Raw genomic sequence first — 71,928 nt, forward strand, 5'->3', positions numbered from 1 at the left:
GAGCTGATGGGTTTGCACCCCAGCTTCAGCCACCCCCTTCCCTACATTCAAGTAGGGATGTTAGGTAGTGCCAGGGTTGCTGCGCTGCTCATATTGCATAGGATTTCCTGTACTGCCTGGCCATGTACTGCACCATGACAAGCATACAGGACATGTCCTTTCCTGTATTTTTGCAGTCCCACTTCCAGGCTTGGGAGTGCAGGCTGGCAGCTGTCAGGAAAAATGTTATTGCACACCTACAGACAAATCACACCTTGTGTACCAGCCTTGCTGTGCCCATGCTGTGCTATACATCTGGGTGTGCACATCTGGGTGTGCGCAGGGCTGCACAGAGGCAATTGTGTCTGTCTGAGAGGAAAACAGAGTCAGAACCATGACTTGAGTCTATAAAAGCCTTAACTCCTAACCTTTACTAATGCAAACACCCAAAGCAAAGTCAAAATGTTTTACAATATTACTGCATTTTTTTTTCACTTGGCATGATTGACATGAGTCTATGATTTTATGTAGATGTCATGTAGATCACATTTTTAGCAGCCAAAGAGTTTAACAGCTTTCAGCTGCTGGTTTTGCACTTATCTACTGAAATGTTCCTGGACATGTACAATTACTAGAACATTAATTTAGTTTCAGTTTTCAGAATTTCCTAGTGAAGATTATGTCTTCAAAGTTAATACAGTATGTCCATCTTTTATCTGAATCACTCATTATCTCAGTGAAGGCCATGTCTATTACAAAGCAGCACTTACATGAAAAACTCTTATTATCTAAGCACATTTAACTAGGTAAATTCCATCTCTCCCTACAATGTTAGCTAGATAAAGAAGGCTACTGCATATTCATGACACAGTCTACAGAAAAAGCAATGTACCCATATGGGTCTCTGCTTTATTAAAAAAGTCTCATTCTTACCCAACTTTTTCAGATTCCCATCAGATTTCTAGTGATTTTTAAAGATACATTGATCTTTACATACATTGGGATATATTGCCTCCCCAGCTTTCTATTTTCTATGCTTTGTTTCTTTTCTTCTTAATTTCCAGAAGATGTAATTTCTTTCCCTTCCTAGCTGAACAGCAATACTCACATTATAAACCAGTCAAAAGTACCAGATGGGTACTGGCAAATGACTGAATAATTTCTGTCCCTTATTATGTTGAACCAGGCAGCTATTATGTTTATCAACTCAATTAATTAAAATTATTTCTTTTTGCCCATGTTCCTTTCCTGTGATCTAACCTGATAAATATGTTGGCTACATTGAAAATACCCTTTCAGGAGCATCTTGCCTTCCTCTTCCAAACAGCAGTGCAGGGCTGAGCAGCTTTCAAATCTGAAGGATCCTCCAGGCAGTCATATAAGTTTACTGGTTGCCATTCTTTTGGCATTTCAGTTCTTGTGAGCTGCACCATAATCTTGCCCAAAGAGGTTTGCTTGAATCCTCCTTGCTGCTTCAGAGGCTATGAGTTAAAAAATCAAACCAATTCATGCAGTTTATAGTCAGAAAATGTTGACAGTTACGAATCAGAACCAAGGCTTTCTTCAGAGGTGTTTTCTTTAACTTACAAGTAGAAATTCAGGAACTTGTGCTATCGACAAGGAAGCCCAGAAACAATGGCTCTTTCCTGTAAGTATCAGCAAAGTGATGACTAAACAGGCTCTCAATAGGCAGACAGTAAGCAAGGCCATGTCCAGTGGGCATGCACTGGAGTTAGGATGGCTGCTGGGAAAGATGGTGAAATTAGACCCTCTTCATTAACACTTCTTCCCATATTCCAAGAAGGGAAAAGTGACTAATAAGTCAACACCAGACAGTAACTGCTGGTAAAGTGTGTCAAGGTTATTTGGTAATAAAATGTATCCCCATATGGTCCAAGCCTCTCCTGCAGCTGCATCACACCTGCATTTCAAATTATGTTCAGGAAAAACAACTGTTGCCTTCTGCACAGTCTGTGTGGACTGCTGGAGAAAAGGCTTTTCTGGCTCACCCCGACCCTTCCCTGGCCATCAGTTCACCTCCTCATGTCATCCTCCCAGGCATACCCTCATCCCAGGCGGCAGGGACCGAGCCCAGCCAGAGATGAGCTGCAGGCTGAGTGCAAAGGCATCTGTTGCTTTCACCAGGAGAATGAATACAAGTTTCTCTAGGACTACAAGCAGAGAATATAATCCTGTAAAATGCCTAATGGGCCCCAGCTGACTCCTGAAGGCTCTCCAGGCAGGAGCAGATACGGGCTGTTGCCGTGGGACAGACAGCAGCATCCTGTCTGTAGTGCACAAAAAAAGTCTGAAGGCCACAGGAGGTTCTCAGGGAGGATCCAGCTGACACAAGAAGGGAAGGACCTACGGCCTGCAGTGTGACTGTTGTTTCTCAAGGATAACTGGAGATGAACTTGGGCAAACTTGTGTTTGTGCACTGCTGGAGAGGATATTAGTAGAATATGCATTACAGTAAGAGCCTAATTAGAATAAATGCAGTTATTTACATTGTCAAGATCAATTACATAAAATACATTTTGGTACCACAAAGGATGGGGAGTTAAAATAAGAAAACCCAAATTTATTTCAGCCATCCAAATCTTGCCTTCTCATTATGATTGTTCTCAGTTCTTGATGATTTTAATTATGATTATATCTTTCCTCACATTCTGAGGATCTCCTTCTGGCCCAGCCTATGCCTCTGCTTGTAGTCCTGGTTTGGGCATTACTCTGACATTCTCAGCATGACAGCAAGCACCTTTGTTTAGAAATAAAGTTATATTAAATCATTGAAAGGTTTCCTGAACTTGGCACGTTATTTCCAGAGAAGTGACTGGTAAACAGATTTATTTGTTATAAATTTTTAGCTGTGTAATTTCTGCACATGAGTTTTGGCTGCAGACTATTTGCAAATAGTTTGCAATTAATATTTGACATCTGAGATGAATTGCTGTAGGCTACATGAGAAATTTCTGCACTCTTAGCTAAATGAATATAACTCCTAGAATCACGTTTCGTATAGAAATTCTTGTGTGCATAAAAGGCATATTTACTTTCTGCAGATTCTTGAGTGTATAAAAGGATTCTGCAGATTCTTTGTAGTGTATCTATCAAGTTGATCTTGCCAGGGGCTTTATACACTGTGTCTGCTCCAGAAAATACACTTATACCTGTGCTTAACTTCAAGGACAAGATTAGTTCCCCAGAAGCCAAGTCAAAGTTAATTTGAACATGTGTAAGAGAAAAAGCAATAAAAGTTGTTTTAAGATTGATTATATGATCAAAAGAAAATGGGTGTCTCTTCTTGGTCCTCAAAATGATGCCACAGTGCTTGCTCCTGTCCTGGCCCCGTGCCTGTGGCACCTCTACCCCTGCTCAGCCAACGCCTGCCCCACTCTCCTGCTCAGCAGCAAAACCCCAGTTTTTGGGGGGCTGTGCTCCCGGAGCCTTGGGGTCTCTTCACATTCTCCATCACTCCCAAAATACTGCACCCCATCTCCACCACCGGTCAGCATGGCACAAGCACCCTCCTGGCTGGGTCTAATCAGAAGAGTTCTGAGATGTTTGAGATAGAATTTCATCATTTTACCAAGTTAAAGGAAAGGGCATGCCATGGTGATAAAAGCCCTCTATTTGTAAAAACCTTTTCCAGGGATTTTTCTTCTCTTGGTGCAGGATCATGCCACAGAGCAGCTATTTCTTCATAGAAAGAAATACAACTTTCTTTTCTGGAGCTGGTAGAAAAAATTACCAGAGCAACAACCTGTTCTGAAGGAGGCTGTGGTTTGTCTTAAGGACAATGTCATTATGAAAAGCCTAAGGTATGAGGCATGTAAAGGACCAGGGTTACCAATACCAAATATTTACAAAACCTCAGTGAGAGCTTCTGCAAGTTTAGCATGAACAAGCCATATATTTCATAAAGGCCTCTTGCTTTGCAAAAGTCCTGTAGCATCACAAACCCTGCCTTTGCTTCTGCTCTTTGCATTATAGCATAAATAGATCCAAGGATAACACTTGTCAACACTGTCACCTCATGATATGTTTCTCATTAATGTCTGAGAACTGCTGGGAGAATTTCATAAAGGCCATCCCATAAACAGCTTTGTACTCTGCCTTCCACTTGTCACTTCTTCTAACCGAGCTGCCCACTGGCTAAATTCTTCTCTCATACCTCAAAGGCCGAATCAGTTGGTATAAGTGGAGATGGTTTCAGTGACTTTGAATAAATAACACCAGTTTATGCTAGCTCCAGCGTTATCCCATGACACTGCTCTTCCTCCATTATAAGTGAAAACTTGTCCCTTTGTAAAACTGATTACCTCAGGAAGGTGCCTGTCTTGATTTTTTATGAGAGATGAAATCTCATCGGAGCATACTGTGCTCTGGAGCCCAGCACAGAAATACCCAGGCTAGGCATCACAAACCTGGGAATGAGAATGCCTCGAATCCCACTAGAAGCCCTCTGCAGTGGCATGCAGGCAGACCTGCTCATCTGGAGGTAATATGGAGCATTTTGCATCCCACTTCCATTGTACAGCCTCAGGATGCTGAGCCCTCCCTAACTGCCACTGTGGCTCCTAATTCCAGAGCTCTAGGCTAAACACTTGCACAATCTTCCAATTTAAATTTCTACTCCTGGCAAAACTCATTGATCCAGTGGGTCATTCTCCAGCCATTCTGGGCGGGAATGACAGTCACTCATGGTGATGCCATGTGTTCATTATCTGCTTTCCATAGCAGCAGCATGGATGGCCACAAATCCTGCTATGATTACTGGTGCAGTAAGAGATCATGTTGGCCCATTTTGTCTAAGTCTGGGAGACCAGATGTCCTGTGTTGGTGCAGAGAGTCCTGATGTACACAGACTTTCCCAGCCCTCCAACAAAAGGCTTTGCACTCCTATCTTGTCTTCATGATTCACAGGGATGCAGGATTTTCCTGGTCTTTGCTTTTTGAGCTGCAGCCTTGGGACCTCATCATTCATCATGCTGCCACAGGGAGGTGGGGAACGGGGGCTACCCTGCTCCTGCCTGGTGCAGCGGGGTGGAACAGCTCAGCAGGAGCACAGCTTCGTGCAGGAGAGATCCCCGCTTCCTGTTTGTCCCCTTTCCTAAAGAAACCCAATCCAACAGCAAACAAAAAACCTATTGCTAAAATCTCTAGACTTAAGGCTGACTTAAAACTGTAGTAAAATTTAATCTTCCCTTTCCAAATGTGCTCACCTGGATAATGACAGATAATGCTAGTGTTGCAATAGAGAAAGACTGCCTGTGTCTTTTCTCTGTAAGCAATCAGAGGGCTTCAGACCTCAGACTTTAAGAGAGTGAGCTTATCTCCTGTTACAAAAGCTATTTCTATTAATACGTAAAATTAAGGGGTAATTTGATGTTCCATCCTTCCACCTCAGCATGCAATAACAGTTGTCAGTAAGCCCCATGTGAGAAATAAGTCCTCACAGCTGCTATCCTGTTAACTTTAGCTATTTTGTTATTTTGGCTAAGTTGTCAAAACGTTCATTTCCTGATGTCTGGGGAACTGGCTGAACAGCATATACAGCACTGGGCTCTGCTGCTTGCTCCTGAGATAGAGAGAGGCTGGGTAAGAGACACTGGCCTTCAGTGAACAGTAATGAAAAGAAAGGACTGCTCTTAGTTCCTCAGCAGCAATTTTATCTTATCTGGCACATTGCTCTTTCCAAATCAAGACCAGTCTTTTCATCATTATAAACACCAAAGAGTGAGAAAATATTCCCTGAGGCAAGAAGCAGCACTTGAAGTAAAGCACTGTGGTGGAAACTGCAGCATGCAGCAAAATTACTCACTCCTTAAGACATATTCCTGCTCTCACTGCAAAAGTCACTTTTCTCCAAACGACACACAGCCTAGGGTCAGCTCCTCGAGCCCAGTGAGACCATATTAAAGGACAACATGTTGAGTCACAGCTTTAAATCGTGCAAGGCTTTAAATCGTGCTGCAGACGAGTGTCCAAGCTGCAGTCCCATATCACACGTCAACATAGTGCATGTCAGCCTCAAAACACCCCCTGTTTGTGAAAGCCATGGGAGATACATACATGCTTAAAACTGAGGACACAAGCTGAACCTTCTTCAGGAATAGCAAGGGCTGAACTAAAACAAACCATAAGCAACTGGACCGATGTGAGGTCAAATCACAAATGTTGTTAGAGGTGATGTCCAAATCAAATTACCTTATTTAGCAAAGAAAGTTGCATATTTTGCAAATGTGGGGTTTTGTTAATTAACCTTTTGAAATTTTGTTACTCCTCCCACCTCTTCCTTAAGCTGTGATGCTGTTTCTTTTATTAATTATGAACATCCTCATTGTTATTACTCTTACTGTGGATCTGCTTGTTGCTCACTGCTATATGTCTTGCAGTGCTGGTGTATCATTTCACCCCACATTTTCTCCAGCAAAGTGACCTAGCCTGCCTGTAATTGGAAGATAGTGTTTGTGAGAGTGTGGTCAAAGTGCACCGCACAGCACAGGATGACAGCCTCAAAGTCAGCCCTGCAGCTGTTGTGCTTCTTTGAAAAAGGCCTCAGTCAGCTCTTACAAATTTGCTGATGTTTTTTCATTTCCACCAAACAGGCCAGATCCCCAGAGCTGTTTCTTTCCCCATCTGCTCTTGCCTTCCCTGCACACCTCGCTGAGAGCTTGCTGGAAAGGTTTCCTCTCTGTTTGAAAGCCTGCTGGCATTCTGAACGAGGGCAAGGCGCTCACAAGCAGTCAAAACTCAACATAGTCTTGAAACGTGATTGTATCAGATCAGGACTTTCCTTTTTAGTAGGTATGAGCTTTTCTTAATCAACAGCTTCCAAAAGGGAGAAAGAAAAGCAAAACTTGTATGAAGTAAACGTTGGTGAAAACTCCAGGGCAATCCTCCAGACTTTGTGCCCACGGGAAGGAAGAGGAGAATACAAAGAGGGAATCGAGAATGTGATTCAGTCTGCAAAGGCAAGTGACACTGCTGCTTATGCCAGTTCTGAAGATGATTTTTTGGAAAACAGGAAGCTTTGCAGAGAACATGATCCACTAGACTCAGTTGGGGCAGCAGCATTCTGGTGCAATTTCATGATTTACCGAATTAGACCTGAGTGCTTACTGCGAGCAAGGAGTTGATCTATGCTTCTCTGCTTTTACCATAAGTTCTCTACTCTCTAATAATTGCATGATTATGGGTTGTGTTGGTCTGTTGATCTGAGCTGATGGAAAGCTGTTTCTTGGAATTGGGTCTGTTTTCTGCCAGATGAACTCAATTGACCAATTCACTGTAAGTGCATGATTATGTCAATAAAGAGAACTGACAACTTATGCCTGGAGGTGCAGCATGGGATCCTTTCCAGTGACCCTGGATTAGACTGGAGAAGGTGAAATATTCAGCTTCATTTTCAGATGCCATGTCTGAGGCACTAGCTGGCCAGCAATATTCTGATTAGCCCTAAAACCAAGGCTCTGTTGAGGGAGGGCAGGATCTGTGTTTCCTCTAGGACTGTAGCCCTAATGCTGGCCCTAAGAAAGCCACAGGGATGTCTGGGGAAGAGGCTGGGACCATCTTTCTCAGAAGTAGTCTCAGCTCAGCCCAAATGTGAAGCACAATGTCAGGGCCTCAACTTGCTGTGTTTATGGGTAATGCAAGGTAAATTTTCTGTCGCTGGTTGAGATGGATACTCAACAGTAAGTAAAACACAATTCCCAAACCAAAGTTTTTCACTAATATCGGTACATGTGTGTCGTGGTGAATGAGTCAAGTTCAAGATTTTGAAAGCTGACCATCCAGCAGCTTTGGCTATTGCTACAACTATGTGGTCAAAACATGTTTAGCTGCCAGAAGCGAGAACTTCCTATTCATGCAGTTTCATTTACCATGGCAGGGAGCACAGTGGCACTCCCACATGAAAGGAAGATGAGGGATCAAGCCATGGCATCAACAGCACAGCTTGGAGTGAATGCAGAGGTCTTGTGCCCATGTTGGCAGTGACAGATTGCTGAGTGTTTTTTTTTTAGCAAATGGTAGGCATGACTTGGTAAGAAAGTGGAAGGGGAAGCTCCAAAGCCACTTCTGTGTTCAGTGGTGCTCCACCATCACCCAAAAATGAGATGTCTGGATACAAGTATCACGGGACTGGCCAAGTATTACATGACCAGCTAAGTCCATGTGGAAGACCTCAGAAGCAGGATACATACCTAGGCAGATGTGATGGATTTAGGGGAAATCCGGGTCCCTGTCTTCAGTCTTCTTCTTTCCTGAAGGATGTTGCCCTTACTGAACCATTGCAACTCATAATCTTTTCACAAAATAGGTGCTCATTCTGAGATTTGGCTGGATTGTAAACCCCAATGACATGTCCTACAGCAAAAGCAACAGCTTCTGAGAAATGGGTGACAGCTATTGCCATGATTTTTTGCAGTTCATAAATTAGAACTTTTTCAAAGAAAAACCACAGTTTCTGTTTTCTTAACCATTTACAGTTTTTTAAAACAAGAAACTATGCATAAAATTTGGGATCTGTGGACTTATTTCCCCCAAGTTACTGATTCGTGGTAAAAAGGAATTACATATTTAGACACACACAGCTTCCTCTCCTGTTTTGTTGTTTGGGGTTTTTTTCTCAGAGAGCAAGTACTTGGGCAGTAAACAAAACGAAGGAAGCAATTCCTTCAAGATGTGTGAAGAAACACCAAAGATGGCATGATTTCTGCCCAGACTGGGCACTGGGAACTTATCAGAACTGTTGAAATGGAATCCCTTATGCCTTACTAATTAATTGCTCTCTAATGACTAGAAATGGAATAGACTGGCAACTCTTACTTAAAAACCAGCTGAGGGAAACTATATGAGCTTTCCTGTATTTTTCTTGTTTTGCTTTTTTTTTTTAACTCAGATTTGATAAGTACAGAAATTTCACCATGCATTATGTTTTCAATTTCTCTTTACGTAATCTTTAGTCTTAAAAGCACAGTGTGCTTTAGATCAAAATGGAAAAATGTGTAGTAAACTTCACTGGGCTGGGATATAGAACAGCCCCTGTTTTAAAATGCATTATAGGAAGTGGGATGGGCACACAAAATAAGTGCTCTGCTTCCTGAGTTAATTTTCCATCGTTTTATTTTATCTAGGTCTGGGTGTGCTTGCCACTTTCACTGGAAATCCATACTTGTCTCTGAGTTATAAGAAAAGATTTAAGGAGTAAAAATCAGATGGAAATACCCTCTGTAATGAAGGGGGCTGTTAGAGCCTTTTGCTCCAAGATTCCTTTTATGTGTGAAATATTTATTAGTCCTTGCCTGTTCATTATTTGAAGGGGTATCTGCAGTAGTGCATCCTTAGGGAATTATGAGGGGACCAGAGAGAATGTTTACAATGAAAATGGTGCTTAATCTCCATGAATGACAGGAAAAGATTAGGCAAACAACAGATAAACCATCTTATCATTTAGAAGTATACACGCTGAATGCGTTGTAAAATAAATACACTGCTGGTCTTTAAATCCTTTGTGCATCAAAGGACCAGGAGCACAAAAAGGACTTATTCACCTCAAACAGGATTTACATGGATTCTCCATCCAAAGATTTAAAAATACTTCCATTGATCAACCACTCCAGTCTAGCATTTGAGCTGGCCTGGATGTCCCTGTTGGGCCCAAAAATTGTATCTGCTTGCTGTGCTGCCTCCATAGCCAGAGTGATGCTGGCTGCAGCAGCTCCCTCTCCTCCACTGTGATTCAGAAACTAGGCAAAGTGGCCTCTGTTCCTGTGCTGGCTGCACTGGGCTATAATATGACTATAGGACCTTTATTTTGGGAAAGCCCACCATGGTAGCCCATTTGTTGTACAACACAGTAGTCAACTTGCACAGCCAAGAATGAGAGGCTTGGGTTTTATGCCCTCTCTTGTTAATGGTAACTCAAAACTGTAATTGCTAACACTGGATTAAGACTGCCAGGTGCTAACAAAGCCTAAGAAAAATGTAAACATTTACAGACTGTGACCCCTGGATTGACAATGATAATTTTGAGAAGTATTTCACAGAAGGAAAAATTTCTGTCCCTTTGTCAATTAGGTGAGAGCTCTTGAGATACTTCTCCCACTTACATGTTCAGAAGATTTTCCCTTCAGATGCTGTGTTATCTTCCCACTATAACACCCTCTCTCACAACTAGAGAATTTTTCTACCACTAAACATACCAAACCCAGACACTTGCAGCCTTCATAAAAATTTATTTTGCAGAGCCTTTCCTGGCATTTGACATCAAATGGAAGTTCTCCCTTATCCAGTCCATTACAAGTCCTCCAGGGTATAAAGGCTGAAATTCCAAAGTGCTATGCAGCTATTACTACAGTTGATCCAAAGATAAGAGGCAGTTACATTCACCTCTGGAAGAGGACAATGTACTAACCTTTCAGTGTGATGGATAAAGTGTGGAGAGCCTGATCTGTTGTGTCATCTCCCAAAGTATATCTCTTCCAGGTTAAGGCTGTCTCCAAATGTCACCTCCAAAATTTGACACAAGTTTTTCCCTGTATTGGCACTTCATTGTCTATCACTATGTGTTGATGTCCACTTTGAAGAAAATGATGTCTCTGTTCTTACTGCATAAAAAGCCCCACCACACTCACAGTAGAGGACTGTATCTTTCTCTATTACAGTTTTAAAAGTAATGACTTCAGGTAGATAATTGATAAAATCTAACTACTAATAATTAATTCTAACCTGTTCATACTGAAGAAATCTAGTTTAACTTTACTGGTGGAAATAACCTTACCATTTATTCAAACCAATTGTAGCTGGATTCCAAGGAAGTGTTCCTGCTCTGAGCACGTAACTTTTGCAGTTGTGGATCTTTTATAAAACCAACAGATTTCTATAGGCTGTGCAAACACCTCCTGATGAATGAAAGTTGGTGTTCTTCTTTGTGTAGGTTCTTGCATGGAACACTGACCGCTGTTTTTAAGAAAATAGATCTGATATCAGCTCATGGGTAAAATTATTTTTTACTCACTGGTGGAAGTTATGGTCCTGTGTGAGGACTCTTTACATTGCAATCAGAAGATCATATTTCAGATGAAGAACTACTTGGCATTTCTTCTTTCATCACACTGAGCAGAAGTCACTATCAACTTCAGAGAAATTAAGGGTTACTGAATTTGGGTTACTGTCAAAAGGATTATTAAGTTGAATAATCCTATCAAGGAAGTTGGGGATTTTTTTTCTCTGTCTTTTGGCATTCTCAGGGCAAGTTAGTTTTAAGTGGCATTTTAGATACCTTACATTAACCAGTGAAGGACGTTCATGCAGACTTTTCCAGTCTATATCAGTGCACAGGAGGTCAGAACTGGACTTGGGAAACACTGTGGCTTCTTTTTGGAAGGCACTGGCCTTTCATTTTTTACAATTTGCAACGAATAAATCCAAGCCACTTTATCATTTGGCTCCTGAAGTACCTTTGAACATAGCAACACATTAACACACTAGATTTTGTTGTTGCCCTCATTAGCATGCTCTGGGGTTCCACGGCTTTCTAAAGTCACTACACAGCCAGAGAGTGTCGTGCTACGCCTCGGCCTGCCTTGTCCTCTTGGAGAACACAGCACTGGGGACACATGTGGGAGGATGTGTTTCTACTGCTCAGTCACCGTCCTTCGATGACACAGCCTGATTACTGCAAGTGGGCAGCAATTTCATTTGTGTAGCACCAGAACAGCAGCCATCTGGGGTGGTGGATCAATGAAGGTAAGAAAAGGTCCATGCTGAACTCTAACCGGACTGAGAAGACTGAATGCCCATGGGGCATTCATCATCCTACCAAAGAGGCAACCAGCCTGACGCTACACGGCCTTTGGTTCCTTTTTTACTACTCAGCTCTCCCTGCTGCACCCTGCAATGGAAACACTGGTTTGTTTTCATTCACCAGGGTCATTTGAACCCGAATACCTTCCCATCACACAGCCACGCGAGGGGCCGATGACAACACCGACCCCTGGCCTGGGAAGGTACAGGATGTGCTTGTGCGAGCAGAGCCGGCGCGCAGGTGGCAAGGCCTCGCAGCAGAGGAGCCAAGGGTCAGGAAACATGTGGAGCTAAAAGGGCGGAAGAGAAAGTAGGGAGCCTGGGCTGAGTTTTCCTGATGACACGCATATCCAAGAGGAAGGCTGGAGGCTGTGGAAAGTGACTTTCTCTGGCTGCACCAGGCCAGCATGGCAAAGTTGCCTACCTCTCTGTGTTCTCCTGGCTGGGACCATGCTTTGTAGGCCAATGGATTAAGGAAGGGAAACACTATTCAAAGTGATTTAACAGCTTTTAATCAGGATCTGTCTTTTTCTTTTTCTTTTTTTTTTTTTTTTTTTTTCCTACTAGCTAGAAACCATATACCTACATTTTCCCACTTGCTTCCTTTAATAACAATATAGTGTTATTATATACCAGTAGGTGTGTTATTCTCCTAGCATGTTTTGACATCCATACTTTGGATTTTCCTGAAATATTTTTGCACCAGTTCAATCAAAATATTTTCATAGGTTCCCACACACACACACACAAAAATCTAGTGACTGAAATGATAACAAGAGGATAGCAAATTTGCAGTTAAACTGTATGAATACAGTAAATAACGTTATAAATGAGGCAGAGAGAAAGGAATGAAGAGACAGAGGCTTATTCTACATAGTGACTGTTCATGCATCTGTGGACATTAAACAGATTTGTTCTCCGCTGAAACCTGTTGCTATATTTTTTGGGTTAAAAAATGTGATTTTTTAAGAATTTAGAAATTATAATTTTATGTTTAGATTCTTACCCTTTATAAATCAAAAATTCCTGTATTTCTAAGTCTTAAATAAAATGAGTCTTCTTGGCAGATACCAGTGACCCTGATCTCAATATCTTCCTTCCTTGAACCACTCAGTTACCTTTTTCTTGGCACATGACAGTCTGCAGATGTCAAAGGATAAGGAGGTGTGCCGTGTGTGGTGCCAACACTTCAGGGTTGGCATAGTATTTCCTGCAATAAAGGTCTAATTTCAGGCTTATGGAGAATTCCTGCTGACTCACATCCTGCGACATATTATGGACAAAAGTCCAAACTCAGATAATCTGAGGTCCATGTCACTTCATAAGGTTTTCACCCTTTTCACCCAAATGGTTGCTTTCACCACTCATTTCTAATACTGATATTGTGGCTTCTGGAAAAAAAGTTCTTCCTACCAATTTAAGCCTGGAGATTTGGCATCCCTATCTACATCTGCACCTGTGTAGTCTGCACCATGTCATTCTTGGACTCAAAACTCCCATCTCTCCTCTTCTCCATTGCCTGGCGTTTCACTGCTGGTCTCAGCTGAAAATGCTGCCCTGAATTATAACTTCTGCAGAGACAGCAATGCCCCAGAGGACAGCCTGGCAGCCTCCACCACGCAGTCTCCCGTGGATCAGTTTTCCCAGTCTGTGGTGTTCTGTATCCAGGGCTTGCCTGGAAAATGTGATGCTGGCTGTGGAAAAGAACACAGCTGGGCTCTTTCCCCAACTGCTCCCTCAGCTGCAGGATGGTTCTCTAGGAAACCCTCCAGCCCCTCCCAAGGTTCTGTGCTTTCCTTATTGTTTCCTTGGCATTGCTAGCCTTAATCAGCTCCTTCTGAGCCTGGGCAGGAGGAAAAAAGAGTCCTCATTGCTTGCTGTAAGTGTTACAAAGAAGGGTCACCTTGGTGACTCCCACAGCTGAAAGGGTGGGAATGGAAATGTATTACAAGCAATGAATCAGCAATTCAGTGAAATTAAATAATTCCAAAATGCTTATCAGCTATGTTTACTGTGTAGTTAATAAATGTTATACTAATAGAATTCCAGAAATATTCCTGACCTCTCACAAAGTACAGCTATATATGTGTATAAATATAGATGTATATATTGTAGCCCCCATATATATGATTATACAGTTTGTCTTTTTAGAATAATCTCAACACAGTGTTAAGGTTACTATTAAATATGATCCCAAAATCCTCCTGAATAACATGCAGGCTCTGAGCCCTTTGTCTAGCTCTAACTTCAGCCAGGCTCAAGCTTCTAGTAAATATTCCTCTTCTCTTCTAGTAGAATTTGTACTTCAATAATGAAGCATTGTGCCCCCGTGGGCTCCCTTGGCTGCCTGTGGTTTTCAGAGGTCAGACTACATGTCCTAATGTTTCCTTTTGTCCTTAATGATTATTCTATGAATTTTGTGTATGGCTTTTTTGGGCGTCCTCCTCCAGAAAACAATGTGGAATGTATTTTTTAACCTTTGGTTGGTGACAACCTTTGGTGAGACAAACCCAGTGAAGAATACGGTCAGTGCCTGGTCACTTCCTTTCCTTTCCTGTTGATGCTTTTCTTCTGGTCCCATATTGTCACACATCAGCTACTAAATGCTCAGAGGATTCATTTAGCTACAGCCACAGTAGAAAACAATGAGGAGGTGGTACAATATTTGCTATGATTTTTCCTCTTGGATGAGAGATATGATAAAATAGCCAGATGATTAGAAATAGTGTAATCAATCAGTCAGCTTGTTCACAATGGTAAAATACATAGAAAAAAGAGCTTTGGGTTAGGGTTTCTGGCTTTGGGGTACAGAATTTGATTGTGAGAATTGATGTAGTCTGCTTCCCCAGACTGTTGAAACATGCTTTGTACCCCTGTAAAGAGAATACTTTGATCAGCAAAGAAGCTGTGATATTCTCCCTGTTCCTTTTCAAACCTGACTGATTTGTGTCCTGGAAGGGAAGCCTGAACAGAAGCTGAACTTTCCCTTAGTGGAACAGTTCCTTTCATTGGAAAAAATGATGGTCATTATCTCATGAAAATGAGTATGAAGCAAAACAAAGAAACATACTAAAATGAAAAGTCACAAATTGGGATGAACCCTTACACTTTGTAAGAAAAGGCTTTTGAGATATAGGTGTTAAAAATCAACTCCCATATTACAACTTTAAAGGGTTTAATTGCATTTAAGTTATCTGCTATGCAAGTAAGTTTTGACAGTAAAAACAAGGGTTCCTCACTGTTGAGGTAAAAATAGTTCTTCAGGAGGACTGAGGGAGCCAGGTGTGCTAGTACCTGAAAAAGTATGTAAAAGAATGGTAGAGTGATGGAGATCCCTCCTATATCTGTTGGAGCCCTTGCTGTGTTTTTTATGGATCTCATAGTTCTTTGTGTTCTGAAGTCCCTACATTATGTTCCATAATACAGCTACTATTCAGTTATCCTGGCTGTGAAAATATTTGGGAAAAAATGGAAGGAAAATGGAAAATTGGTATGGAAAATTCAGCTGGAATGAACCAATTTGGAAGTTTTCCCAAATGCAGTTTACTAGCAAGCATTAATTGGGAAAGAGATGTCACATGCTCTGTGCCATTGGCTCTGATTTGGGAAAGTTTTTTGATGTAATTTTGAACCATCACTATAAAACTCGGCTTGAACTTTGGCAACTTTTGACACGTTTCAGAAGTCCTCACCAATTTCTGTCCTCAGACGTCTCCCAGGAGTTCTGGGAGTAGGGTGATGTGAATAATGTTTTGGAGATTGGGTGGTTTTGGATTTCTTTCACTTGTGTTGCTGAACACGTGAAAAATGACAGGAGATCCAGTCACTTCAAGATAGCTTCCAAGAGAAAGGTGTAGAAGAGGTACCAACTCAAACTGATCACATTAGTTCTTCTTGTTGGAAAGGAATGCTGAAATGTTGTTGTAGGCTGGATGAAATATTACACTTGACCCAAGGAAGAAGTAATTAATTTTGGGCTGTTTTATTAAAGAATAGGAAGCCACAAATTGTATTCCTATTAATTATGAATACATGTGACTTGAATAAACCTGAGAAGACTCTCTAATACCCACTTCTATTGCAAATTATAATGAAATTTCATCCCTTACAAAGATCTGACAGACCTGATCTGAAATACCTCAATTGATGTCAGTCCCAGACTCACCAGACAACCTTATTTGGTGCTTAACTGGCCAGAAAATCAGAAAATGTACCCCATTATCTGAGATGGATCTTCTGTCCAGAAAATTAGACTGATTATTTCCTCTTTTACCTTTGGTGACTATAAGGATAATTGATCAGGGACCTCCAGCCTGTTCCCACTGGAAGGTTGTTATCACGCCTGCCTGTCTGGTCTCCTCTTCCTCAAGACTGAACAGTCTCAGATCTGTCAGCCTTTCCTTGTAGGCTGAGTTTTCACAGTTCCTGACAGCCTTTTGCTCTCCTTTGGGTCTCTTCCAGTTTCAACTCTTAATGCTGTCCTACAAAGTGCTGGCAGTTTTTTCCAGTTGTTATGACCACTAAATTTTAGGATGGTTCCCTAGGGAAATAGGATTTACTAATCACATTTTATGTCTGTCTGTTTACTTTTTTATCTGCTTGACTCATAATTTTTTAACTTTTCTGCCAGTTTCAAGCAGATGTGACAGTGGTTAAATGTCTCTAAGATATTAGGTCCTTATTTATTTCATTTAAGAAGCGGTAAGGTGTAGGAGAGACATCTGATTAGAGTGCTTACCAGTGAAAGGCTGCAACATGACAAAATCCTTGGCAGGCACTGAGACACCTCCACAGTAGAAAAGTGCTATAAACAACACAAAACCCTTAGGATTTTTACTTATGCAGTATGGGACACACAAACACTCTGGGAGCTGAGGTGCATTGCTTCTATCCCTAGCACAATGGTGACTTGTAAGAATATGTTGGATTGTCTGACTCCCTGTCAGATACATTCATAATTTTTCCTTATTTCATAAAAAAACCCCAGTAACATATATCTGTGGCAGATTGTTTCCTAAAGTCAGACTTCTACTACCATGGAAATTCAGCTGTGGGAGGCCTGGCTTTGTGTCACCAGAAAGCCTCAGACACCATGCCATAACAGGTGGCCATTTCAGGTTTCCTGATCATGCTCTTCCACCTCCATCAAACTCCTTCCCAATTTGCAGGCACATGGTCCAGAATCTGGATCTTTGCTCCAGGACCTGGACTGTGAGTAGTGTCATACTTGCTCCTTTGTTTTCTTTCAGTGAATATTAAGGGAATTTGTGTAAAACCACAGCCATCTGGACACAGTGCCTAAGGATGCTGCTTTCCATTCCTGCAGCATGGAGGTGAAGATATTCTTGCGAGTACAAATCTCTTCACAGGTGGAGATGGAGTGAAAATATGCATCCAGACAACTAATAGAAAAAAAAAGATTTTGTCCTTCTCCAGCAGTTTTTTTCAACCTAGGCTTTGATACTTTTTTCAGAGACTTATAACTTTGAGCCCCAAAAAAGAAAAAAGAAAAGTCAAGGGGAATAAAAGAATGAAAAAAAAAACCCCAACAACAACAAGGAAAAAAAAATATTGCATGCCACTTCTGTGTAGGAACCTGTAACTTATCCCTGTCACCAGTTGCCCATCCATTAGCCAAACTGACCAGGGGCCCCTGGTCACCCTCTGCTTCCTGCTCAGAAAGTGATGCTTCAGAGCTGCTTCCTGCTGCAAGCAGCAGGGAATCCATAGACTTCAGCCACATAAACAACAAAGGCATTTGTCCCTTCTTCACAGAGCCCTTGCCCTGCAAATAGTTTGGTGTGAAAAAAACAACTAGGTAGGGTAAAGAAAGGAACAGCTCCTTGAATGGAGGGTATGTAGGAGGACCCTGTTGTCCTGGCAGGAGTAATTATGCAGAGTTTTAGGACACAATAGGGACAAGTAAATAAACAATTATATAAAATGAGTTTTTCAAAGGTGCATCCCTAAAATCCCACATGCCTGGAACCATAATTACATGCCTAGGAGCAGAGAGACACATCCAAGACACTTCAGATTAGTCTGGGGCTTGACAGCAATGAACATGCTCCTCCAGTTTTGTTACCATCAGCACCCAGCCAAGCTACAATAAAGCTGCTTTGGGGATGTCCATGCACACCAAACTCACACCTCCTGTTTGTAGAAGGACAAAGCCAATTACAAAGCACATATCCCTAGATTCCAACAAAGACACCAATGTTTTTGGCATACTCTGAAAATAGAAGCATTCACACCTCTACCTTTAGGCAACTCTGTCTGAAAATTAGTGGGTTTACGCCATCTCATTCCTACTTCCACATCTGTTATTACCTGAGACAATTCATGATTTAATTTCTATCTGGAAAGTTAGATTTTGTTCTTTGCAATGTTTCTTGCAAACCAACAGGTTTTGTGGGGTCTGCACATGAAGTATATGTTGTGGCAAATGTATTTCTGATCTTGCATGCCATTTGCATGAATGCCATCTCATTTTCTTGAAGCGGCATCTTGTAGGTACTTCGTGTCTGCCTCATCAAAGTTCATCAGTGTGCTGAGGATGCATTCCTGCTGAGAGCCACACTAGGGCCAGGGCTGCAGGCTGCTGCAGTGGTGCAGTCTGCAATGCAGACAGAGCTGAAGGGAGCATGCACTCCTGCGTGAGATGCCGAGGCGCTCGCAGCCGGCTGCGGCACAGAGGTGTGCCCGGGAGGCGGTACAGCTGCTGGCTGCCGCATTCCAGATGTGTTCTGCATGGGATGCTGACCCCTGGTAAACTTGCTGAGCTACAGGAGCGGGACAGCACATAATCGGTGCTGCCAGGGCCAGCCCTTATCTCCCCCCGGGTTGTTATTTGAATAATTAAGCAAACAAAGGGCCGCTTGGCTGCTGCTGCTCTGGCCTCCAGCCGGACTCCTCGGCAGGGCTGCCCGGGAAGCCGTGACAGAGCCAGGGAGCCTGGCGGAGTCGTGACAGGTCGGGGAGGAGACGTGAGAGGGCTTGTCCGGTTCCTCTGCTGCTCCTTTGTGTCCTGTTTTTAATGAGCTTTTGGTGATCAGAGGAGCAGAGGCACAAACAAAGGCTCGCCGGCCCTGCTCGGCCAAGGCAAGGCTCGGTGCCCCCTCCCATGGCCCAGACCATTCCCGGACCGTTCATGGACACGGAGCTTCCCCTGCGGGCAGGCGGCAGCAGAAAGGGGCTGATGAGCCCAGACTCTGGGAACACACTGATTTCAGAATGGAAACTGCTCTCCCAGGGGCTCTGGGAGGTGCTGTGTGAGCTGGGAGTCAATCTGCTGGAGTATGGAGCGATGCACAGGGTCTGATCGCATTCTGTCTGTCAGACACCAGCCTTCCACAGCTCCCCAGCTCTGGTCTCATGGCTGAAGTTTCATGCATCACATTTCTAGCCCCACGTTTCTTTGCTGCCATTGTCTGGCCAAGGCAGAGGCACCTTTTTGAAGTAAGACAGATTTAAAAAGTCTTGATGGGTTTTACTGTTATTTGAGGCAGGTGAGAATGCAGAGGCAGAGGGTAGAGTATCTTTAGAAGAAGCCATTGCAGGCTGGATTTAGATCCCAGGAAGTTCTCCATATTCACACTGTTTCTGGAGAGGGAGGAAATCCCATCCTGTACTCACTGAACTACATTAATATGTCATTTGGCTTTTCTCACTAGACTCCTGTGGTTCAGCACTGATAGTCTCTGGTGCAATCTGGACTACACTAGGTACTCTACAAGTCTGAAGGATGACACAAAGGCTGTGCAGAGATCACAGCCTAAACAGCTGGATGAGAGAGCTGCCATCCCTTAAACCACTGGGGTTTTAATTTTGTAACCAGACATCTGTGTCCCATAGCTATCACAGCAACAATATATTTACATGAATGTTTCACCTGGATTTTAGGTGACTGTCTTTCTCCTGTGCTCTGGTTGATTTTTCTCTCAGAGGTTCCCCATGGCATCTTCCAGTGAAAATCCACTTGCAAAAGCTGCACTGAAACTCAAAATAGAAAAATCAGTTTAGAAAAGTACATATGACTTCATACACCATGTTCTGGTAAAGTCACCTCACATCTTTTCCAATTCTCACTTTCCCCAAACATCTACCATTTTCAATGATATTTGGCTCTAGTTTTTATTTAATCTTCCTTGGGGATTAGTCTCACCAGCATTATATAAGTAATTTGAATCAGATGAAAATCCTGCATCTGTTGACTGACTCTTCAGAATAAAGTTACTTTTGTGCTAAAATGTTTACAGGGTTAGGTCCCCATTCAAAGAAGTTGCCTTCTTGTTCTCATTGGTATCACAAATGTCCCTGGTACTACAGGGATGGCAATTCATGCACTGAAGCAGCAGCTCCTGCAAAATTATTCTAGTTACCAAGATCATACTGTCAGCCAGGCAAAGTGCTGAAGGATTGTGTCCCATTTAGGAAGCACAGTGCAAAAACTGAGCTCTCACTGGGATCACTCAGGGAGATAAAAACAATTTGTGCTTTTGAAATGCAGAGTTCTCTGTGGATGAACTACGGTCACAAGTGTGAGCTCCCTGCTGCAGCTGCTCAGCTCGATGTGTGCACTCGCCAGGTTTGCGTGTTTGAAGGGTCAGCCCCTCTCTCTGCCTCCCTTCTGCAGGATGCTACAGGGCAGAAGGAGGCAGGGGGACATGGCAAATGCCAAAGGGCCTGTAGAGGGCTAGCATTCATCTATCTTGGCTTAGATGTGCTTAGGGCAAACAGTAGGTATTTGTTTCCATAAAGCTCAGGCACCACAATAATTTTCAACAGTGAAAGCAGCCCTCCCTTCCAAACCACTCACTTAACAGCAATGACTGTGCATGAAAACAGAGCCCAAGTGGTATTGCAGTAAGCTTTAGCTGCACATCATCTGACTAAATTTTGGAAAAGTTGTTAAAATCAATATAGGGGCATATTTTCTACAGCTGCATTTTGGAAGCTCATGTAGGAATGCAGAAAGCATTGAAGTGAGCTGCCAGTGACTTTACTGTTTTCTATGGATCTTGTACCAATTTCATGTAAATAGTTTTTAACTTACCCCTATAATTTAATTTTCTTTGTTGACTACCTAAACTGCTTTTGAGGCAAACACTTCTTGCAGGTCATCCAACCCTCATTAATTTTTTTTCTTTTTGTAGTCAAACCCAACGAAACCAGCATTACCATAAATAAAGTTACTAAAACTGGCTTTTTTAGCAGTATGTACCTTTGGTTTTCACTAAGTATCTGTTGCTAGCACAGAAACCTTACACGCAGCCTAGTTTCAGCAAGGTCAGTAGTTGAACTCACTGCCAGAGTTCCCCAAATCACTCAGCAATACCAATGACCTGACCCACAGTATAATGGAGGTGGGGGTATTAATGAGGGCTCCCAGTATTCTGGTTTAAGAGCTCATAAGAATAGCAAGTGCAGGTTTTATTTGCATGGTGCTGACTTGTTGCCACTTGAATCACATGAGTTTTCTTTGTCTTTTCATGGATTTTATTTTATCTCTAGGAAAACTTTGGCTTCTCCCATTCCCTGTATCTTTCTGTAAGCAACAGGGGTGTAATTTCAAGGGAAATTACACTCTTTCCCCAGTTCAGTAAAACAGCTGGAATTGCATTGCATGCAAAATAAAATCGCTGCTTCATTAACTTAGTCATTTGTGGACAGGCTCCCATGCAGATTTGCAGGGAAAAAGGAAAAGGTGGCATGTAGAGGCACACATATGTATATGTATGCATAGTTATGTACCCATTTATGTACCAATTACAATTGGTAGTTTACCAATAAACTACCTGTTTATCTATATCTCTCTGTACTGATCTATCCCCTCCATAGGATTTACATTGTGTGTATGGATAACACATTAATGACCACCAAGTGTTTATTTTTCCCAAAGGACTACCTCACAAGCTTCTCTTTAAACAGTCATTAGTTAATAATTTTGATTGAAAGGTGGGAAGGGCAGCTGTGGCAGGCACTTGTTGGATCCCACCAGCTGGGATGTGGCCAGTCAGGGTGGCTGGGTACATGCTACGTGGGTAGGGGACTCCACGCTGTGAACTCGGCACTGACGCTGACAGACACTTCACACCCGGGGTACAGTCGCTGCTAGCAGGAACACGGCTGTGTCTCACTGACAGCACCTCATGTGGCTGCCCTTTGGGATCTTTCTGTTGGGGGGATTTTAAGAAACCCCAAAAAAGCACGATGAAGTGCCAGACGACGCTGAATCTTACTGCTGAGGCCCTCCTGCCGCCGAGCAGGAAAGAGGGAGAGCTCCCGCTGCCCGTCCGAAGGGGAGCATCCCGGCGGGATGCGCAGGGGGCCCTGGGGCCGGGAAGGAGGGCGGGATGGTGCTGGGGAGGGCGGGGGCTCGGCCCCGGGCCCCGCCCCGGGCACAAGAGGGGCGGCACCGCTCGCCGGGGTCCCGCATCCCCACCGGGCGGTGCGGGGCGTGCTGCTCGGCTCGGCTCGGCTCGGCTCGGCTCGGCTCGGCTCGGCTCGGCTCGGCTCGGCTCGGCTCGGCTGGGCTGCCGTCGGGCAGAGGGTTCGCTGCGCGCCCCGCAGCCCCGGCGGCCGCGGGATGGAGCTCGGCGCGGCGCGGCTGCTGGCGGTCCTGCTGTGCCTGGCTCCAGGTAAGCCCTCGGGGAGCCCCGCGTTACCCGGGTCCGGTCTGTCGGGGAGACGCCGGGTCCGGCAGCTCCGCGGCACTCCGAGGAGCGGGGCCGTGGGGATGCCCGGGTGCGGCGGAGGGCGGGTGCGGCTTTCCCATGGGTTTGTGGGGCTGCTGAGACAGCGCGAGTCCCGGGCGGGTCGGAACCCCCGCGGCTGCGGGCTTGCTGACCCCTCCTGTGCTGGCCCCTTGGCCTCTCCTGTCCGGCCGGCTGGGGCTGGCCCGTCCGAGAGAGCTGCCTGCCACGGCACAGTGTCCTGCCCGCTTGGCTCCAGCATCAGCTGGCGTTTCCGAGAGCAAAATGTCCCTGGAGCCAAACGCGGGAAACCTGTCATCAGAAGAACCTGCTCGGAATGCAAGTGATTAAAGCAGGGGGAAACGCTAGCCAAGTGGGGAATGTCCCGGTCTGGCCGCGCTCTCTTGCTGCCCGTTGAAGCCGTCGGGCTGTCACGGCTCGGCCCGGTGAGGCGGGATTCCTGAAGGCGATGGCAGCAGCTAGGGAGGAGTGAATATCTTTCCCTGTGGTACTCCCAAATGTTGCACAAGCTGGGCTGGTGCCTCAGAGCGAGCGCTGGCACCCAGATCACAGCCCTCACAAGCGCCAGTGGCGCCGGCGGGTGCGATGCAAGCCGCTGTGCCCATAGTAGTAACTGTAGTAACACAGTTTTGCCTAACTTCTTAGGAGGAAAGAGATAAACTTAGAAAATCATGGCATAAAATAAATTAATGGGATTTCAGATTTGTGACAAACTGTAAAAATAATTTCTTTGCATAATTCATTGATCAGTACTCTCAAAGAAATATATTCAATTTATTATAAGAAAAGTTGGTAATCCCCAAGGGAGTGAGATCATCAGATGAAGGTTCACTTCGTTTCAATGTCCCACATCCTCTTGTTAGACCTTGAAGTTGGCAATGCAAGAAAACAGGAACTCCACCCTGGCTGGCTGAATTGTAGTGCTCTGCAGCTAGCTCCTGACCATCTGCCTTTGCTTCCTGTTATGACAGAATTTTTGAACTTTTTGGGATGTGTGAAAAATCATGATTTGCCCTTCGCTGCTGAATAGGTGATGTGAAAGCGTCCACTTAAAACCTGATAAATATTCCTGTATATAATACTTTTCTGATTGAGTAGCATTTACTTGTTTATTTGGTTTATTAGAGAGGTTTCATACATATTTTTGCAGGTTTATTTATGTCTCTGGATCAGCCAACCCTTAGCATCCAAAAAGATGTCCTCACAATAATGGCAAACAACACACTAAATATTACTTGCAGGTAAGGACAAGTCTGTTCAGCGTGATTTTGATGATTGGTAATTTATGGAGGGAGCTTCTGTACAGAATCACACATGATTTCTCTCCACTCCCTTTGTGACTTCTGCCTCACTTTTCTCTGACAAGTTTCAGAAATTATGTGGGAGGGCTGCAGCAAGAGAGAGCTGGGGAGGGTAGGGTGGCTGGGGGAGGAAGCATCGGCTGTGTCCTTGGGGATCCTGCTGGTGAGCCATACTCTCAACGCTCTCTTTTGGGGGCTTTGTCACTTAGATTCAGCAGAAGGTAAATCTCAAGTAGCTTCAGTGTAGCTGTTAGCAGTAGGCTGTGCATGTGAATTTGTCCTACGTGGTTTGACGCTCTCTCGATGTGACGAGGTAAAACCCATCCCTCTCCACAGCCAGGGACTGGTGGGGCTGGGGTTCATATCAGAAGTGTCTGCTGCTCTAACATTTGCTTTCGCAGAGGTCAGAGACCACTGGAGTGGTTGTGGCCAAGCAAGCAGAGCAATGCTGAGAGGCGTATCTCTGTGACAGACTGCAGTGATGGCCCCTACTGCAAGACACTTACTCTGAGCAAAGTCATTGGCAATGACACAGGGGACTACAAGTGCCTTTACAGGGACAACCAGGCAGCTACAACCATTTATGTTTATGTTCAAGGTAAGTGCTTACACAGCTCTCAGGTGTCTCTTTCCCTAGCGTCAAGAGAAGAAAGGAATATAGTGTCTGAAAACAGTTTTGATGCTAAAATTTATTAATCTTAGAATATTTGATCCTATGAAACATTTTTCTTGCTTTCATGTTGAGTAATTAAATTCAGGTATGCTAGTTGCCATCAACTCAAAAGCATTTGTACCTATAATTCTGAACTGACCTGCCATATGCAGTACATGGTTTGCTGTTCTCCACCCAGAGTTTAGTTTACGTATCTCTGCTGAGCTCTGAGCCTGTCCTCATGAATGCAGAGCTATTACTGACCTCAGCAGGAGTTTCGTATGAGAGAGGATTACAAAGTTTATATTTGTTAGAAATTGCAGATCTGATCCCGTGTACGATTTGTACTGATACCATTAAAAAAACCCCAAAAACCACCCAAACCCCAAAACATAAACTTTCATACATTTGCTGACTCTGGTGGTAAAATCTGTGTAGGCTGTAAGAGCTCAGTTTTCAGCTAAGTGTCGCAGACACTGCAAAGACTCCAGTTATACACTCAACTTCAATAAGTGCATTCATTGAGGCATCTGCCTTTTTGCACTGATGGCTTCAGCCTTGTTCCCATATGCATCCTGTTTCCTCTTTATTGTTAACTTATAGTTACCATTTTGAGCAATGAGATGTAATTAACTGCATGACTTAGCTTGTTTTATAATATCATGGAGCTATTTTTTTTGGTGTTTTGGTCTGACTTTGAAAAGGATGCTGCCATCAGGGGAGTCAGTGTAACATGTCACAATTTTTAACTGATATTTCCTGTAATACTTATGCAAGGAAAGTCACACTAGGGTAAATCAGTTTTTGGTTGACAAAAGGACTGCTGTAGCAGGAAGCCATTCTCAAAGTGCACTCTGCTGCTGATAACTGTTTTGAGAATAATGATATTCTAAATCTGGGGGGTGCGGTGTCTGTAAAAACATTTACCTCCCCTATTTAGTCTCATTATTTCAGTGCTTTATGACATGGAAAATAATACAACTGACTTGTGAAAAAATAGGGAAATTACAAAACTGGAAAGGATTCTGGTTTCCATAATCATGTGATGAATAATATCAACTTATCAATTGAATATTATTCTAGATTACAGATCACCATTTGTGACTTCAGTGAGTGATCAGCTTGGCATTGTATACATCACTAAGAATAAAACTGTGGTAGTGCCGTGCCTTGGAACCGTATCAAATCTCAATGTATCTCTGCATGCGGTAAGGAAAAAGCCTGTTATTTTTTCAACAGTTAGTTGAAGTCACTCTGCCATAAATATGTTGTTTGAAGTGAAAATACATTTCTTAAAAACTCCTTTCCATCATTGTGAGTTTTATAGCCTGTGATTACAAGATGAGTGCTGTACCTGTACCTTCAAAGCATGTACTAATTCCCTGAGCTAGAATGTTGAAATGGGGGCCCTGCAGTTGTGGAAAATGCTGGAGGTGGCAATTCAGATTTGTTCCATTTTTGAATTCTGACTGTGTGTTTTATCAATATTCCAAACAGAAATATCCAGAAAAGATATTTGTTCCTGATGGTAAATCCATTTCATGGAATAATAAAAAAGGCTTCACTATACCCAGTCATTTAATCAACTACGCAGGCATGGTCTTCTGCGAAGCTAAAATAGATGATGAAAGCTACCAGTCTGTGATATACATAGTTGCAGTTGTAGGTAAGCCAAAGGTTTTTATTTCTCTATAACCAATGTTCTTTTGCTTTCTACAGCACACTGAACCAATTACATTTGGTTGGACACTAGGTTATTCAATACTGACAATGCAGTTAATGCAAAATGGATGTTGAGATTTATATCACTTTTCTTTTAAATGCAATGTATTGTGTTCTTTCTGGTTGATCACTGGGATAAGTGCTTCTATTTTTAGTGTTTTACATTGATGCCAGGGATTTTAATTTTTTTGTTCTGACAATGCAAACCTTTTTCCTAAAATCACTTATCCACAATCTCAGTCACAGTGGAAGGAAATGAGAGGCAAGCAACCATCAGCAGCAGATGAAAATAAATTGCTCTGAGTGGTACCAAGGGAAGGGTGGATCTGAAGGTCTCACTGTGAGCTGGGTTGTCTTGTCTCCCTAACGACTTGTGTCTTGACTCTCACAGGGTTTTATGCTTTCCTGCTACATTTTGTCAGGTGTTCATCATACCCCAGAAATAATGTGATAATTCTGTGGAGGCTTAAGCCTGAACTGAATCTCAGCAGCTCTTTCTCTTTTAGCTGAGGACATTTCAGTGAGTGACCATTTCAAATATCCAAATGGCACCAAGGCAGTGGCTCCTGGCTTGTCAGGAAGGCATAGCCTTCCCTCGTTACTCTTAGCAAAAAGCTTTTACTTCTCCACCAAATTCACAAGTCCTCTCTCTGATTTGGAGGAATTTCAAAATATCTGTAGAATTTATGCATTCAGAATATTCTGTTTTGAAATATTTTACTGCACAAAGTAAACTTTGGATGATTTTTCTACTGCCCCACAGTTATTCTCTATAAAGTTCCTGCTTACTGCTGGGAATGGGTATACAGTCTCCCTTAGTTTTAGGTCTCACAAGGATAAGAAGGTGTGTGAGGCAGAGGAACTGTGTGAGTCACTGTCTCTTGCTTGCTCCCACCACTGGAGGGGCTCTGACCAAGTGCACACATGCTGCTGTGTCACTGTCTGACACAGGTCTCAGCTCAGGGCAGGCACGTCACTTCTCTCCAGTCTCCTTTGTACACCCATTATTGTGTTGCACTGGGGCATCAAGGGCCTTTTTTGTAGCTGGGGTTTTGGTGGGAGTTGTGGTGAATTCACCTGGGAATTTTGCTTACCCCCATGTTTCATGTGTGCCTTTGTCTTTCTCTAGGGTACCGAATTTACGACCTGACAATGAACCCACACAATGAAGTAGAGCTGGCAGTAGGAGAAAAACTTGTTCTCAATTGCACTGTAAGGACAGAGCTGAATGTGGGAATTGATTTTAAATGGGACTACCCTTCCATCAAGGTAATGTTGTACTAACTTACATTGTTACACTGACTCCCCTTTGTGCCTTCATCACAAAGCAATTTGACTTATTTAGGTAAAATATTACTTCCCCTTTTAAAACACTGAGAAAGAAGATGATAATACACAGCAAAATTTCTGGTATATACAAGTGTGGAAAGGGTGACAGAAGGAATAACAATAACATTTCCAATAATCTCTGTCTTTTGTCTATTGCAGGAAAAACGTGCCACTATTAGGGATGTAAAAACCACTTCAGGAGAAATAAAGAAGTTTGTGAGCACCCTTACCATTGACAGTGTGTCCTTAAGTGACAATGGTCGATATACTTGTGCAGCATCCAGTGGTCGTATGAACATGAAAAACAGCAGTTACTTCGTTATCCACGGTATGACATGTTCCACTTCAGTTTTGTTGATTGTTTCAGATTTGGGATTAATTACTGGGATGCAGAAGGCATCTTGATGATGAATCAAATGACAGAAATGAACCAAACTGCAGCTACAGTATTTCTCTTGCAACTAGTATGGGATTATTTTTATGCCACAGCCTTAGTTAATAATAAGATTTTAAAAGATGCTGTATTTTACTGAATGCTGTAGAATCCCACCGGAACGTGGGCAGTAAAATAAACTGATGCAGCCTCTGACCCTCTTCTGCATTGACCTCCTTAAGGTCCTGTAAAACTCAGTTTGTGTAGGTGGTTTTGTACAAGGGCTGCCTGTTCTCACTCTTGTTGAGCTTAGGCTAGATCTTGGTGGCTCTGTGACACAAGAGTCTGGGTCAGCATGAATGAAGCTAAGAAAATAAAACTTTCAGCTTTTGCATTATGAATAGATGAATCAAATGGAGTTTTGGTGGTACGGAAATGATGCAAGGGAAACAGCTTTGGCTAAGTGAATAGATAAGCACGAGGCCACATCCTACAGCCTTTTCTCAACCCCCACTTGGGCACAGCCCCAGCTCCACTAACTTACTTATAGAAAAAAATTACCAGCATGAGAATGGCTCATTTTTAATCCACGAGTCAGAAAAAGAGGTTTATATTTTGAAGGAGACTGATTTTCCTGAGGTCTGATTTCAGGGGCCAGAATATTCATGGCACTTTTAAAACAAAACAAAATACTTTCAAACTTATTGTGGGCATCGTGATTCAAGATACACTGAATTTTTTCCTGGGTTCCTTCTGTTCTGCTCTTCAGGAGCCAAAATGAGATCATGTACTATACTGAATATACCAGATACTAAGTCTAAACCATCATAAATCTTAGTGAAAAGGCTAATTTAGTCAAAAGGCTAATCGCTGTCTTCTGTCTGAATGCGAGTTTATAACTTACAACAAGTAATGTAAATAATTTCAAGGTACTCTGTGACTGCAGTGGTTGAAATACATACATGAGTATTTAACTTTATCACACTGCAGTTTTGAATAGTCTAATTTCCTGGAATAAGTGTACTGAGAGAGTTTTATGATATGTATATGTATACACACGTCTGACAGTTGGCACACTATCCTGAGAGCTGAGTCTTGTCTCTGCTTTCCAGAGCTCCCCAGTGAGGGAACTGGTCTGTTCCTCTGTGTGAATTAAAGGACTAGGCTTTCATGGTGGCATCTCTCCAGAGCCCAGTTTGGTGCCAGCTGTGCTTTACCAATGACCCACAGTCCTGTCACTAACTACTATTTGTCATCTTGTTAGGTGCTAACCCAAATGGAAAGCACTTTTGCTTTGGTCCATGAGAAAACACCATTTAGTTTACTTCCTTTTTTCCCCCTCAGAAAGTCCTTTTATTCACCTGGAGAAAATGGAGAATGTTGTTGAGACAAGGCTCGGCGACACAGTCAAAATTCCTGTCAAGTTTAAAGGATATCCTCCACCAGAGGTTAAATGGTAAGAACTGGGGTATAATGTGTTTGAAAAAATGAGCTATTCTTAGTTAAAGCAAATCATTAAATACTCAAAGTGCTCTTTATTTTCTTCAGGTATAAAAATGGAAAAGCCATCAATGCAAATCACACCGTTAAACTTGGCTACGCATTAGTGATCACTGAAGCAACTGAAAAGGACGCAGGGAATTACACGGTTGTCCTTACAAACCCCATTAACAAGATGCAGAAAAGACATACATTTACCCTGCTGGTAAATGGTAAGTGGGGTAACAGAGGTGCCTTTCTTTCATGTGTGGATGTGGTATATTACCATCCTCAGTCTTAATTCACCCCTTACCTATGAAGATTTAAGTAGTGAAGAAGAACAGTCCTTGTACCTAAGTCCTGGGAGGGCAGAGGTGACCTGTCTCTCCTGGCTCTAGGATGTGTCAGTCAAGAGGCTGCAGACTCTGGGTGTTGGTGTTGTGATGATACTTTGTGTGGGGTGGGGTTTTTTGTTTCGTTTTGGGGGTTTTTTTTCTGTATATTATTCTTTGCCTCTGTGTCCTGCTCTTTTCCTGCTGTTCTTGCTGGCTATGCTGCTGGAGTCCTCCTCCACCCCACTCCATCCTGGCCCTGTCCCGCCTCACCCATCCTTCCTGCCCCACACAGGCTATCCCTCCTCTTCTGCCCTGCCCTCTACAACCTTCCTCCTCCTCCCCTATCTCCTCCTTTCTGCTCCCCAGGAAACAGCCTATGCTTTGAAGACAGCAGGTCTTGGAAAGGGCAGCAAGGCTACGTGCAGTGGGATCAGGCCTGGGAATAATGTGCATTTAATGGCTGGGAATGGTGGTGAGAATCCAGGAACTGCATTTTAAACCATGGAGTATTGAAGGGGGATTTTGTAGGAGATCCTAAGTATCTTGATCCTCAAAGTGTTGGGCAGGTTCACTGCTTCCCCACATATCCTTGGAGATGCCCTGTTGCACTCGTATTGGGGCGTGGTGTGAATTGGTCACCATGGGTCTAATGCATGCACACTGGAGCCTTCAGCAGGAGGTGTGACCTGCTCTCTCTCCTGCAGTGCCCCCCCAGATTGGTGAGAATGCTCTGATGGCCCCCGTGGATTCCTACAAGTACGGCTCAACCCAAGCGCTCACCTGCACCGTCTACGCCGTGCCACCGCCCGCCACCGTGCTCTGGCACTGGCAGCTGGAGGAGGAGTGCACTTTCAGCCCCCAGTGAGTGACAAGTCCTTCCTGTCTTCTGCAGCTTGTGTAGGTCTTGAGGGATATTTGTGTTAGGTTGGGGTTTGGCCGGTGCCTCCCTCATCCAGGCTCGTTACTGATGCAAACCCAATGGCCAACTAAGAAAAGATTGTTGTAATTAGTTTGCAGATTGCTGCGGGCAGGCTCTGCCAAGGTCGTTGTTGTTGGCAGAGGTGAGGGCCACCCGCAGAGAGGATCCAGCAGTGCTGGCATGTTGCTGCTGTGCTCTCTTGAAGGGCATCTCAACTTGCACGGGGTCTCAAATGCAGCTGTTTGCCTGCCCTTGTCTCAGATCCCCCTGTGGGCTGCCGGCCCAAAACTCCATCCCAAACACAGGAAATTTGCTGTTTATGCTAATGATGCATCCTTGTGGTGTTTTTTTCCCTTGTGCTCAAGTGCTGAGTGTGATGGGGCTCTTTATCTGTGTGAAAGTGTATCTCAGAGGAAGTGCACTGATTGATGTTGGGGAATGATAGAGAGAGTGCCTGACTGAGATTCACGCAGCTTCCCTTATCTGGACCTGCCATAAGCCCAGATTTCCTTTAACAAAAAAAAGTCCAGGGTTAAAAAAAAAAAAAAAAGGCATTCTTCTTTCCTGTTGTTGTTTTTAAAATGATTCTACTAGTTTCTTCCTCTGGTGCCTGGTTGCTTCCTACACAATGGCTACTGTCCTCAAGAAATTCTTGTAGGGAGTTCAGCGATTTTTATGTCTCTCTGTCTTCCTTTGAACTAAATCAACTTGAATCATCCACTTATGAATGGAGGTTTGTTCCCAGAATAGCTGCTTTGCTCCAGCCATCCCAACTGAGCTGACACAGGCAGATTAATTAGGAAATTCACCTTTAGGCTTGGGGGTCCTTTACTTTAAAGAGCATGAAGGTCTCAGGAGGTTATAGGGTGAAATTTAATAGAAATATTTCCAGAAGCATACACTTCTCTCATAGATACAAGTTGTGGCCAGTGATGCATCTGACTTATAAATATGTTCATATTATAAGGAGAACCCAAAATACTTCTCTTGAAGGGCAAATATTCCTCTTATCTAATGCATGTGTCTCTACTTACATTTCAGGAAAGTTCGCTCGGGAGCCAATCCATATGCATGCAAGAAATGGAAAGTGATCTCAGAGAGAAGGGGTGGAAATCAGGTTGAAATTAAGCACCGGGTCGTTACTATTGCTGGGAAAACAAAGGTGAGCACATTTTCTTTTGTCTTGTCTGGGAATGATTAACCCTCTTCAGCAGTCCATGTGTCTGGAAATACATCACTAGAGACGAAACTCTTTTCACCTGTTGTTAAACTTGGGGATCTACTCTCAGCTAGATGAGCAAGCTCCTGCTGAAGCCAAGAGGCAGAGACACTTTCAGGTCCTTTGAACACTGTTCAAAAGTGAATCTCCACTGAGGAATATAACTGACTTAGATTTCACTAACTGCCTTTTAGTGGTCTAAAGTTACATGAGTTAATCTTGCAAACTGACTGTAACAGAAGTTGGAGAGACTGAAAAGCAGAAGAAATTGTGGATGCAATATGTTTTAATACCTATACCAAAGTCCACCTTCTGCTTCTTCCCATTTTCTTTCGCCTGATTTTTACACACTTAGGGACAAAAATGTAAACTTCAGAAGGGAACTGTGCTTCTTCCATGCATGGATTTGTGCTTTGGAGGGACTTTTGGTTGTGCAGATATCTGCAGAGCCCTTTGCTGAGCTGTTGAGGTGGTTGGGCATTACTTTAGCACTGATGTGGTATAAAATTGCTTGATTGTTCTTTTGTAGACTGTGAGCACCCTCGTGATTCAGGCAGCAAATGTATCTGCTTTGTACAGATGTATGGCCACGAACAGGGCTGGGTCAAGTGAGAGAGTGATCTCCTTCCATGTGACCAGTAAGTGTCCCCTGCCAAGGACAGCCATGTTAAATTAATTTCATTTTGTCTGTTTGCTGATGAAAGGCACTTCAGTGATGTTACCTGATTCCTGACCTTTATGAAATCCTCTAATTCTTTCAGATGTTAGGTTTACTTAAGGTTTTCTTTAGGCAGCCTTTAAAGTTGCCACTAATTTCTGGCAGGTGATTAGTTGTACCAGAATCAGTGGAGAGCCAGGCCAGTGAAAGTGATGCAAGATGTTGTCCCAAAAATGACTACTGTTGAGCTTTAGCAGTCACTTAAAAGCGCAACAGAGAAATTATGGTAGTGTCACAAAATGAATAAAGATTTACTGTAAGAGCTAAGGTTAAAATTTTCCAAACAAGTGGCGAAGAGCTTCTGTCTCCTTAACAATCAGTCCCCATATTCATGTGCCAAAATTTTATTTTAATCAAAATCTAAAAATTAGCTATAAGGTAGTCCTGAGAATCATCTTAGGTTGCTGTAAGTTTCTACAGGAAGAGTGACTGAATTCATTACACAGTCCTTCATTTGATTCATTTGAAATGTATGACTTTTAATGAGATTGTACTCCATAGATAATTGATTAGTTGACTGACTGTCAGTCTTTGTTTCTTTTTTTAATTTCAGTCTTTGTTTTCTTTCCTTATTTTCAACTAGATAGGATGACAAAATCTGTATTTCCAAAATGACTTTTTCAAGTTAATGTTAGCCACAAAATGCACAATTAAATAGGAATTTATTTTACTTTTTTAACTTGCAGGGGGTCTTGAAATTAATGTCCAGCCCCAGAATCAGCTGACAGAGAAGGATAACATGTCCTTGCAATGCACAGCAGACAAGTTCACCTTTGAGAAGCTGTCATGGTACAAGCTCAGTGCTCATGTTTCACAGACTCCCTTCGGAGGGCTGCCCATGCCTGTTTGCAAGAACCTCAATGCTCTCCAGAAGCTGAACGGGACAGTTTCAAATACCAATGGTGAAAACGTCACCTTAGAGCTCATCCTTCGTAACATCTCCCTCCAAGATGGAGGGGACTATGTTTGCATTGCTCAGGACAAAAAGGCTAAAACACAGCACTGCCTGGTGAAGCACCTCACTGTTCAAGGTATGGATCTCTTACTTTGAAGCAAAATGAGTGGCTGTGTATGAAAGCAATTGCAGTAGTGTCAGTTTTTGGTACGTTCAGGCTTTGCATGTGTTTGGTTAATGGTGTGCTCAGTTTGTTAAATAGATTTAAACCAGTTGTTGTAGCACACTCCTCTGGGGTTTGTCCAGGCAGCAGGCACTGTTTCATTAATACCAGTGAGGAAACACTGACTGAGCCACTGCACTGTGCAAGGAAATGTGTTTGGCTTTGGCTGAAGTAATGTGTTTAGCTCAGTAACTTCTCAACTTTACTTTTCAGAACACATTTTTCTCAGTAGCTGTATAGACACGTGTGTACTCATAGCGTTAATGCCATTGCTCTGTGTGACTGGCTCTCGAGTTTGGAGTAGTGCCTGTAATTTAAAACTGCTATGAGTGACACTGCTACTCAGCACAGGCAATGCAAGCTGACAATCAGTCAGCTTTCCACACAAATAGTGGTGACTTTGCTTTGGGACCTAGATGTCTAGGTTGGTTAGGCAGATTCAGGAAAATACTTATGCATGTTTGTGGCCTGTCCTGAATGGACATTTAATGGACCAAGAGTGTCAAATGTCTCATAAGGACTCTGGATACAGAAATGTGAGGGAAGCAATTTCTCAACTACTCCCTCTTCCCTCAGCAGCCTGAGCGGTTACAAATTAAATGAGCTAAAGCAGGTTATAGCAATACTGTTGAAATTTTCTTGGTTATTACAATTTTTTCATGTCATGTGGAAGTTGAGCTATGATCTTAACATGAACACTGTGGCTCTTGGTGTAATAAAAGGATTTGAGACTTTGTTACTGGGACATGAACTGCTACTACTGAAAAACATGGATTTTTTTTTAATAAACAGTAATTTTACTGTATTTTCAAACCAACAGAGCCCATGGCACCCACACTTGTTGGAAATCTGGAAAATCAAACAACAAATATTGGTGAAACTATAGAAGTGTCATGTGCAGTGAATGGCATTCCTCCTCCAAGCATCATGTGGTTTAAAAATAATGAGACACTTGTGGAAGATTCAGGTGAGGATTGCTCATTTACTATTATCATTAAAAGGCTTTCTTTTGTGTGACTGACTGCTGCTTTTCACCATGAAAAGTTTCATTTTAAATTCTTAACAAAAAGTGGCATAAAAATAGCAAAACTAAGAATCATATTTTTTCCCAGGTATTGTTTTGAAAGATGGAAACAAAACACTAACCATCCGTCGAGTGAGGAAAGAAGATGGAGGGCTGTACACCTGCCTTGCGTGCAATGTCCTCGGATGCAGCAAAGCAGTGGCTTTTTTTTCAGTGGAAGGTTGGTGTTAGCTTCTTTCCAGATTGTGCATAAAATGTTTAGAATAACTAGAAGGAAATCTACTGGCTATCCTGATGGGAGATCTGAACATATACTGTTAAATTTGTGAAAAGTCCTGACCATTTCTATCAAGCTGAAATTGGGTGCTGTCATACCTGTTGAGGTTGGTGCTTTTCTCTTCACTATGCTGCTAAGAGCTTTTCAACAAAAACTGGATCTACCTTACTTGTGGTTGCAAAGAAAACTCTGCCAATCTATATATTACATGCAAACCCATATAACAGAGCTGCATAAACGTGCAGATATCCTGGGGCATCTCTGTTGTCTAGGTAACATAATTGTCATACTGTGTTTTTTAGCATAGTATGTTGTACCTTTTAAAATTATGTAATTGCTTTCACAGCATCTAAGGAAAACATAGTGAAGACTTTTTGCAGTCTATTGTGATTGCTGTCCCATTTCAGTGAAACAGGTAGTGATTTTGAGTTAGGGGACTCCAGCCTTGCTCCATCGCACTCTGAAAGCAGCATTTGTGAGACCCATCTCTCACTTGTTCCAGTCCTAATGTGGCACACCAAAATACAAATTGCAATGACAAAAAATAAATGGTACCAAGAAGTTAGCCTGGAGTGTGGGTAGCTGGGACCACGATGGACTTTCCACTAAGAGTTGCAACAAGAAGCCTCAAATGAAAAGCTCCTTGCTCTTGATATTAGTTCATTCATTCGTTCATTAGTACATTTGCATACTTTAGTCACTGAGCCCTTCACACACCTCTGTCTTTAAAGGTCAGGGTGGTTGTCTGATCCATACCATTAAGGTAATTAAAGCAATATCATGTTATTCTTATAGGTCTCTTTAGGATATTTAGATGTTGGGCAAAATGTTTGCATGGGGGGGAAATTGCCTGCAGATGATATTGATGTGGATATCAGCTGATGTGGTAAATATAGCTGGGGCACATCTGTAGAAGTTTGAAATTTGTTTGAAGTTTGAAATACTGTTTCACTCACTGTAGAAAATGTATAGTGCAGCTCGTGGGGGTCATGCAATGGAGTGTGCTGCTGTGTAGGAAGATCTCAGTGGTGCAAGGGATGAAATACAGGAGCATGATGTGGCAGACAGGGGCTGAAGAGGAGACCTGCGTGGGTGCACTAAAAGGTGGTCAAATGCTATCTGCTGGCCACTCTTCTATGGGAAAAGGAACATTGTAAATAAGACCTTATTATCTTGTGTTCTTGTAGAACCACATTTTTCATGCCCCAGCTAAATGATGTCAAGAGACAAGAGAGAGATTGTTCTCTAGGTCATTCTCACAGCTCTTTATTTTCTATATGATGAGGGTGTTTTTTCATTTTCTGAAGAAAGAGTAATTACTTTTTGGTATTCCAAAGCAATTTTTTTTTCCCAAAATGTGGATTTTACTTTTTTATATTTGCCAAAGGTCCAGACACTGTCTTTGGAACAAAGTTGATGCTGGGAAATGTGATGGTGTGTAAAACAGCATGAAACTGTAATATTCCAACATTAACCCCCAAGCTTTTTGTTTTGTTTTGCTTTCGTTTCCTTGCTCCATGTTGCACTTTTAAAACGAACCTTCAGAACAAGGACCTCCATTCTTTACTTTAATGAATGAACAAAACAAATATGCTTCCAACTATCACTCAAATATTCATTTATTTCTTCCCAGGCGCTGAAGAGAAAACAAATCTGGAGCTCATTATCCTCGTTGGCACTGCAGTGATTGCCATGTTCTTCTGGTTGCTTCTTGTAATCATCCTCCGGACCGTTAAGCGGGTAATGAAAAAATCCTCATACCATCCTATCAGCACTGGTCTTGCATGACAAATGAGAGCTGACTTGAGGCCTTTTGTGTTGCTTCTTTCCATTGTTCTTAAATCAACAGACACATTTTTTTCTCTCCATGCCATAACATTCTTGCCTGGAACCGGGGGTGCAGAAATTTGTTTTTAATTGAACAGGCCCTTGCAAGAGAAAAAATGTTTCATCTGGTTCTGTTTATTAAAAAAAAAAAAAAAAAAAAAAAAAAAAAAAAAAGTGCAAGTAATTAACAATGATCACACTCATGATGACATGGTGTAGCGAAATGGTAGCCTGGCATTTCTGGGAACTAATGAAATACTCTAGAGTGAGAAAATGGCATTTTGCCTGCACATTGCCAGCAACAAACTGTGCAACTGCAACTAATACCATTTTCCAGGCCAATGGAGGGGACATGAAGACTGGCTACTTGTCAATCATCATGGATCCTGATGAAGTCCCTATAGATGAGCACTGTGAGCGGCTCCCATATGATGCCAGCAAGTGGGAGTTTCCCAGAGACCGGCTAAAGCTAGGTGAGTTTTCATTGCATGAGCCATTCAGTGATACTGCAGCCAGCACTGTGCTGGGGGATGTTTCTGGTCCTGGCTTGCCACAGGACTGCTCTGCTGCAGGATCCCTGGGTGGGCTCTGTGTTCCCACTGGATATGATGCATCCTATCCACATTTTAAGTCCTCTTGTTAATTTCTGCTTCATGAACTGATTTTGGAGTGGCTTTTTTATTCTACAGCTTTTTTCTGCTGTGTCAAATGAATATGTTTGTGTTCTCACTTCAAGGTAAACCTCTTGGACGTGGAGCTTTTGGCCAGGTCATAGAAGCAGATGCATTTGGGATTGACAAAACTGCTACCTGCAAAACAGTGGCAGTGAAAATGCTGAAAGGTAAAAATAATGACTAGAACTTCAACTTGAATATACAATACAGGGATATTTGTCAACACTATAACCATTGTACCCATCATTGTAAAAGTTAAGCTTAATGGCTGTTATCATGAAGAAATGATTAGCAAAAGTACATGCCTTTCCCTCATTGATAAGTGGAACAATGCAGCTGTGCTTTCCTAGCCACTGCTTTATAATTCTACTTAGGTTCAGAATGTAAGTTGCTCCTGCAATCAATTTGCACGTGTCCCTTACGCATCCTTGTTGGAAGCTTTCTGCAAGTCTCAAGACAATGGCTTAGGCACACTCCAAACTGAGTTGCAATTTGGAATAGCTTTCTCCTCACTTTAAATCATATTATACTGCCTCACACTTGCCACAGGAAAAATGAAATGTGTGGTTCCCAGACACATTGTTCTTAAAGAAGACGTAGTGGGGCAGCAAAATGGGGCTGCCAGCAGCTGGGGGCTGTATTCCACCCCGTGCTGTACTGGCATAGCTGACACAGCCTACCAGCCAACAAGGCTCCTCACTTGATGGGCTGGTTAAGAACCAGAAAAGAATGGGGAGGAGGGCAAAACCTTTCTGTCTGTGATGCTCCTGACCTGTGTTGCTTTACCTCTGCAGAAGGGGCAACCCATAGTGAGCACAGAGCACTTATGTCAGAGCTGAAGATACTCATTCATATTGGCCATCATCTCAATGTTGTCAATTTACTTGGAGCCTGCACAAAGCCAGGAGGTGAGTAAATTCTTAGTGGGTGAGGAGGTGCTGATGAAAACCCTATTACATCCATTTCTGCTGCATAGACAATTGAAATTCAGAATTAAGGATTGGAAAGAGTAGTTCTTTCTATCACACGCAAAACAAAAAAAAAAATCTGATCAGAGTGAGCAGGTCCAGAGGTGGAATAAAGGTGAAGTAAGGGTGAAATAAGGGCTATGCAGCTCCATCCCTTAGTTGTTCTATCACTTTGCTTTCCTGTACCTGAGAGCCACGTTCACAGTGGGCAGCCCATGTGTAACAGTGCAAGTCTAAAGCCAGATTTAACAAGCTACTCTTACTCTTGTCACCAGCTACAGGGTGACTGCGAGCTGGGATTTCCCCTCTCTCTCTTTGGATGGGCTGTTGGTGCCTACGTGTGTGTGTGTGTAGGAGGGGAGATTGCAATTTGGAGTCCAGCTCTGGCTGGATGAATCTATTTCACTTTATAATCAGAGACAGATGTTTTGTTTAGCAAATCCAGTACTACAAACTAATTTGGAAGAAATTCAATGTAAAGTAACTCAGTAATAATGTTTCAGGGAAGCTGACTTGTTGGTTTACCGTGGGATGAAAATTTAATTTGTAAAGTTCCATGACAGAAGTCAGTAGTTGAAGGAAACCTAATCCATAAATATTCATTTCCTTGTTTATTTCATAATAAAATAGAGATGGCCAGTGTGTGGAACCCAGGATGAAAATTTATCACCATAGCAAATGCCTATATGAAGTAAATTTGAACAGAAATACCATATTTAGATTGTACATTAAGGCATCCAGGTCTGAAACAAAGTTTCCTGTTTTAAATTTTTAGTACTCTAATCGCCTGTAGAAAAAGGCATGGATAATCATATGTGTGCTTTATTGTAGAGGTTAATTGCACTGAAGCTCTTTCAAATATTTACATTGCATCCTTACAATGTCAATTAATTTGGCTGTTATTGGCACTTCAAATATAAGCACACCATTATACTTTCTGACATATGAAATTAAGCCCATGATTTTCAAAATTATGTGCTTTGTTTTCTTCCTTTAAACAGCAGAAAATTTAATAATTTTGGTGCTTTGATTAGATTTTTTTTTAATTACTTATATTTTTTAAAACCTTTGGCTATTGGAATGCTCTTTGAACCATTTCTAGCCAGAATTTATGCTGTGAGATAAGGTGGGATATAAATGGTCTAATGAATTGCTTTGTGTTGTACAGGGCCACTAATGGTGATTGTGGAATATTGCAAGTTTGGAAATCTGTCAGCTTACCTACGGAGCAAGAGGAGTGAATTTATCCCGTACAAGGTAAGGAGTCAAGGTTAACAGTGAAATGTTTGGTTTGGTGGGTTTTTTCCACACACAATGTTTCTTTTTCTAGTGCAGACTGAAGCAGCAATCCTTGGGGACCCTGAATGTCTTAGTACTTCTCATGGGAATGAGAGATGGCAAAGACATCAGAGGTCATTTAGTCTTTCCCCTGGCCCCTGCAATGTAGCTGTTTTGTTATTGTTAGCTTAAAATGTGCAAAGGAACTGGGCTTCCACTATTTCCTTTGGCAGACTACTCTACACTTGGCTGTATCTTTCAGGAAGTTTTTTCTGATTATCAGCCTGAATTTTTTCCTTTCTTAGTTAAGCTCCAGACCACCTTAAATAACTGCAGTCCTTGCTTAGTGTATATATCCATCAGATATCCATAGGTATCTGCTGTCACATGATTATCTGTTCTACTGCCCCCTTGGCTCATTGCTGAACGAGGCTACACATTTCTTCTGCTGTTAATAGTTTTGTATAATTGATGTAGCTCATGAGTTTGCATTCAGCTTTTCAACTCCTGAGTCCTTTGCAAAAAGGAGCTCCATTACAGCATCCCTTCTGCACCCTGATTTGAAAGAAGTGGGAAGATGGGGACTGGCATTTTCAAACTCTTGGCACCTCTGAGAGAAGTCTTATTTATGGAGAGCATCCATCTGGAGGATCCATGCTCTCCGAGGGTCACATTGCTGTATGGAGAACTTGGCTGTGTGTACCCAGCACTCACTTTTCCACAGCCAAGAGGGAGGCGCCTGGGCTGTACTCTGCTGTGTTGGTAGGCTTGAGCCTGACTGCAGCTGCTGTGTTTAGATCAGTGCCTCTTCCCCGCTGCTTGTTGGCTCTCCAGGGGGTTATTTTTCTTTATCCTTGGAGACATTGTTTACTATTTTGTATTGGCAAAGGCAACTCGCTGCATCTTCTTGTGAGGTAAAAAGATAAACAAGTATCTGAGAGGCCTTGAAGTAAGAGACAGGGTTTCATGAGAGTGCTGACCCTTGCTTACATAAGCAGTGGGAATGTGATTTGGCCGTATTAAAAATCAGTCCTGCCAAGGAAAACATTACCAAACCAAAGCAGGAGAAAATGGAAATGTTTTGGAGGATACCTGTGGGGCTGGATTCCTCCCTAGAGACTTGCAGTGGCTTAGGGGAAGAAGGAAATAAGTCAGATTTTGATGGCAGTTAGGGTTTTGGCCAAGGTGGAGGTTTAGCAGAAGGGCCTTTGCAGCAGCAGCAGGTGAAGCCACAGCAGTACAGAGAGGCTGGAGTGTACGAGAGGGTTTGGCAGCATCCATCCACAGGGGTTTCACAAGTGGGGGGCACCAGGGGCTGAGGACACCAGGGGTGAGGACACCAGCTCCTCAGTGTGCATTCGGTCACCTGCATGTGGAGATGCTGCTGGGGTTTGGCTGGGAGGTTTTGAAAGCAGGAGAAAGTTGTGCTGTGGACTGGCAGACGGTGCTCCAAGCTGGTGAGCCTGCATGGCCATGGGTTGGGTTTTGCTGGTACTGTCAGTGCACCAGCCCAGTGCCCCAGCCAGAGCTGGCTTGGAGCAGAGCAGCTGATCATGCCTTCACTGGATTGCTCTCCCTGCCCTCCCTGTCTGTGACCTTGGCACAGTCCACAGGCAGCATCACTGCCTTTCCAGCAGAAGCTTCTGGCATGCTTTCAGCTTCTGATTTTTCTCACCCTCCTCCCATATTTCTAGACCAAATGTGCCAGATTTAGGCAGGGGAAGGAGAACTACGTTGGTGATGTCTCTTCTGACCTGAAGCAACGGCTGGACAGCATCACGAGCAGCCAGAGCTCAGCAAGCTCTGGCTTTGTGGAGGAGCGGTCCCTGAGTGATGTGGAAGAGGAGGAAGGTAGGCCACATCTTCTTCTGGTGTTGGAGCATGTGTCATTGGTGGGGCTGATGAGGGACGCTGGGGACTGTGTGATTTCCAAAGCTCCCTCAAAACTGTGTGTGTGGTGTTCTCTGGATGACCCAAGTTCCCGAGAATGGATTATCTAGATCAGCATCCCAAACCCCTCAGCCCAGTCCCAGATAATGTCCTGTATGAAAAAGGTCTGCTTTTAGTGTGAAGCTTTGGAGATATGTCTATTTAATACCCCAGTATTTTCAGGGAAAATTGCAGAGTAAAAACTCTGAAGGCAGTGCAGACAGGGATGCACCAGCATGCCAACTGAATTTCCTTAATGTCTACCCAGAAGTTAAATACTGTGAAGTGCTATTTGATTCGCTGATATTAGTAGAGAGCTTGCTTTGCCTTCCCTCTGCCCAGGTGGTCTGTCAGGAAGAGGAAGCCTGAATTATCCACTCATTCAAAGCCTCCCCAGGATGCACATATCCTCTGCAGTGGTTTCACTGATGCATTTGCCATGTTCTCCTTTGGCAGATGCAGCACAAAATGCTCAGTGCTGCCATTTCACAGGCTGTTAATTTCACCTAGGGGTGAGATCAGACTAGTTGGGAGGAAAGCCATAGCTCTACTTCCTGTACCTCTACTGCTGCTAAAAATCATTTAGTGCCAAGAATACATCAGTTATGTGAACAGGGAGAATGATTTTATAGTTTCAGTCCAATCTAATAGGTAATGTCAGGCATGCACTTCATGCATTTCCGCACCATCTTGGTCCCTTTCCAGTACTCCCTGTAGTAAACATTGACCCTCTGAGCTGGAACATTACAATACGTATGTAGACCTGAAGGAGCCCTTATGGTGAAAGTTTTAGCCTCCAGTGTTGTAGTTCTTGGTAGATGATTGCTTAAAATCAAAAGCTGAACAAAGTCACAGAGTTGTTTATCTCAGCAGGAACTAAATGCCTGGTATCTTTGGATATTTGAGTACATTATTCCTCCAGGTCACCAGATGATGAGGTTAGGGTTCTTCAACATTAAATTAGCAGGGCTTCTTGCCAAATCTCCCTATGGCATATTCTTTCCTCATAAAGACTAGGTGGGGCCTCCCTCTCCTTGGTTTCTAAATTCATCTGCTGAACCCAGAGAAAGCTTTACTGTCCTAGGAATTTGTGAGGTGAATTTTAGTTGTTTTTCTTTCAGGATTGTTTCACAAATCTTTCCTCTGGAAATAAGCAAGGAGGCCTAGGGTGTAACCCATCGTCTCAAAGTTTATTTTGCACAAGACTAGTTTGATGTAAAATGGGTTGTTAATGGTAATTATATAGCTAAAAAAAAAAGGGCTTGATTTGCTCTTCCAGTCCAGTGTGGCATAAGGTTTGGATGGACTTTTACCTAACAAGCAGTTATTGGTGAAATCAGTGACAAAGGGCATGTTTGACTGTCATCTGATTCTTTGCAGCTGGTCCTGAAGACCTCTGCAAGAACCCTTTGACCATGGAGGACCTCATCTGTTATAGCTTCCAGGTGGCAAGAGGAATGGAGTTCTTGGCTTCACGCAAAGTAAGGAACTTCTCAGGAAGAGTGGCATGTTATTTATTTGACTGCAGGAAGTAATGCTGTAGGTCTACAGGAGGAAACAGCATGTTCATCTTTAGACTGGCAGTCATCCACAACATTTTCTTTTTGCTCTAAGACATACCCAAATCATTAATACTACAGAGTGAAACAGCCCTTGCATTTATTGACACAAATGTTAGTGATCTGTATGAGGTTTGTGGGCCACCAGTTCATAGAGAAATGGTTAAGTGGTTAGAGGAGGGGAACTGACTTATAAGGACAACTAAAGGAATTAGGGAGAAACCCCTGGTAACAGGAGCTAAACAAGAGTAAAGGATTTTGCTCTGAGGAGTTTGCTTGTACATGGTGCGCTGGGATTGGAAGGACAGTGTGAGGAGAGACAATACTCAGCTATGAAACTTCATGGATGACTCCTTGGAGAATCTCTTGCCAAGGACATCCTGGCAGTCAACAGCACCTCACCTACATTTTCTCCTTCTAGAAGTATTTTTCTGTGGTTTGAGCCTAAATATGTAGAGCACGTGTTTCAAAGGATGACAATTCCAGTAAGAGTGAGGAATTGTCTGCAGCTGTATAGAAAAAAAAAAACCACCTAGAAATGGGAAAAGAAAATAGAAGCAGGAAATACAACACTGCTATAGTGCAGGCTAGGTGTTCAAGAGCAGACTTCAGAGTCTTTTTCTAAAAACATACTTTTGTCTCCCTCTCATATACATCACAATTGATGTGCAAATGTAAAAATACCTGCTTCCAGAATCTGCAGTTTCAATCCATAGTAGAAACAAATCTCAAGCCACTTTCAGAGCCTGTTTTATTTTTTTTTTTTTTTAGTTCAGGCTATTGAGGTTTGAGTTTTGAAGTGTTTGGTTTGTTAACTAAGCTGCTGTTCTGCATAGGTAGAGATGTGGACTTCTTTCTCTGTAGTAAAGATTAGTTTGTGTTGGAATCAAGTCAGAATTTTAGTGTCGTGTTTTTCAGAGAAATGGTGGAGTACACAGACTTGAGTGAACCTAAGTAAATCTAAAGGTAATCAGATCTGAACCTGTTTTGTGTTAGCTTCTTAGGATAATTAATTAGCTGACTTCAAAGGCCCTCTCTGCACAGTGGATAAACAGACGTATGTTTGGACTTGGGAACACAAGTCTCCCTGAGCCAAATCAGTTGTGACCATCAAAAAAGCACTTAAAATCAGCAACTGTTGATGCTGAGGCTTCTTTTTCTTAAAAGGTTTTAAGAATTATCTGGCCTTTGAGGGTAGGAGAGCACATATGTGAAAGAAATCAGCCCTGTGGACAGAGCTGTGACGACAGGCAGCACATGAAGTTGTTTACTTCTCTTTGCAGTGCATCCACAGGGACCTGGCTGCTCGTAATATCCTCTTGTCAGACAATAACGTGGTAAAAATCTGTGATTTTGGCTTGGCTCGAGACATCTACAAAGACCCAGATTACGTCAGGAAAGGAGATGTAAGTTTCAGATTATCTGTTTGATAGAGAATTAATATGAAATCAGGACTTCTTTTTTACTTTTTTCCCTTAAAGAGATTTTTGGAAACTCCAAGTGTTTTGCTAAACTGTGTTACCATTTTGTTTATGAAAATGCTTTTAGGCCAGACTACCCCTAAAATGGATGGCACCGGAAACCATTTTTGATAGAGTATATACCATTCAGAGTGATGTGTGGTCCTTTGGAGTTCTGCTGTGGGAGATATTTTCATTAGGTGAGTCACTTTAATTTTACTGAGCCATCTCTAAACGAAAGAGTCTGAAAAAAGCAGTTGAAATGTTCTTAGAACCTCTGTACCATTTTCTTTTTACTTCTTGAAAAATTCCTGTATATTTTCTCCATCAAAATAAAATACTCAAATTTTCTTTAAAATGCAAATGTAGGAACATAAGCTTGAAATGCTTCTTCATACAATTTCAGTATGTGATGATGTGCCTCATTTACTCAGTCAGGTGCTGTTTCCATCATAAATAAAAATTATATACATATACAATACACCAAATTGTCTTATTAACACAAACCATAGCAAGTTATTTGCTTGAAAATGAATCCCAAAATTTAAGAGTCTAATGCATTAAAATTACTGTTGCTTTAATTTTAGGAGCATCACCGTACCCTGGAGTGAAAATTGATGAAGAATTTTGCAGAAGACTGAAAGAAGGAACGAGAATGAGAGCACCAGACTATACAACACCAGAAATGTGAGAAACTCTGCTTCCAGCTGCCCACATTTACCCCACACTACTAGCAGGTGCAGGAGCAAGAAATAGGTGCTGTTTTCTTCATGCTGGTATTTTAATTGGTTTTGTCATTCCAGGTATCAAACAATGTTGGATTGCTGGCATGGAGATCCTAAGCAGAGACCAACTTTTTCAGAGCTGGTGGAGCACTTGGGGAATTTACTGCAAGCCAACGTTCGTCAGGTACGCGACCTGCATTCTCTGGTTGCTAAAACCACTGGCTGAATCTGTCCTGTCCTGCCAGCCATCACAGCATTCCATAGTTGGGTACTGTCTGCTGGAGCTGTCAGGGAGCCTGGGCTTCTTCTGTTGCCCCCATTACTGACCAGCAGTTGGGTCTTTGACTAGTAGAGAGTGACTTGTGGTGCAAAGATCCCAGAAGCTGTGTTGTGGTAACCAAAAGCTCTGCCCTGCCAGCAGAGCTTCCCGTGACACTACTGCTGTCTTTGCTGGCGAGTTGTTGGCACAGGCTCAGTTCCCTGCTCTGCTGCTGCTGCAGACACATTCCAGCAGGTAGCTCCTGTTGATCTTACTGTGCCAAAGATGGTTATCCTTGTCTATGTGAGGGTGTGGGCTGCAATGCTTTTAATGGCTATCCTGGAAAACAAGGACACCAGAACTTCATTGCCTGTGAGCAGCTCCATGCAAGTGAATGTAGTAAGGCATGACCTGTGTGCAGGCATTGCAGTAAGAGAGCCCACTGGGGACATGGGCCTCCCTTCCAAGCTCTCCATCTTGTGGCTTCCTCTTCAGTTACTACGGAAGTGGACAAGGCCAGGGCCATAGATGTGAGCCCACAGAATGAAGAAGGATGGATTTGGCTGTGTGCTCCATATTAGACAGACTCTCTCCTTTCTAACCTCTCAGTCATAATGGGAATTACACTACCCTTCCAAATTGTCAGGTTCATTTTCTTTGTGGCATTGGGATTCAAATATTAATGAGATCTGCTTTTATTTTTTCAAAGACATCAATGAAAAGTCCGGTTTATACATTATGTTACAGTATATAACATAAAAATCTGTTATTTAAATAAAACTACTTTTAAGTGGTTCTTATCAATCTTCCTTCTTTTAATGTAGTTGCTCCTGCAAAGGTGGTATACTGTTCATAGTTTAATAAAACACCCACGCCGTTGGGCTGATGCATTCTCCATGTACGTGCATGTATCTGTTTATGTCTGTGTGTCTCTGTAGCCTATTTAATTTTTGTGTTTTTTTCACTGCATTCTACAGGATGGTAAAGACTACGTTGTCCTTCCTTTGTCAGTATCATTGAATATGGAAGAGGATTCGGGTCTCTCTCTCCCAACTTCACCTGCTTCCTGTAGGGAGGAAGAGGAAGTCTGTGATCCTAAATTCCATTATGACAACACAGCAGGAATTAGGTATTTTATATGGTGGACATCCTACTGGGGCCTCTGGGAAGGTTTTGTTCATGCTGGGGGGAGGGAAAATGAAAGGAAGAGGCTTCAGCTGCCTGGTCCATATTTAACCTTCTCCATAGGGATAAGAAGGAATTTGTAAAGCTTTTGTAGGCAAAAGCTAGTTTCTTACCTTCCCAATTAGTGATTTTCTTATTTACTTTTATTATTGCTACCCTTTCAAGAACTTGGTATTCTTGTTCAAAAACAAACAAAAAAGCAAAACCTGTGAAAATATCTGTGTGTTTTTTAAGAACCAGAACATATAGAGGGTTTTACTGGTCCAATTCAGTTGTGTTTGCAGTGTTCTTGTGTTGCAGGTGCCAAGAACATTAATGATGATAGATCTATCATTAATAATCTCTCTGGCATTTCTCCTCCTTAAGTGAAACATTGGAAAACAGCTCATTAATTGATAGCCAAGAGGAACATGACATAAATAGTGTTGTACTGTTTTTTCTCCACTGCTTCCTCTGGTGGGCTCGTAGGGCATCCACAATGGTGGATGCTGTTGGGTATCATGGCAGAGGTGACTTTCCAATATGGAGTTTGCACTAATGCACTTCAGGGGCTTATGTTGGACCCTTTGAGGACCTCTGGTATGGGATGTAAGAGAGAGAGGCATTTTCTCATCCAATGCAGCCACTGAGATGCTGGGAGCCCTGGCTCATTCAATGCAATCTCAGAAGAAAGTGGGTGCAAAGAGCAATGCGACCACCAGGGTGGAGACGGACTCTGTTCACAGGTTTCATGTGGTTTCCATGAAGCAGAGCCCTCTGCCTCACTGCTTGTATCACAACCACCCCAGACGGAGTTCCCAATGATTTGAGGTAGAGCAGGGTAACATTTTTATGTGGTCCTAGAAAAGACTACGTAGGCACAATGCATTTCACACCTCAGTTCAACTTATGGTCCTGCAGCTGAGCTCTCAAGCCCATGTTTTAGTAGTGGAGCAGTTCAAACTGTACATGCTTAAAAGACAAAAAAGCATGATTTAGCACTGAAAACATCATACTTATTTTCCACTTTTAATACTTCCTATATGGCTTTTCTTGTCCCCATTTCCTGTTATGAACAGAAGTAAAAGCACTCTGTCAACCTTTTAAGGAGACTTTGAATCTCTTTTCTCTCATCTCATATTGTGACAGGATTGTGAAAGCACTTGTGGTAAGCATACTAGGAGAGGCAAAGTGAGGAAGTTAAGTCATGCTTAGGGGATTTATTCTTATCTTCTGGTAGCTGAAAATGATTTTGTAGGCATGGATCTTGCTATACAGGTAGTGGAAAAGATTGATCTGTTCAGAGATGTCTTTTTCAGTCTTCACAAAAGTACTAACTGTGAAAAAATATAATCTCTAAATCAAAGCTAGAGGATGATAGCAAGCACAGGGAAAACATGAAGAATATTAAAGAATATTTAGATTGTTGATATAAATTAAAATCAGCAGGACCCCCTAACATCTGCCATATTTGGCATAGGAAAGAGATATGCGATTTCTGAACCTTGAAAGATTGTCACTGAAAACAGTTAGGTGAGGTATAGAAGAGTTAGTGTGAAGTGTAAAGATAATGCCTACTCTTGGAAAGAACAGAAAAAGTGTAATTCTGCAATCAGTTTAATTTGAATTCTAGGAACAATCCTGGAATAAATGTTCAGATAAATAATGGTAAATGCCTACAGGAAAACAAATTAACTACAAATGGCTAGCATGGAATTGTCAATAACAAATCAAGCCACAAAAACCTAAGTTTCATTTTTGGAGAGAATAATTGACCTGGATGATAGCAGAGAAGATGCATTTTGATGCATCTACAACAACCCTTGTAGGCTGGCTCTTGTCTGGGCTGAGCAGAGGTGGGTCTCCCATACCTGGGATGTCATTCAGGTCAAGAGGTTGGACTTCTCAGCCCTCACCACCCTGGAAAACTGGCCATGCAGTTCTGTGCCTATGTGTGCGTTTAATGCAGGCACACAGGGAGCTTCCAAACACAGAAGGCAAGTTGTGGAATGAATTTTAGATGTACAAGATCAGGGTGTCCAGGACCGTGCATGGACTAGATTGTCCATTTGATGGTTTAGTCCTGGAAGTGTTGGATGGGAAATAGATTAGATACCACTGCAAAGGAGCAGGAGACATGGCCAGCGCAGAGAGCTTGAAAGAACTGGTTTTGTTAAGTTTAGGAAGAGCAAATGGAGAGGGAATATAATAACTCTTTTCTGTATATGAAAATTTGCTCCAAAGAAGGTGCTAAATAATTGTTCAGTGTCCCCAGGATTAGGATAAATTTTATTTGAAAATAAATATTTAATATTTGAAAAACATTCTGAAATGTGATTGAGTACCTGAGCAGGCTACTCAATGAACTTTTAAAATCCGCACCAATTTAAATAATTGTCTATTAGAAATAAGAAGGATTCAGTATAACTAGCCTCAAAGCTGAGGAAAGGGGGGAATGATGCTCTTCATTGTCTCCAGCTTTGCACTTCAAGTAGATGCAGATTACTAACTCCATGGCTTTTCCTTTATTAGCTGTTAAGAAGATAAATTTGCCCCGTTTAACTGGGACACCATCGATTTCATTCTGTTTTCACTGAGGCAGAAAGCTGAGGGTGTCGTTTTGTTTGCTGTATTAGTATCTCCATGAAAGTTAATTTTATTTTTTTGTCCAATATTTTTTATGGATGTCATCCTGAACCAGAGGGCTTCTTTTGGAGAAGAGCCTTCAAGAGAGATTTAGCACTCCCTGTCCTGATCCCCACGGCTTAAGGGCAGCAGTGTGCTGAGTCTGCTGTTGTTGTCCTAGGTCCAGCCAGGGGTCTCAGAAGTGCAGTCCAAAGAAATAGACACATGTCTGTGCTCCAGGCTTCTCTGTTTATTATAGTTCTAAGCAAAGCTTGCAGGAAGTTAAGCCCTCCAGTGTAAATGAGGAAAGGAGCTGTTTTCTCAACGCCGTTTCTTAGAATTTGCTCAGAGATCAATATTGTCAGGAGCAAAAGGTCAGAAATATGCCACTTTCTAGTCTGTTCATCCCTTTCAATAAATAGATATTTTGAAGTTTGCATAATATGTTTTGATAAAAGGATTAACTTCTCTGAAGGGAGATAAAAGGACTCTGATATCATTGTGCTGTTTGCAGCCAAGTTGTGGATAGCGGACACAAATTTTTTTTTGTTTTGTTTTCTTTGCAGTCAGTACCGACAAGGTAGCAAGAGAAAAAGCCGTCCTGCGAGCGTGAAAACATTTGAAGATGTCCCATTGGTAACCACTGTAAAAGTTGTTCAGGAGGTGAGTTTGTCTATTTATACATACTTTCCTTCTGTTGGTACTTTTTTTTTGCTTGTTTATTTGTTTTGGTTTTTTTGTTTTTGTTTTAATCTTTTTCCATTTAATGCATTTCCAACACCTTTGCAGGAAAACCAGACAGATAGTGGGATGGTTCTTGCATCTGAAGAGCTGAAGGCATTGGAAGAGAGTGAAAAACAAGTGAAAATACCCTTTAGGTAAGGCTTGGACTGCACATAGAATTGAATATAACCTTTTATTGCAGGATGTCAGAGTATGTTTCTAAAATTTTTGGAAGAAAAAATCTTTTCTGAAAGTATTTTCAAAAACAGAAAGCAAAATTGTGCCCAATATGCCTGGTCATCTGCATTTGGTATTAGGAGAGGGGAGGTAATGCAGCTTTCGGAAGCCTCAGTCAGCACCCAGAAAGGACTTGTATTTATCAGCTGCAGTAGCATCAACCTGCCCTCAAAGGTACTGAGCTGGTGCACACAGCTGGGCACATGAGACCTGTCTGAACTGATGAACAGCTCTTGGTTTTTTGCTTGCTTTTTCTTTTTTTTTTTTTTTTTCCTGATAGCTGGCACTCAAGTTTTCAGGATGTACTTGGGTATATTTTCAGAGCATTGTACAGGGGTTTCATTGTGCAGTTCACAGGAAGCACAGTGGCACTCATGGAGCTGAAACCTCATGTATGCTCTTTGAGAGCTTCTCAGGAATTATTTTTTTCCAGGACAACTCCAGTGCAGATGAAGGTATACGGCAGTTGCAATTGCACTGCAGCTGAAGTAAAGCTAAAAGCTTTTTCTGCATTTCATCTGTGGTCGCAATCTAACTCCTTGTGTCGTCATAAAAAATAAAGATCTTTTTCATGTGTTAGTGAAGTTAGGGAGTATGAAAAGGTCTTTCCTTATAATCAAATGCATGTTTAAAAAGGCTTGAAGCCAGGTTTCAGAACAGCCTTTTGCTTTGGCTGTTGCTGTGATGGAAAGCAGCTGCCATCCAGAGTTGTCCACCTGCCCTGCAGAAGACACAGCTCTCTCAGCCCTGTTTCTGATTTTTTTTTTGCAGCACGCTGGTGCCCAGCAAGAGTAACGAGTCTGTCATGTCCGAAGCCTCCAACCAGACAAGTGGGTACCAGTCAGGATACCACTCGGATGACATGGACACCACCATCTACTCCAGCGAGGAAACGGAACTCTTGTGTGCCCAGGAGGCTTCGCCGCCGCTCTGCCGCGCTCATGGGCTCCCCTACGAGAGCCCCGCGCCGCTCTAGGTTGAAGCTGGCAGCTCCATCCCCCCTGGGATGTGCCTTCATTGCCTGGGCTGGTGGTATTCAGGTTTGATGTATTGAGAGATGTCATCCATGGGACTAAGAAAAGACACTTATTTTTCCTGAGGATGATGCAGAAGCATCTGGCAGCAGAACTGCGCTGTGCCAGGCTGGGGCTCTTTCCTCAAAAAACACTGCACCTCTGGGGGTGCAGAGCCCTGGCCGTGGTGTGTGGGCTGTGCCAGCCCCATGGCAGAGGCTGAGCCTGGTGATGTTGAGCGTCCGCCCGATGCAGGCGGCATCACGGCATTCGACTTAACTGTTCCTACTTGTACGAAATAATGGCACATCCCTGCTTTTGTGGGGCTTTTTTTTGTTTGTTTTTCCCCTTGTGGCTGGACTCCAGGAAGGAAACAGCACGGCACTGGCTTCTTGTTTCTCAGAGTTATTCCTTGCTTGTACCTTCACAAACAAAAAAAGGAACCTCCAGCTCAAGGCTCTGGCACTCTGACGGCCTGAGACTAAACATAGGCTGGGCTAAATATAGGTGGGGGTGATGGTCTCTGTCCTTGGCAGAGGAAAAAGGCTGCTGTACAAGTCCTCATGAGTTGCATTTTCTCAGTGAAGTTGGTTAGTAGGGAGAAGGCAGAGCACTGAGCCAAGTGATGGGACTCAGATAGCAGAGCCGTGCCTGACCTCTGAGGATGGCTCTGCTCCCCTTTCACCCCAGCACCCTCACTCATGCCACATGCCTCCCTGCCTCTGAGCTGCCTGAAACTGCTGCAGAAAATACTCCCCTCCCCCCAGATCACCACTTTGGCAGCAACAGGTAGAGAAGGCAATGTCATTTACCCTAGGACCACAGGAAGCACTGTGGTTCTGGTGGGGCGTCCTGAGGGCACCCCACCTTCTCATCTCATTCCCCCTCCTTCAGATTGAGGTCTGACTCTTTCACTTCGAGAACTCAAAGTCTGTTTGCAGTGGCAGAGATCTCAGTTTATGTAGCCTTGGGAATCCGTGGCTGGTTTCATGGCAGCTCCGATCTTCTCAGAGTGATGAAATTGTGCCTAATTGTTGGACAACTTCTTACCTGTGCTCTTGTAGTCCCAGAACTCTATTGATAGACACAATGAGGGCTACAAGATTTTAAAATGTAAAGCTATTTCTACTGAGTTCTTTTTGTATTTTTATAAGTATTTTTTTTGTTTGTACTTGCTATAATGTCAAATGCTGGGAACCATGAATATAAGGCATATACAGTATTTATAGCCTCTTTATGTAGAAATAAATGTAATATATTAAAATATAAATATATATTATATAACAGATATTTTACTATTCACATTTTGTATCTGTGTTCTGTAGCATTGCAAAGGTTACAAAATTTTTTAATAGCTAAAACTTTTCACTTTATTAAAAGGGACTGGAAATTTAGAGCTGGGGGTACAAGTAGATTTGTTTTCTTTTGTTATATCCTATCTGTTGACAGGGCAGATTCTAAAGTACTGCTTGTTTCAAGTCTACAGACGTGTAGTAGGCACGTGTAGTAAAGAAACTTCAGTGATTTTTAGCAGTTGGCAATAAATACCTTTAGAGAAATGGTCAGATGAAGAGACTACTTGTACAAGCTGAATCTCCTCTGAAAGAGTTTATTATGTTCCTTTGGGGATGGTTGATCTAATTGTATTGTGGCTTTTGCCTGGGGAGTGGCATTTTCCCTTAAAGCCTTATCCATCTTTTCCCACTTTTGTTTCTCCTAGCTCACTTCTCACAGACTAAATGTTGTCCCTGCTCTTGTGCAGTGAAGTCTTCCTTTATTTTAAATCTGTTCTTAAAGCTCCTAGTTTTTCAGTCTGTTGTACAATTTTTGACTTTCTCTTCTGCACTGTGTAGGCCTTCATTCTGAGGGCAAGGCTGTCCACTGCTAGGGACATAACAGCTTATGCTAAAAAACAGTGCAGGGGAAGTTGCACTGTCTGCACAAACTGCAGATGAATTCAGCCTCTCTTTATTGCAGTTTGAAATGAGACAGTCTACAGCACAGTGAGAACATTTGTCTAGGAAGTGAGAGATCTTGCTGCTAAATTCTTCTCAGGCTGAACATGGGACTAATGCTTTCTACGCATTATGTGCTTTACCCCAATACAAGGCTATGAGATGTTAAGCTGTAAATGTTTCTCCCCCTAAATGTAAAGCATTTTATAGCCAGGAAATCAGGAGCAGAGAGGTCAGACAGAAAAAAAAAAAGGAAGAGGCTTCCTAGATCATGCGTAAGGGCTTCTAGGAAGGATTTCACATATATAGTTGACATTTGCCTTGCTTCCCAGGCAAGAATCTAGCCAGCAGAGTATGCTCAACAGACAATGCTACATCCTTTAACATCCCCTCTCTGCAATATTTTTCAATGTCTTTAATGAAAGTGCTCTTCTGTGTATTATTACACAATGGACATGAAATACTGACACTGGCAGGACCTTGATGAGCCATGTGTTGGAGAGTGCTGACACTGAGGTGGAGATGAAGATGTACCATTGGTATCCATTTGCCCTAGACCTGCATTTCTCAAGGTCTGGGATGTTCAATTTAGACATCTCATTTGGTAGTTTTTTCCCTCTCCAGCTTGGTGTAACACATGATACGTGCCACATACACACAGTCAGATATCTGTGTGTTCACAGTACCTTTGAAACAGCCTCCCACCATGCAGACTTATGAAGTTTCAAGACATGGCCATGTAGTTCACACTTAAAATCCTTGTCAGCCAATTAAACTCGCTTCTGAGTCCAAATAGTTTTAAATATGCCTGGAAAATGTGGCAACTAGCACACACCTGGTTTAGGAAAGGAAATTAGTTTCTAAAAAAAAAAAAAAATTAAACCCAAACGATATAATCACTGTCAGAAGCAAGCAAAGGTTCTATAAATGTGTTCATATCTTTGGCATCCAGTAACACAATTCTTTTCTTGAACCATGGCCATTACATCCTTTAAAACACCTGGACTTTTTGTTGTATTCTGAATACAGCACATTCAGCTAAACCTTAGTCATGCCACATCTGTCTTTGAGATGCTTTAAATTCCAAAAGGGATATTTTCAATGAAACAACAGACATATAATGCAGAGATTTGCAAATGCCTTGCAAACCAGTCCCAGCTTTATCTCTATCCTGCAGCCATGCAGCAAAGTGTCAACATTTGGATCAGCATCCTTATCCATGAAATTCAGCCTGGATCTGAGCCCAGTGAGCTAGAATAAATGGAAAGGACACTTATAAAATTATGTATCCAAACATATCACTGTGAGCAGCTGGGTTGGAGTGAGGAGAAACAGTGATGGGATTGACTTCTCTTGTTCAGGGGAACTGCCAGAGTGAGCAATAATTGCTGATGGGTTAGGATGTGGGGAATCAAGCACAGCCATGCCAGAAATAGGCAGTTTAAGGCTTGGAGATGGCTCATGTCAGCCCTTATCAGTGTAAACACAGCCCACGTGAAGAATGCCAGGGTGTTCAAGTATAGTAGGTAGGTCCTTTTTCCTGCAAGTGATACTGTAAAATGTATCTCATCATTTGCATGGAAATGTATTGGCAAATCCAGTCCTTGCCTAAGCTTTTCTTATTAATGTGTCTCCAATTGCAAACAAGTGAATTTCACATGAGAAAAAAGTGTTAGGATGATACTCCATGTCTTCTGATGTGGTCATCCCAAAAGACCATGCCTGGATAGTTTTGGGGCAGAGTGCTTGTTAATTCTAAAGGTAGTGTATGTCTAAAACCACTACCATCAGAGCTGCTGACATTGGGGACAAAAATTTCCTCTTCATGGCATATCTTTTTATGGTTCCAAGACTGGAAAACATAACTGGGTAGCAAGGATAACCTCCAGATATAAAGCTGGAATTTGCTATTTTTATGCAAAACATTCCCAAAGCATGAATCATCTGAGGTTTCCCCTCATCACTGATACTTGAGTACACACCCTGTGTTACCTCACAGTGTGGGACCTCACAGAGCAACAGCAAGGGCAAGGAAAACAAAGTTAACGTTTGTTCTTTCTAATTGACAAATTTATTAGGGACAGAAGTTAACCAACAAAGACCTTTTCTTTGGACTTCAGCCCTGTATTTTTATTCTGCCTGGCTGAGTGTTGCATTCTGTGTTGTAATATATGTCCTCAGCTCCTCAACCCCTGACATTCGGGATGATTTAGTCCCAGAAGGTCATTGGGAAACAGAGCAGGAGCTTGTAACATATGGTGCTGATAAACATCTCAGCATCAGAGATAAGGAGCTGCTCAGTGTAATCTTAGGAAGCTCAGGTTTTGTTGCCATAAAACTGTACAATGTAAAGCCTAATCCCTACACAAGTTTAATTAGCTGTTAAACATATCAGATTCATGATGAAGGGTGTTCTGGTTACCTAGACATTGTTCACTGGCTGCCACAGTTTGTTCAAATGTGAGGTATCTCTGCCCTGCAGCTTGTTGGGATGACATGTTATGGTGAATGATGACTGCTCTGTAAGTTTTGGGTTGGAGTGGGGGAGAAATGAGTTCAATTTCCAGACCCGGCTGTAATGTCAGACACAGCCTCTGGTGCCATGTAAAATGGCAGTGCCATGTGGTTTCCTAAGTCTTGGTCAAAAAAAAAAGGACTTTCTCAAAAGGTGGAACGTATGAAATAAAGTTCAGTTATCTTTTCCAAGGAAAGCTGAATCTGTTCATCATCCTGCAAAGCTGTTTCCCTGCGCTCCATGCTGCTCTCTCTTTCAGTATAGTCATGCTAAGGTGTGATTAGCAATGGTTTCATAAAGAGAGTTTAGTTTTATTTCTCTTGGTCTGTTTTCACGCTACAGTCAGAAGCATGATTGCCACTCATTGTAGATAGGTAATTTTCATCCTGCCCAGCTAAGCAGCAGTGAGGGTTTGGCAGCCTGGACTTCTGCTTGGCCCAGCATTGCCCATTATTGTGATGGTGCCATGATAGTGGGGCACGGCAAAGTCTGTGCTCCTGGCACCAATCTAACTAGCAGGATGTCAGCCACAGGGTAACCTCTGTATGTGCTCAAGGCACCCCTTCAGCTGCAGCATCTCCCCATTTGGGAATAACCAGAGGAATGCAAGTCATGTTGGGTTGCTGGAGTTTCTTGCATTTCCTGAAGTATTCCACTCCCCTGTTGTGTCAGGTACTGCAGCAGCAAAGGTTATCTGTCATGTTTCATCTCTCTCGGACTCGTTTGAGGCTGAAGATGGCAGGGTGTTTTCCAGCACTCATTCCCAGTGTACTGGACCCTGGTTAACTCTGCAGCTGATGGGGACCAGCAGGCAGCAGTGGCCTTGCTTCTGGGACTGACACTCTGCCTGGGCTTGGCAGTGCTGCATTGCATGGAGCAGGGAAAAGGAGCCAATGACTGAAAGAAAGTTTTAATAATTGTCCTTTTCAAATATGCAAATATGCATAGGTTCTGCAGAGTTGTGCTTTAGCATCAGGAACTGAGGAAGAACAAAGGGGTTTTGCTTGTTAGAGACCTTCAGGTTGCACTGTTGGATTGGAAGACCAGCACTGCTTTCTGCTAGTTATGTAGAGGCTGCTTTATAGTGCATATTTCATGCAGAAATATGCCCCTTTATTCCTAGGAAGGATAATTCCTGAAGTTTTCCAGGTTTTCACTTGTTGACTTGCTCTATTTATTTCTCTGTTCACCATATTCAGGCTATGGTTTAAGAGCTGATCATCTGGGCAAGGCACCTGAACCAGCAATGTACCCTTATGTTTAATGTCTGCTGATGGATTGTCCACTTTTTGAACTTGTGTGTAACCCTTAACATCTGCAACAGCCCGCAGCAAGAGGTGTTTGCATGCAGATTTTCACTTGATGGCCTAGCTATTTTCCAGCACATTGATCAAGTTTTCCCTACTCACTTTCATTAAGTTATTCATGATTTTATGGACAGCTATCCCCCAATCTTCCCCTTTGAAGTCAGAGTATTCCCGTAAAATCTGTTTGCGTCTCCCCAAACCTGTAAACAGGGCCCCTTGGTGAGAAGGTGACATCTGTCTGGCATGATTCCCAAGCAGGTCTCCACGAGATACCCGGCTTCCACGGGGAGGAAGGCGGCTGTGGGAGAGTCAGCAGCGGGCTGTGTTTTTCAGGCGGTTCGCGTGACGGATGCAGCGCAGCACTGGCGAGCATCAGTCAATGTCAAGACCCGACTTTGCCGGCATCTCCTTGGCGCTGCTATTTTTGGCTGGTGAAAGGTTTCCAGGGGCTGGGCCGGACTTGTCTCCCGTGTGCAGCGTCACCCTGTTCCCAGGCTGTTTGTGCTGGCTCCTGGCTGGCTGCGGGGAGGGATAAGAGGCAGAAGGCAGGGGCTGGATAACTGAAATGCAGCACAAACAGCAGCACCACTTACCACCATGAACCAGCCAAGGAGAGGAAAAGCCAGGCCTATCTTATCAGTTACTTACTGGGTTAAGACTCAGGGGTATAAAAGCTCTCTTTAAACTCTGAGTAATACCCATAAACGGAGCTCTTAGGAGATAACTTCACCAACAGAACTTTTTTGGTGCACTTATGTGTAATTTTGTATTACAATCACAAAGACATCTTTATATTGTCTGATAAACTTCTTAAACTGGCAACAACTATTTAGCATTTCAGCATAGTTAAGTACCAAAGCAGCAGGGAGTGTGTAGCTAAAGCAATACAATTATTAATGTATGTTTGCTAATGCTATCAGAATAATGGCTTTAGTCATTTCAAGCCTGCTCCCAGGCTAATGTTGCTAATTTTTCAGGAGGATTATTGAGTTTTATTAGCAATTTGCTTCTCAGTATAATTATATAGCTATTAGAGAAATTAATATTGTATCATGTAGAGTCCCTTAATAGCTATAGTTTGTAGAGTCTGTTATGGGGCCAACTTTGAAATCAAATAAGGAGGAATCTTTATAATTCTGCTGAATCTGAGATTTGCATGATGAGATAGATGTCTTAGACATTGAAGAAAAAGTTGCAAAATCTGTCCACAGTCTTAAATCTTTGCATTCAATTAACAGTTTTACAAGTAGACTCTATAAAAACATTGCTGTATGTTTAAAATTTTCCCGCCTTCTGACTCCTAAATATCATTAAAATTCCTGACCACTACATAGCTTTCAAGCAAATCAATATATTCATTTAAATATGTATACTCAAATCACCATGCTGTAAACATATCTGTCAATTACTCCAAAAATTCACTAGTCTAGAAAAAAACTTTGCCACTGAAGTGTCTGTGATAGATTTCTCATCTGAGTTGATGAAGTGCTTTTATTTTTCATTATATGATGCTTTTTCTTATTTACGAGCATATTCCTATGTTTGGGCATATTAGAGCTTAAATATCATAGTAAAAAAATGCAAGGTACATCTCAGACGTTCTTGCTGCACGAGCTGTACTTGCAGTGTATATACTTTCAGTATAGCTCAACCCAGCATTTCTCTGACACTTACTCTGACATTAAGTGTCAGAGTTGGGCAGTTTCTTCACCAGAAGAAATTCCCTGACTTTGCTGACTCTTGGGCTTAACCCTTACCTCATGTTCTGTGGGGTTTTGTGCCATTTTGAGCTGACTGAAAAACAAATTGGGGTGGGGTTATTTGGTTGGTTGATTGGTTTTCTCAACTTGTTTTTAACTCAGCTCCCAGGACATGGTTTACTGAGCATCACAGCTGTAACAAAGATGTGGCAGCTGCAGGAGGGAAAGCTGTGGATGCTGGTAGTAGTGGAGAGGCACAGCTTCAGTCCTTCCTCCAGCTAACACTGCTTATGAAACTAAAACACTGCAACCTTTTTCGGATGCAGCACAGTGTGTCTGTGTGGCTGTGAGCTGCAAATGGGGGAGAGTCACTCACTGCTTCCATCTGGGGCATTTTCTGTGATGGTAAGAAAGGCATTTTCCTCTGTCCACTCTGTTCTTGTTTTTTCTTCAGTAGCTGAAGGAACTTCAAGTAAACCTGAAGATATTTCTTCAGATGTGTAGTCTCCATCAAACGATCTGCATTCGTTTTACTTGTGTTACAGAGAATAAGACAATACAGAGAATAGATAATACTTTTCTCACGCCTCACATAGGTTGTGTCTTACAGAGTTGTAGGGAAAAACTGGTTTTCTGTCTCTTCCAGCATAAGAACTAGTGAACATCAGCTGCAAATACATTAATGTATCTCTCATCTGTGCTCAGTAAACTTTTGAAATTCTTTTCCACAGGTTGTAAAAATTTACATCAGTTGAGCAAACTGTTGAGAAAATTAATGGAAGAAGAAAGCATTCAGAGGTACTAAATATATAAAACACATCATAGGTTCAGGAAATCTCTGAGCTGCAAATCATGGGAAACAGAGACAGGGTGTTTGGGAGAAGGTTTCTATGTGCTTATCCTGCTGATTTACTGTTACTTCGGATTCCACTGTCGACTGCTAAAGCTGCTAGAAGGGTGCGTTGGTGTACTGCAATATGACCCCCTGAAGCTTTTATAAGTGAACTTGTAAGCTCTTATTGTTAACTAAAACAGTGTCTTGACACTAATTCTCTGCAAGAGTTACAGTTTTTGAGGTGCATGTAAAAGATGATAAATGTGTGTTTTCCAGCACACACTTAAAGTGCTCTGCAAAGAGCACCGTGTACATTGGTAAAACAAATTCACCTCAAATTGCTCTAAGTGGTTCCAAGCCCTTGGAAAATGAGTGTGTCTCCAAAGAGAGGGTGAAGGGCAGTGGACCAGACACTGTTACAGACACCTCGCATGGGTGGCTGCAGCCTGCAGTTTGATTTCAGTGATGCTTCATCACCACCAAGTACCAGCTGCACTGCTTGTATCTCTCTCAGCAGCTTGTTGAAGAGTCATGTAACCTCTGGGTGAGAGACTTTAGGCCCTGATTTTCAGCCTTTTTGCTGCAAATAAACACTGCATTCCTGACATTTCAAGTACACAGGCAGAATATCCTCAGCTCCATCAGGCTGCTGACATGTTGTGCAGAGGAAATCTATTACAGCCTCAGGAACTGATGGGTTTCCTACTCATTCTGAACAGATTGACTGGTGCTAAATATATATATCCTGTACTTCCACACAATCTTGGTGAAGAAGTCAACCTGTTTGCCATTTTTTTTAAGATGGAAAAAACCAAAAGGTGAATGTAAATTAGTAATTCATAAAGGAAAAACTAAATCACATTTTTCTTACCACTCCATGTTTCTAGCTCAAAGTTCACTGAACACAGCACGAGACCACGCTCAGCAATGCACAGAGAGTGAAAGCTCATTGATACCATTGGGATGCCTGTGTAGTTAGTAATTTTACAGGGAAAAATTTCCTCGAGGCTAAAGCATGGAAATTCTAAACAACTGCTTGTTTAGAAGAAGTACAAGTCCATGACATGTAAAGGCTGGTGTCTTTGGATGTTGCCCTGTGGCATCAACCTTTAAGAGATAATATTCTGGCCTTGGGAAAATCCCCAGTGACAAAACGTAGCTAGATACACTGAGCTCAGTCCTACTGCTGGTGGGACTTGTGCATCCACAGCCTCTCTGCAAACAAATGAATAACTGCCCTGAACATGAGCCTGAGCAGAAACAGCCTGTCAGATTTGCAGCTTGGTAGCTAGTGCAGACAAGCACCAAATATCTGTCAGTGCTGCTACAGCTCTGTCAGCCCCTGCACAGCAGGTATGTGAGAGGTCTGGGTCCAGGGGCTGGACAAACCATGTCATGCAGGACAGGTAAGACCCCTTCACAAGACTGTAACACGGCAGCTAACCTGTCTGACTTCTTCCAAGCCTTTCCCATAGGGCTGAAGAAGGGGAGAAAGAGAAGGGAAGAAACAGAACAGACAGCCTGATAAAGCTGCCCTCTGGGAAACCCAGCTCCCTCTTTCAGCTGACACCTCACTACTATCTGTGTCCTTTTCCAGCAAGTCACTGGCTCACTTTAAGTCTTCTCCCATATGATAGGTATGATATGAGCTTGTAAACAAGTTTCTTCTGCAAATATGACTGTAAATCTGGTGTGGGGCCACAGGAAATTTCTGACACAACTTACTTTATTCTCCCTTAAAAATGCTTTAGCTCAAAACTTTAAGATTAGACCATAGGTGTTAACTATTCAAATAAGTTTTTCTTTCCTTATTCCCTTGTTTCACGTACACTCTGACACCTTAATGTTTCAATCATCCTCCCAGGTAGCTTTAGAGCAAGAGTCTAGAAACCTGGTATAGCTTTCCCTAGTTATTGCTGGGAATAGATGGGGATGCCAGCAAGACTGTGATTGGCATTGTCAAAGCAGGAACTAATCAGCCCCTGGGAACAAACATTTGCTGTTCTGCTAGGAAATCAGTAGGGAAAATTCAAGTTACATCTGATTTTCTCTCAACTCAGCTTTCTGCAGACAAGGGCATGTTAAAATAAAACTCATTAGAAGAAGAATATTTTAACATTTCCTGAGACTGAAGTAAAAGGGGAAAGCAGAGAGGTCTGCCCTCTAAGCCTAGAATTAGTAAGGCTGAACTAGCTGTGGCTCCTGCTCTTGCCGTCAGATTTTGTAGTGCCTATTAAGTCACAAACTCCTGCTGAAGTCTTTCCCCCTCACTAGACTATATACAAAATAATAAAATGGAAAAGGAATAGATTCAAGTAGTTAGTTGACTAAAAGGTTACTGCAGGGGGCAGGAAGGGAGGACAGGCAGACAGTGTGATCATATTAGAGTGATTTCCTGCCCAGGGTCTGCAAGAACCATCGAAGTGATGTTATGCAAAAAAATTAAATGCCATACATATTACACCACAACAACCTAATACATTTTTAGAGAGTCCAGGGAACCAGTTTTCTCTGAAGTTCACAGGAAATTTGCCCTCATATAAACTCCTCCTTGTGAGGAACATCATCCTGCAGAAAGGACTGTGTGAAAATTTGTGCTCATTGAAACCCAAGAGTGTTTCACCTTGGATTTTAAACCAGCCAATATTTTAAGTGTTGCTGTCTTTGCAAGAACTGTGCATAGAAAAATCACCTTTCACTGGCCTCACAGTTTCTGAAGCCCATGGGACAGTATCTGTGGAAAAAAACAAGGCCAATTAGACAACAATAACCCAGGCTTCTCCCTACAAAACAGCAGTCCCCTCCCAATGCAGCTAAAGGAAGCAACAAGCCAGATGAGGAAGGTAAACTTGGGATCTGAAAGGAAAGAGTCTCTGGTATTTATAAAAGTCAGAGGTTCACACGGAAACTTGGTTACAGCACTGATTCTCTCCAATCTATTTCAGGACACACAGCCCTTTTTCAGCTACAGTATTTGACTCATTAGTGCTGGAATATTGCTTCTCTTTTTAACCCTTTAAGTGGAAAACCTTGTACTGATTTGAAACCACAGTGACAGCTAGAATATATGAAGTGAGAGCCAGGTGCTGAAATTCCTTGCATGAGTAAAGTCAGAGAGAAAACCAAACCACAGCTTCAGCATGTGAACTGTGAGCAACAAAGCCATTTGACCCATCATGGTCTTCTGTGATGGACATACCCATGAAGTGGAAAAACAGAAAGGGAAATTGCCTGCAGCAGGCACTGTGATGAAGTGTGAAGAATGCTGATGCATGCTACATTTCAAATGTTAATACTCTCTGTAAGAGCAGCATGAATTGCATTTAATGTCTTCTCACAGGATCTTGGGATAACTGAGGTTTGAAGGGACTACAGAAGGCCTCTCCTCTAGCCTCCTGCTGAAGCATGGCCAGCCCTGAGATTTGATGAAAGTGGACTTCACCACCCTGTTTGAGACGTTGATAAAGATGCTAAACACAACAGGAGTTTACAAGAAGGACACCTGTGGTACCCCACTTGTTACCACCTTCTGGGTAGAGGATGACCCATTAACCCTCAAAGCCTGATTATTCAACCAATCTTTCAGCCCTCTAGTTATCCACTCATCCAGACTACAGAGCTCTAACATGGGACACAAGATCATTGTGAGTGTCAGCCTCAAAAGGCCTCACCAAAGGCATCTACAAAGCCAGTTATTTTATCACAGGAGACAATCAGGTTGATCAGGCATGATTTACCACTCTTAAGTCCATGCTAACTGATACCAATCACCTTCATTCCTTTATATGACAAAATATTCTTCCAAGAGTACTTCTTTCAAAATTTTCTCAGGGATCAAAGTGACTGACTGTCTGCAGTGCACTGGATTGTCCTTTTTGGTCTTTTTATGACCATGCATGTGTAGTATTTGCTTTTCTCCAGTCACTAGAGAGAGGCCTCTCCCAGTTTCGCTGACTTTTCAAAGATCATACAGAGGGAACCTTGCATCTCAGTAGACTGTAGCTGCAACTTCTGGAGGGACCAGAGTCGCTTCAATCCTTTAACCCCCTAAAGCCAAAAAAATATTTTGAGGTGGTTGGTCCTCAGCCCTGTGAGGTCTTCTGGGGTCTAATCTCTTATATTTTCTATTTGATGTGTCTATATGATACTAGATGAGAAATAAAGGTTCCAGCTACGATGACTAATAGATATCAAACAGCAAGCTTAAAGGATCAAACTATAGATTACACCTGACTCTTAAGTTTCTGTTGCTCCTCTCCAGGTGATATGTTATCTCAAAGGAAATGATCCTTCCATTTAGAGAGGATTCTAAAACCTAAAGAAGAGCTAGATGCCTAAATTCACACTTCTATATGCCTAAATATCTACAGCAGGAATAACAGTGAAACAAGTGGGATGTCCTAAGGAAGGAGGTGTATAGCTATTCACAACTCAAGTGTAAAATGTCTCTATCATAGAATCACAAAATATGCTGAGTTGGAAGGGACCCACAAGGATCATTGAGTCCAAATTCTGGCCATGTGCAGAACCATCCCAAAGAGTCACACCGCGTGCTTGGGGGTAAACTCCTCTTTCCATCCATAGATGACTGTAACATTTTAGCAATTAATGCTGGATTATTCATCACCCACTCATACTAACAAGGCTTCATTCTTGGATTTTCTGCCTTTGGACTCTGTTTGGACTCTGCACTGATATTTGTGAGCTTTCTGCCGCAGTCAGTGTAGAGAGCAGCAGCCAGCCCAGCCAGAGTCACAGTTACATCCTTGCATACATTATCCCATTACATAGACCCTATTGCTTTTCAGGTACTGGGAGGAGACCAGTACATGTAATTACATATGTAGCTCCTTGGAAAACCCAGAAAAAATGCCTGGATTCTTTGAAGTGCTAGGGCTTCCCCATGAAGTTCTGATCCATAGAAAATGCATGCCTGGTTTTATTTGGCTCAAGATTTTTCTGAGAGCCTTTATGCAGAGATATTATCATAGAAAGGACAGGCATGTAGGGAAAAATTCTGCTGTGTGGGAAATATCCTTCTTTGCAAATGCCAATGAGGCATAAGAAAAAGTGCAGGCTCAAATTTAATCTATTGGAAGGTGGGTAAGCCTTTTGTCATCCTAGGGAATATCTCTTGTTTTTTGTTGCTGTACCTGGGTAATTTCTTGTAAATAAGTTCTCTTGGATTTGTCGACCAACAGGAATTGTCTCTAAAACTATGTCAGCATTAGCACCAATGCAACTCTGTAGCATGATTCATGAGCTGGTGCCAAGGACTCAGTGAGCAAACTGAATTTGGGGTGAGGAGGTTGCTTTGAACCATTTCTGTCTTACTTGGAGCCTGAACGTCCTTAAGTGGCTGGGGCATGTCCACTGTGTTTCTCAGTCTAACCCTTTTGTCTGGCATCATCTGAAGGGGCCCTGGTTTACACATGCTATAATGGTATCAAAGAATTCAGCCATGAGCAGGAGTGGAAGATTTGCTTTCAAAATGTTCCTTTAAAAAAAATAACAAAATATTAAGGTAAATACACCCTAAATACTGGTCTTGATTGTAGGAGTTTCCATATCACTGTTAGTCCAGGTTCCTCTCCTTGTCCAGACCTTTCCTACAACTTGTTAATATAAGCCCTTAGCTTTTCTCAACAAATTGGTTTGAACTTTCTAACCTCAAAGGTTAAGCCTGCTGCTCAATGAGTATCTCATATTATCTGCCTTTATAAACTGGAAGAATGCATGTGTCATCCCAGCTGTAGATGTTTGCTCCACTCCTAGCAGGATTTTAAAATTGCAGGTTACACCTGTTTATCATCTGGAATGAGAAAAGCAATATGACTCTCTCTGTAGCAGTCCTGTGTTTATCTGACAGCCCAAGATCAGGATCATGAGATCCTCAGGAGACCACGTTTCAACTTGGTATCCTGATTTGTGGCCTCTAATTGTTTGTTTTGAAAACAGAACTGTCACCAGCATCCCTTGAAAACAGAGCTCTGGGTTTTAACTATGTTGTAGCAGTCACTTGATATTACTACTAAAATGAGAGAGCATGTTGGTGTTAATTGAGGTCAGCATCAGATGTGTTTTATTGGCTTCTGATTGCTACCATTACAACCATTATTCCTACTGCTTACTTTTCTATAGCCTCCTGCTCATCCACTAGGTAGTATATCAGTTAAGCAGGTTTCTTCCCATCATAATGAATAACAAATGAGGATAATAAGAAAGTCATCTTCTGCTCCTTGAAATTAATGGAAATGTTGTCATTTCATCAGCATCATATCAAGTTAATTGTGCTGAAATACATATTATAGCATTTCCCTTCTTTAAAAAAATAAATAAAAGAAAGAAATGAAAAGTTAGGATTATGCACTTAAATCAGTCCTAAAACTTAAAAGCTACCATTCCAAAAATGAATAAAAAAGAGGCAGGCACCTGTCAGCACCATCACCTTGAATAATGATGGCCTCTGTTCTAATGATAAACACTTTTCTCTGCTTTGACTTTGGGGAGTCAAATAATCACAGGACACATAATTCACAAATACATTCAAATGTAGTTGTGTCACAGGGAATTTGAGATATAATAGAGAGATGTGTTAGACAGAATTGCTGGGGAAGGTCATACCAAGCAAGATCCTGAGATGTTGGAGGAAAGAGCTAGCAGAAACCTTCTACAAAAACCTACGAAGGACTGAGGTGTCCTGCATCTTTTTCTGCTTCATGGTTTAGAGGTTATGCTAGAGTCCCTTGCCAAAGCATTTGGTGAGTTTCTCAAAAAAATAGGGTCTTATTTTTGCATCAGGTGTTGATGTTCTATGAATCCATCCTTAAAAGGAATCATGTGCATTGTAAGCAGTTTAAGATATTTCCAAACACTGCATTCCTCACTAGGTAAACACAATTTCTTCTTCTGCTCCTATTAGCTTGCATTTATCTGATCATCTAAGTCAAGTTCCTGTGGTGTTTTTACTCTTGGTGGTAATTTTTATTTATTTTGATTAAAGTTTCAAGATTTTACAAGGGAGCATAAGAGGAGAGAAGTTTTGCAATAACCCAACTCACATTTGCAGGGAGATAATGGAGTTTGAATTTGTGCTTGAACATTCCCTTTTCTTTCCCTGCTGAGTGAGGTGAGAAGTTATCAACTGTGGGCTCAGGGATGAAGAAAACTGGCCTGGGAAAATGATGCCATCACCTCCTGAATGAAGTGAGAGCAGGTAAAGATGACTAGGCAGGGTAGCAGATGTTTCTGCCCAACTGGCCCTGCTACCCTCAGACACTGGAAGAGTGCAGTGAAAAGGAGTGAAAAGTAAGTGGTGTGAAAGATGACTTTTTGAGTTGGCCAAGATGCATGTTATAGTCAGATCCTGGGAAGAGATAAAAATTGTAAGAGAGTGTCTTACTCTCTGTCATCCAGCCAGTTTGGGTAGTTGGAAGCCTTGATTTCTTTTGCCTTTTTATCTATTTCCACACAGCACTCATAGCAAATTACCTGAGAATTGTGACTAGGATGGAGCTCACCCTGGTCAGGGCTTCACATCCTAACCAGCAGGGACAAATCCCAGGGGCCAACAGAGGTGAAGTGGGATGTGCCTGGAGGGACAAGGTTTAACACCAAGCCATGCCCAAGCACTTATAGGAAAAGGGTTGCACATGGACAAAGTAATTTTACTATTGTTGTTTGGATGTCATCAACACTCATCCGTCCTGGAATTAAGCTGCATGCTTTTAAAACAAGGCACTGTGTTTATCCAGTTAACAAGATGACTGGCAATGACCTAATCTTGAGGTGTAATATTTACACAGTAAAACTAAGGATCCTTGATGCATAAAAAATTGCAATTAATAGTAAGAAACCAGGGACTCATTCATAATAAACCTGAGCCTGACTGAAGAAAGGCACCCTAAACAAGGGTTGAAAGAGCCTTGGAAGAAGAAAATCATCATTCATCTTTGCACATCTTTTGATTGAAGTTGTTTTAGGAATCACCTTTCAGAAGGAAAACACCCAGGGCATATAAACCACTTCGGCCATTGTTTATCCAAGGCAAAACACAGGGACACAACTTAAGTGTGTATAAACAGTTAATTTCATGGGGAATTAGTCTGTGTTTCAGGGATCAACAGGGCAGCAAGGTACAATGTGCTTCAAGTTGCCACTGAAACTCAGAATGCCTATGACAAGGGTTTAAGTAGGATTTTTAATGTCATTCAGAATATTTATCTTTGTAACAATTTTTCTGCTATGATATTTATTTTTTACCCACAACACCTACCAAAACTGAGGTAACAGTCCAGAATATTTATCCAACTTACTTATGACATTTAAGGTTAGGATGCTTCTCTGGGGGCTCTGAAGTCAGTCTTTCACATCACAGCCTATAATAATATATTTTAAATAAAAAATTATAACATAAAAGTAAATATTAAAAAATCAAAACAAAGTTTTAAATTTACCATACAAATTTTGTATTTCAGGTGAATTTGAAATAAAAGTACGAGCTGACTGGCTGGCTTCTGTATGTGGCACTTAACATGAAAAAAGATCAACAAGAACATCATGGTTGTTACTTGCAGGAAGCAATCTATTTTTAATATTACAAATGATTTCCTGTTTTCTTTTATCTGAGATTTCTTCAGAGCATATGAAATTCAAGGGTTTAAACATTTTTTTCCCCTTTGGCTGTGGTATGCAATCACAGAGCAATATCAACATTTGTTATTTATTTTAAGAAAGCCTCTGCACTATATCAGCTGGGCAGGGTAACATTGATAGGCTTTGTGGTTCACAAATGTCACCCTTGTCCTAGGTGAAAAGCTGCTGCTGCTAGAAAGCTCGTGCACTGTGTGTGCATCCAGTGTACGTGGGATGCATGTTCTGAGACTGAGAGCAGCCAGGATATCTACTGATCTGCAATTAGATTATCCATGTTATTATTTTTAGTTCTTATTGAATTGGAAGCAAAGTGAGCTCAAAAAGAAACCATCAAATGGCTCCAGCTGAGATCGGGATAAACAATGTTTTTTTTCACACAGCAAAAAGCAGAGTAAACACAGCTCAGGTTTGCTCTGGTGGTGAAACTTGAAACAGCAAGGACATCCTTTTCGAATTCTTGTCCAGACTGCTGCAACAGGCAGAGAGTGAGGTGTGTTAGAGAGACTTCTGCAGGCTTTTTTCTCTGTGGCACCTGCAGCACAGTCTGGAGGTGCCAGGGGAGCAAAGAGAAGTATGTATACACATAGCTGCATGTACAGCAGGTACTCATGTAGATGGTCAGACAATGGGTGGGAAAATCCAGTGATGGAGCTGATTGCCTATGCTGGATTGTGAATGTCTATGAGAAAATCACATTTCTTGTTTTAATTTGACAAGAACTTCAGTCAGTAAAGCCAGTCAAGATGCTGGTGTCATGATGCAGCTTGATAGTTCCCTGATTTTGCTTTGCCAGTTACCTTTCTCAGTGAAAGGATCCTGTAACTTCCTGAAAGCTGTTAACTGCTTTTGCTGAAAAATGTCCAAATGTCCCACAAACCACTTTTAAAAACAAGCATGTTTGGATTTGTCTGTGTGTTATACTACTCCAGTTCTTTACTGCAAATTCAGAAGCTGTAATGAGTCCAAATGGATATTTGAGTTTACCTCTTCATTGAGGAACGAGATATCTGATTTTTAGCTCCAGTCAGAATCCCTCAGTCTCCAGAAAATCATTGAAGTTTTGTCTTGTGACTACACTGTTTGCTAATCTTAAGCAATGTGTACTCAATATTGAAAAGCCTACAGTTGTTATTTATGTACCCAGACTTAACCATAAAACTGATTTTCGTACACTCATATGCTACCCCAGCGTCCACTTCAGAGTGATCTGTATTTGTGTTGCTCCATCCTCTTCTGTCTGATCATTTCATTAGTTTTGAAACAGAATTGTCGCCATTGCAGACTGAGTTAAATTGTTTTCTGGTCCTTCATGCTTTGTCATGAGTCACACCAGAACTGCTGACTTTCAGCAAGACACAGAGCTGGAGTCATTAGTCTCATAATGATCTGCAGCCATCTTCCTTGCTAGCACCTGCTTCCTTTTCTGATGCACTACAACAGAAAATGTAAGTAATATGGCAAATTCCAGAGCCATTCTCAGTCATCTGGCATCCCTCCACTGACCTTGGTCCACAAACTGAAGACCAGCTGAAAGACCTGTGAGTTGGTTCACTGCCAGTTTATCCTGGAAATCCTTGGTAGCTTTCTTATCCGCTTTGAATACGTGACTTTGGTGGTCCTCCAGCAGCTCAGGTGGAGTCAACCATTTCCCTCCCAGCCCTAAGCCCCATGCCTTTGTCTCCACTCCCAGCTGTTCCTCTGGCTGTTCATACGGCTGGCTGTCTCCAGGCCATCACTGATGGTCTGTCCACAATCCAGGTGGCTCAGACTGTTCTGCCACACGGCGAGGGAAGCACCATGCATGCAAGGGCATTGACAGACACTCCTGCTTCTGTAAATCTCCCAAAACCAACAATGAATAGAGAATAGCAGGTGTAACAACTTCAGTAATGACCTGGATCATGGGACAGAGCGCACACCCAGCAAGTTTGAAGGCAGTACTCATCAGGAGGAGTCATTGTGGTGCCGTGCAGTGGGACCTGGACACGCCAGAAGAATGGACTGACAGGATCCTCATAAAGTTCAGCAAGGGGAAATGCAGAGTCCTTCCCTTTGTGAAGAGTAACCCCAGACACCAGTACAGGCTGGGGACTTAAGGTCTGGAAATCAAGCAGGGGTGGCCTTGAGGGTCCTGGTGGACAGCAAGTTGAACATGAGATAAGCGTGAGCTCTTGCAGTCCAGGTGTTCAACAATGTCCTGGACTGGACAAGGAAGACTCCAACAGGCTGAAGAGGGAATCTTACCTCTCTACTCATCATTGGTGAGACAGATCTCGAGTGCTGGGTCCAGTTCTGGGCTCACCAGTTCAAAAAGCACATGGACATACTGGAGTGAGTCTGGCTACAAAGGGCTGCAAAGACAATTAAGAAACTGGAATATCTCTCAAATGTGGAAAAACTGAGAGAGCTGAGACTCTTCATTCAGCCCGGAGAAGTCTTGGTGGAGTCTTAGCTCTGTGTGTACATACCTGAGGGGAAGGAGTAAACAAGAGGGAGTCAGGCATTTCTCAGTGGTACCCAGTGGGGAGAGAACACAAACAGAAACACTGGAAGCACTTTTTTATTGCGAGGGTGACTGCACACTTGCACAAGTTGCCCACAGAAGCTGTGGACTCTCCATCTTTGGAGATATTCAAAATCTGACTGGGCATGGCTGTGAACAAAATAGCCTGAGCTGAAGAGTTAGGCTGGGTGATCTCCAGAGGTTCCTGCCAGCCTTGCCCATCCTGTGATTCTGATCTTTGCAGTATCTGGAGCTGGATAATTCACTCTCTCCCCTTTCCATGGTTAGAAACAGACTAAAAACCAGTCATAGTGATAAAAAAACTGATCTGACCCTTTATTGTTGTAGGTGACTTCTACAATATCCTGCAAATTGTCTGGTTTCTTTTGGGAAATATCTGTATTTGTTTCTTGAGTCCTTGTAGGAATTCCTTTCTGCTAGCAAGAGCCAAGATGGGCAGAGGCTTCCCAGTGCCTCTAAATTTCTACTCCATGTCAGGCAGGCTGCTGTCCTTGTTTTTCCAAGCTGTGAGTGTTGCAAGGTGGATTTCCCATTTCTCTAGGAGATAGTTGATTTTATTCATGCTTTAAAAAAATGCATCCCAGGCAAAATACCTTTCGGATGCTATTTTTGTGAAGCCTTAAAATTCTGTTTGAAACTGTGCTAAGCAGATTCTTTAAATTCATATATCATGGACCAACTTTAAGGTATGTGAGAAATTCTACTATCAGCTTGTTCATGTTTCAGGAGTTCTCTTTCCACATTAAACTAGTCACAGTTCTTGACACTAGCTCATGCTATTTGAAGAACAGATCTTCCTAAGAATATAAAGTCAGGGGATAGAATCAGGGATCAAATATAATCTTGGATTCTCTCAGAGATGCATTGCCTCTTTTTCTTGGATTTTCCTGAATTCAAATATAAAAGAGATCAACTTTTGTACACAAAAGCCCTTCCACAAGTATATGACTCTTCCAGTCAACTTAACTCCTTCTGAGGGCAGTGACACTTCACTGTCTACTGCTACTGTATCTTTGTTAATTAGT

The 71,928-nt window shown here is 42.4% G+C and overlaps 1 protein-coding gene across 2 annotated transcripts; it reads left to right on the top strand.

Moving 5' to 3' along the window:
• The first annotated feature begins 22,206 nt into the window (after nt 1-22,206).
• On the top strand, nt 22,207-52,700 carry KDR (kinase insert domain receptor). 2 transcript variants are annotated; one of them, XM_041402657.1, is made up of 31 exons: nt 22,236-22,254; nt 22,295-22,430; nt 23,656-23,746; nt 24,208-24,404; nt 25,542-25,666; nt 25,956-26,124; nt 27,310-27,449; nt 27,669-27,837; nt 29,227-29,338; nt 29,431-29,594; nt 30,401-30,557; nt 31,657-31,777; nt 32,364-32,472; nt 33,239-33,583; nt 34,491-34,637; nt 34,783-34,914; nt 36,605-36,711; nt 37,136-37,271; nt 37,535-37,639; nt 38,267-38,380; nt 39,609-39,697; nt 41,413-41,569; nt 43,028-43,128; nt 44,490-44,612; nt 44,755-44,866; nt 45,254-45,353; nt 45,470-45,575; nt 46,628-46,779; nt 50,006-50,102; nt 50,229-50,317; nt 51,171-52,700. In XM_041402657.1, exons 2-31 carry the CDS (start codon nt 22,379-22,381, stop codon nt 51,373-51,375), a joined length of 4,023 nt encoding a protein of 1,340 aa, XP_041258591.1. In that variant the 5' UTR covers nt 22,236-22,254; nt 22,295-22,378; the 3' UTR covers nt 51,376-52,700. The 2 variants fall into 2 exon arrangements, with proteins under 2 accessions (XP_041258590.1, XP_041258591.1); XM_041402656.1 differs by having other exon boundaries at nt 22,207-22,430.
• Nucleotides 52,701-71,928: the final 19,228 nt, after the last annotated feature.

The sequence above is a fragment of the Onychostruthus taczanowskii genome, unplaced genomic scaffold (assembly GCF_017590055.1).
Source record: "Onychostruthus taczanowskii isolate IOZ18803 unplaced genomic scaffold, ASM1759005v1 scaffold2, whole genome shotgun sequence".
Taxonomy (NCBI): domain Eukaryota; kingdom Metazoa; phylum Chordata; class Aves; order Passeriformes; family Passeridae; genus Onychostruthus; species Onychostruthus taczanowskii.

Coding starts and splice junctions, on each gene's coding strand:
- KDR (XM_041402656.1), top strand. CDS start 22,379: ATGGAGCTCGGCGCGGCGCGGCTGCTGGCGGTCCTGCTGTGCCTGGCT. Junction 31,778..32,363: donor CTATTGCTGGGAAAACAAAG/GTGAGCACATTT, acceptor GTTCTTTTGTAG/ACTGTGAGCACCCTCGTGAT. Junction 46,780..50,005: donor GACAACACAGCAGGAATTAG/GTATTTTATATG, acceptor TTTTCTTTGCAG/TCAGTACCGACAAGGTAGCA.